Source organism: Mustelus asterias, chromosome 5 (genome assembly GCF_964213995.1).
Source record: "Mustelus asterias chromosome 5, sMusAst1.hap1.1, whole genome shotgun sequence".
NCBI lineage: Eukaryota > Metazoa > Chordata > Chondrichthyes > Carcharhiniformes > Triakidae > Mustelus > Mustelus asterias.
In genome coordinates, this window is record NC_135805.1 from 60,160,800 (window position 1) to 60,232,888 (window position 72,089).

General features: G+C 44.5%; 1 long non-coding RNA gene across 1 annotated transcript; it reads right to left on the reverse strand.

Moving 5' to 3' along the window:
- Nucleotides 1–29,094: 29,094 nt before the first annotated feature.
- LOC144494104 (uncharacterized) lies at nt 29,095–59,687 on the reverse strand. Its single transcript, XR_013497821.1, has 3 exons — nt 59,485–59,687; nt 35,972–36,068; nt 29,095–29,204 (listed from the first exon to the last, which is right to left on the reverse strand). It is a non-coding gene; the product is annotated as an uncharacterized LOC144494104 (long non-coding RNA).
- Nucleotides 59,688–72,089: the final 12,402 nt, after the last annotated feature.

The following is a 72,089-nucleotide window of genomic DNA, read 5'->3' on the forward strand; positions in this document are numbered from 1 at the left end:
TCAGCCTCTCCTCATAATCCAAACCCCTCATCTCCGATATCAACCTGGTGAACCTTCTCTGCACTCCCTCCAATGCCAATATATCCTTCCTCATATAAGGGGACCAATACTGCACACAGTATTCCAGCTGCGGCCTCACCAATGCCCTGTACAGGTGCATCAAGACATCCCTGCTTTTATATTCTATCCCCCTCGCAATATAGGCCAACATCCCATTTGCCTTCTTGATCACCTGTTGTACCTGCAGACTGGGCTTTTGCGTCTCATGCACAAGGACCCCCAGGTCCCTTTGCACTAACAAATTAATTTGTTTCCATTGAGATAGTAATCCCATTTGTTATTATTTCCTCCAAAGTGTATAACCTCGCATTTCTCAACGTTATACTCCATTTGCCATATCCTCGCCCACTCACTCAGCCTGTCCAAATCTCTCTGCAGATCTTCTCCGTCCTCCACATGATTCACTTTTCCACTTATCTTTGTGTCGTCTGCAAACTTCGTTACCCTACACTCCGTCCCCTCCTCCAGATCATCTATATAAATGGTAAACAGTTGTGGCCCGAGTACCGATCCCTGCGGCACGCCACTAGTTACCTTCCTCCAACCGGAAAAACACCCATTTATTCCGACTCTTTGCTTCCTGTCAGATAGCCAGTCCCCAATCCACTTTAACACACTACCCCCAACTCCGTGTGCCCTAATCTTCTTCAGCAGCCTTTTATGGGGCACCTTATCAAACGCCTTTTGGAAATCCAAAAACACCGCATCCACCGGTTCTCCTCCATCAACCGCCCTAGTCACATCTTCATAAAAATCCAACATGTTCGTCAAGCACGACTTTCCCCTCATGAATCCATGCTGCGTCTGATTGATTGAACCATTTCTATCCAGATGCCCTGCTATCTCCTCTTTAATAATGGATTCCAGCATTTTCCCTACTACAGACGTTAAGCTGACCGGCCTATAGTTACCCGCCTTTTGTCTCCTTCCTTTTTTAAACAGCGGCGTAACATTAGCCGTTTTCCAATCAACCGGCACTACCCCAGAATGCAACGAGTTTTGATAAATAATCACTAACGCATCCACTATTACCTCTGACATTTCTTTCAATGTAAGAAGTTTAACAACACCAGGTTAAAGTCCAACAGGTTTATTTGGTAGCAAAAGCCACACAAGCTTTCGAGGCTCTGAGCCCCTTCTTCAGGACTCACCTGAAGAAGGGGCTCAGAGCCTCGAAAGCTTGTGTGGCTTTTGCTACCAAATAAACCTGTTGGACTTTAACCTGGTGTTGTTAAACTTCTTACTGTGTTTACCCCAGTCCAACGCCGGCATCTCCACATCATTTCTTTCAATACCCTGGGATGCATTCCATCCGGACCCGGGGACTTGTCCACCTTCAGTCCCATTAGTCTACCCAGCACTGCCTCTCTGGTAACATTAATTGTATTAAGTATTTCTCCTGCTGCCAACCCTCTATCGTTAATATTTGGCAAACTATTTGTGTCCTCCACCGTGAAGACCGACACAAAAAACTTATTTAAAGACTCAGCCATATCCTCATTTCCCACTATTAACTCCCCCCTCTCGTCCTCCAAGGGTCCAACATTCACTCGAGCCACTCTATTCCTTTTTATATATTTATAAAAACTTTTACTATCATTTTTTATATTAATTGCTAGCCTAGCTTCATAGTCTATCCTTCCTTTCTTTATTGCTTTCTTAGTCTCTCTTTGTTGTTTCTTAAATTTTTCCCAATCACTTGTTTCTCCACTATTTTTGGCCACTCTGTACGCAGCTGTTTTTATTTTAATACTCTCCTTTATTTCCTTCGTTATCCACGGCTGGTTCTCCCTTTTCTTACAATCCTTGTTTTTTGCTGGAATATATTTTTGCTGAGAACTGAAAAGGATCTCCTTAAAAATCCTCCACTGTTCCTCAGCTATCCTACCTGCCAGCCTGCTCTCCCAGTCTACCTTAGCCAATTCATCCCTCATCCTATCATATTTCCCTCTGTTCAAACAGAGGACACTGGTTTGAGACCAAACTTTCTCCTCTTCCATCTGAATCAGAAATTCGACCATATTGTGGTCACTAGACCCAAGAGGGTCCTTCACAATAAGATCCTTAATTCTACCTACCTCGTTACACAATACCAGATCCAAAATAGCTCGTTCCCTCGTCGGTTCCGTAACATGCTGTTCAAGGAAACTATCCCGACAGCATTCTAAGAACTCTTCCTCCATTCCACCCTTACCGACTTGAGTCTGCCAGTCAATGTGCATGTTGAAGTCCCCCATGATTATTGCCGTTCCGTTTTTACACGCATCCCTTACCTGCTTGTTTATAGCCCTCCCTACCTCAACATTATTATTTGGGGGCCTATATACCACACCTACTAGTGTCTTTCTCCCTCTACTATTCCTCATCTCTACCCATAACGATTCCACGTTTTGTTCCTCAGAGCCTATGTCATCCCTCAGTACTACCCTGATATTATCTCTTATTAATAGCGCGACCCCACCACCTTTTCCTTCCTGTCTATTCTTCCTAAACGCCTGATACCCCTGGATATTCATCTCCCAGTCCTGGTCACCTTTCAGCCACGTTTCTGTAATGGCCACTAGATCGTACCCACTTGTGCTGATTTGCACCATCAACTCATTCACCTTGTTCCGAATGCTTCGTGCATTCAGGCAAAGTGTCCTTATTCCAGCTTTTATCTGGACCCGCTTTGATGAGTCGCGAACACCCTCTCCCTCTACTCCCTTATCTAAATTACCGCCTTCATTCACTTGCACCCTCTCCTCTACCATTAATTTTGTAATTCCCCTTACCCCTGCATCCTCCCCCCCATCAATTAGTTCCTTGATCCTAGTCAACTCTTCTAGCTCCCCTCCCCCCAACCTATCTAGTTTAAATTCTCCCCAGTAGCCTTAGCCAACCTACCGGCCAGGATATTGGTCCCCGTGTGATTCAAGTTCCACCCGTTTTTTGTATACAGATCACCCCTGCCCCTAAAGAGGTCCCAATGGTCCAGGAACCTGAATCCCTGCCCCCTGCACCAGTCCCTCAGCCACACATTCATCCTCCACCTCACTCCATTCCTGCCCTCACCTTCCCGTGGCACAGGCAGTAATCCTGAGATTACTACCTTTGCTTTCCTCTTTCTCAGCTGTCTCCCTAATTCCCTGTACTCCCTTTTCATGACCCCTTCTCCCTTCCTACCCACATCAGCAGTACCAATATGTACCGCTACCTCAGGCTCCTCTCCCTCCCACCTCAGGATTTCCGGGACGCGACTAGCGACATCCTGGATCCCGGCCCCAGGGAGGCAGACCACCATGCGAGAATCCCGCCTACCTCCGCAGAAACGCCTGTCTGTCCCCTTCACCATCGAGTCCCCGATTAATACCACCTTCCTCCTCTTTTCCTTAGCCCTCTGAGTTTAAGTCCAAACCATTAATATGTGGAATATATATATTTAGTTCAATCATAATACAATAATAAAATGCTAATTATGCAGTAAATAAATAAAATAAATACCAAATAATACACAGCACATACATGATTAAAAAGAAATATTATGAAGTACAAATTTATAAAGCCTTTTCACAAATATAATTCAAATACTTAATAATTTTCCAGTTCGCAGTCACATACTTCTCACAGTTTTGTGTTCCTATTATCCTAATAATACTTCTATAAAACATGAACAATACTCCCATCTTATTCCGTAACTTTATATCAATTAAAAATTCAATCCTTATACATCGCTTTAAACCTATAAATATCTGTACATCTTTTCATCCCATGCATTCCAAAGATTCACCGCACAAACTTTAAAGTAGCACAAATATTTTTTAAAGTTGTTTTTCCGTCTTAATTCATAATCATCATCTCGAGAGTAAACACTTTTTGCAAATATTCAAGCAATAGTTCATTTTGTGTTTTGTATAGAATAATTGCAGATTCAGTTCAATGGACTCCCTAAATTTCAAAGCCTGCACATTTATAAATAATTTGTTGGTATGTTTCTTGAAAGTTTACTTTACTTACAATTCTTATGGCTTTTTTCTGTAACATATAGATAGGATTAATATTATCTTTTTGTGTGCGTCCCCAAACCTCCGAGCAATAATTTAAATATGGAAGAATAAGTGAACAAATCAAAATGTACAATGACTGTGGATCCAATATATTTGGTTACACTCATTATTGCAATTCCCTTACAGAATTTTGTTTTAATATATTTTCTATGTTTCATATATTTTATTCCAACAAAATTGATGGTCTATTAAAACGCCCAAAAATGTAATTACATATCCTCTTTCAATATTATGGGTGGCACGGGTGGCACAGTGTTGCTGCCTCACAGCGCCAGGACCCGGGTTCGATTCTGGGCTTGGGTCATTATCTGTGCGGAGTCCGCACGTTCTCCCCCGTGTCTGCGTGGGTTTCCTCTGGGTGCTCCGGTTTCCTCCCACAGTCCAAAAGATGTGCTGGTTAGATGCACTGGCCGTGCTAAATTCTCTCAGTGTGCCCGAACAGGCGCCGGAGTGTGGCGACTCGGGGATTTTAACAGTAACTTCATTACAGTGTGAATGTAAGCCTACTTGTGACACTAATAAAAAAAGCTTAAAGCTATCAATCTTATTTATTATTATATTAAGCTGGATATTTACTTTACCGTTACCAAATAATAAATTTAATTTCACTCAGATTCAATGACTATCTAGTTATGGCAAATCATAACTCATCCAATTCAGCACGAATGATTTCAATAGGCTGTTGAAAATCCCACCCAGAACAAAAAAGTATTGATGTCATCTGCAAATAAAACAAACTGCTATAACTTTGAGACCTTATTAATGTTTTTAATATATAAAATTAACAATTTTGGGCCAAAAGTGGATTCCTTTGGGATTCCCAAAGAATATTTACATGATCTGATTCACAATCATCTATTTTCAAAAATTGTTCCCTATTTTTCAAATAATGTCTAAGCCAGTTATTCTCTGAATCCCATATCTCTCAAGTTTTTAAAATATTTTCCCACGATTAATTATATCAAATGCTTTTCTCGATCAATAAAAGTCCTACTGTAAATATATTTTTATCTATTGCATTAGTAATTTCCTCCACTAACTCTATCAATGCTAATGAGGTAGACCTACTTGGGATAAACCCATATTGACAATTACACAGTGAATCATATTTATCAATGAAATCATCCAATCTTTTAACAAATAACTTTTCTAAAACTTTAGAAAACTGTGGAAGTAAGGATGCTGGCCTATCATTGGTAAAATTATGTTACAACAAATAGCAAGGGCCCCAACACTGAGCCTTGTGGAATGCTACTGGACATCGCAATAACATTCATTAACCATTACACTTTGTTTATCTTGCTGAGCCAATTTTGGATCCAATTTACCACCTTCCCCTGTATCCCATGGGATTTTTTGACCAATCTGCCTTGTGGAACCTGATCAAATCCTTACTAAAATCCATGTAGACAACATCCACTGCACCACCCTCACCAATCCTCCCGGTTACTTCTTCAAAATAAATTAATTAATTTGGTAAGACACTATCTTGCCCTAAAAAACACAATGTTGACTATCCCTGATCAATCCATGTCTTTCAAAGTGACAGTTTATTCCGTATCTCAGAATTGACTCCAATAATTTGCCCACTGAAGTCAGACTGATCGGCCTGTAATTATCTGGCCTATCATTCGCACTCATTTTAAATAATGGTACAGCTTGTGCCGACCTCCAATCCTCTGGTCCCTCATCTGTATCTAGTGAAGATTGGAAAATTATCCTTAGAGCATCTGTTGTTTCCTCCCTGGCTTCCAGTATGGGCCTGGGACACAATCTATCCAGCTTTGGTGATTTATCCATCTTCAAGGATGTCAGTCCCTCAAGTACTTCCTCTCTTATTATGCTTATTGCATCTAAAATTTAATGTTTCTAATCTTTAACAAGAATGTCTGCATTGTCCTTCTCTGTAGTGAAGACAGAGACAAAGTATTCATTGAGAACTCTGCCCGCATCTTCTCAATCAACCCACAAATCTGATAGACACTACCTTTTCCTTAGATAGTTTCTTGTTCTTAGTGTATTGGTAAAACATCTGAGAGTTTTCTTTGATTTTACCTGCCAATATTTTTTCATATTCTCTCTTTGCTTTCCTAATTTTTTTCCTTCAGCACTGTACTTTTTATACTCCTCTTGGCTTTCCACAGTATTCTTTTGTAACTGTCCCAAGCTTTCTTTTTCTGCTTTATCTGTCTTCCGGATAACCAGTGGGCTCTACATTTGGCAGTAACACCCTTTTTCTTTGTGGGAACATGTCTACTCTGTGCCCGTAGAAGCTCACTTTTGAATTCTCCTACTGATTTCCCTTCTAATAGCTGCATACAGTCCATTTTCACCAGTTCACCACTCAGCTTTGTAAAATTTGTTTTCCCCTAATTTAGAACTTTTACTTCTGTTCTAAATTCCTCCTTTCCACAATGATGCGAAATCTAACTGTATCATGGTCACTATTTCCGAAATGGTCCCCCACAGTCCATTTGTTGTAGGTACACCCAGAATGCTGTTAGGCAGTAAATTCTAGGACTTTGACCCAGTGACAGTATAGGAACAATGATAGATTTTCAAGTCAAGATGTTGTGTAGCTTGGACAGGAAATTCCAAGTGAAAGTAAAGTTTATTTATTAGTCACAAGTAGTCTTACATTAATACTGCAATGAAGTTACTGTGAAAATCCCCTAGTCACCACACTCTGGTGCCTGTTCGGGTACACTGAGGGAAAATTTGGCATTGCCAATTCACCTAACCTGCACATCTTTTGGACTGTCGGAGGAAACCAGAGCACCCAGAGGAAACCCATGCAGACACAGGGAGAATGTGCAAATTCCAGACAGATAGTGACCCAAGCTGGGAATCGAACCTGGGTCCCTGGCACTGTGAGGCAGTAGTGCTAACCACTGTGTCACCGTGCTATGGTGGTGTTCCCATGTGTCTGCTGCCTTTGTCCTTCTAGATGTTAGTGGTGGAAGTTTTGGAAGGTGCTGTCTCAGGAGGCTCGAGTTCCTGCCGTGTATCTTGTAGATGATACACATTGCTGCAACTGTGTGTCAGTGGTGGAGGGAGTGAATGTTTGTGCTTGGGGCTGCCAATAAATTGGGCTGCTTTGTCCTGGATGGTGTCAAGTTTTTTGAGTGTTGTTGGATCTGTGCTCATCCAGGCAACTGGAGGGTATTCCATCACATTTGGGACCTGTGCCTTGAAGGGTGTGGACAGGGTTTGGAGAGTCAGGAACTGAGTTACTCACTGCATTCCTTTTAACCCTTTGAAAAAATCTGTCTGGAGTTTAAAAAATGATTGCTTGCTATTTCACTCTGTCTATTGATGTAGGTCTAAGTGATAGCATTACCAAATTATGCTCATGACTGATTTCATAAGCATTCATTATCACTGTAATAGTAATATCTACCATTTCACCATTTGATAGACAACTCCAAGTGGTTATGGATGTTGAGATGGGATGATTAATTCCAATGCTTAATTTTATAAGGGATTATCCATTGAATTAAGTATTTGTGTTATAAGGGATAATGTATTTGAAGGGTTGTAAAAGTCAAAAATGTTTTTTAACATTGGTAATTTATGAATGAGCATGTTTTTCTTAAATGTCTACAATAAACATTTGGAATTTTATTTTATCTCAGTGTGCATCCTGAGGTCTGCCCATGGTGGATACTGGATAAGTTGACATGGTAAGAACAAGGGGTTGGGGGGGGCATGGGTTAGCATGAGTTGGTACTAAGTTGCCATGGGACAACGAATAGCCATGTAGGGTGGGTGGGGTGGAGGGGTGGCATGGAGGGTCTGGTGGACTGAAGTGCATTTGCTTCAGTGCAAGACGTGTAACAGGTAAGGCAGATGAACTTAGAGCTTGAATTAGTACGAGGAACTATGATATTGTTGCCATTACAGAGACTTGGTTAAGAGAAGGACAGGATTGGCAGCTTAACATTCCAGGATACAGTTGTTTCAGGCAGGATAGAGGGGGATGTAAAAGGGATGGGGGAGTTGCACTACTGGTTAAGGAGAATACCACAGCCGTACTGCGGGAGGACACCGCGGAGGGCTCATACAGCTCAGGAATAGGAAGGGTGTAGTCACAATGTTGGGGGTTTACTATAGGCCACCCAACTGCCAGTGAGAGATAGAGGAACAGATATGTTGGCAGAATTTGGCAAGGTGTAAATGTAACCGGGTTGTTGTGGTGGGAGATTTTAATTTCTCCTATATTGACTGGGACTCACTTAGTGCTAGGGGCATGGATGGGGCAGAGTTTGTAAGGAACATCCAGGAGGGCTTCTTGAAACAGTATGTAGATAGTCCAACTAGGGAAGGGGCCATACTGGACCTGGTATTGGGGACTGAGCCCGGCCAGGAGGTAGATGTTTCAGTAGGGGAGCAGTTCGGGAACAGTGACCACAATTCAGTAAGCTTTAAGGTACTGATGGATAAAGATAAGTGTAGTCCTCAAGTTAAGGTGCTAAATTGGGGGAAGGCTAATTACAACAATATTAGGCAGGAACTGAAGAATGTAGATTAGGGGCAGATGTTTGAGGGCAAATCAGCATCTGGCATGTGGGAGGCTTTCAAGTATAAGTTGATAGGGATTCAGGACCAGCACATTCCTGTAAGGATGAAGAATAAGTATGGCAAGTTTTGGGAACCTTGGATAACGAGAGACATTGTGAGTCTAGTCAAAGAGAAAAAGGAAGCATTTGTCAAAGCCAGGAGCCTGGGAACACATGAGCAAGTGTGGCATACAAGGAAAGTAGAAAGAAACTTAAGCAAGGAGTAAGGAGAGCTAAAAGGGGTCACAAAGAAGCATTGGCTAGCAGGATTAAGGAAAATCCCAAGGCTTTTTACACATATATAAGGAGCAAGAGAGTAGCCAGGGAGAGGGTTGGCCCACTCAAGGACAAGGGAGAGAATCTATGCGAGGAGCCAGAGGAAATGGGCGAGGTATTAAATGAATACTTTGCATCAGTATTCACCAAAGAGAAGGACTTGGTGGATAATGAGTCTGGGAAAGGGTGTGTAGACAGTTTGAGTCATGTTGAGATCAAAAAGGATGAGGTATTGGGGTTCTTGAGAAACATTAAGGTAGATAAGTCCCCAGGGCCTGAAGGGATATGCCCCAGAATACTGAGAGGCAAGGGAAGAAATTGATGGGGCCCTGAAAAAAATCTTTGTACCCTCACTGGCCACAGGGGAGGTCCCAGAGGATTGGAGAATAGCCAATGTTGTCCCTTTGTTTAAGAAGGGTAGCAAGAATAATCCAGGTAATTACAAGCCAGTGGGCCTCACATCAGTGGTAGGGAAATTATTGGAGAGGATTCTTCGAGACAGGATTTATTCCCATTTGGAAATAAGTGGACGTATTAGTGAGTGGCAACATGGTTTTTTGAAGAGGAGGTCGTGTCTCACAAATTTGATCGGGTTTTTTGGGGAAGTGACGAAGATGATTGATAGGGTAGGACAGTGGATGTTGTCTACATGGACTTCAGTAAGGCCTTTGACAAAGTTTCTCATGGCAGACTGGTGCAGAAGGTGAAGTCACATGGGATCAGAGGTGAGCTGGCAAGGTGGATACAAAACTGGCTCGGTCAAAGAAGACAGAGGGTAATAGTGAAAGGGTGCATTTCTGAATGGAGGGCTGTGACAGGTGGCATTCCTCAGGGATCAGTGCTGGGACCTTTGCTGTTTGTAATATATATAAATGATTTGGAGGAAAATGTAACTGGTTTAATTAGTAAGTTTGCAGACGTCACAAAGGTTGGTGGATATGCGGATAGCAATGAGGACCATCCATGGATACAGTAGGATATAGATCGGTTGGAGAGTTGGGCGGAGAGATGGCAGATGGAGTTTAATCCAGACAAATGTGAGGAAATGCATTTTGGAATGTCTAATACAGATAGGAAACATACCGTAAATGGCAGAACCCTTAGGAGTATTGATAGGCAAAGGGATCTGGGTGCACAGGTACACAGGTCACTGAAAGTGGCAACGCAGGTGGAGAAGGCAGTCAAGAAGGCATACGGCATGCTTGCCTTCATCGGCCGGGGCATCGAGTTTAAAAATTGGCAAGTCATGTTGCAGATTTATAGAACCTTAGTTAGGCCGCACTTGGAAAATAGTGTTCAATTCCAGAACTACCAGAAAGATGTGGAGGCTTTGGAGAGGGTACAGAAAAGATTTACCAGGATGTTGCATGGTTTGGAGGGCATTAGCTATGAGGAGAGGTTGGAGAAACTTGGTTTGTTCTCACTGGAACGACGGAGGTTGATGGACGACCTGATAGAAGTCTACAAGATTATGAGGGGCATGGACAGAGTGGATAGTCAGAAGCTTTTTCCCAGGGTGGAAGAGTCAGTTACTAGGGGGCACAGGTTTATGGAGCGAGGGGCAAGGTTTAAAGGAGAGGTACGAGGCAGATTTTTTACACAGAGGTTGGTGGGTGCCTGGAATCGCTGCCGGGGGAGGTAGTGGAAGCAGATATGGTAGTGACTTTTAAGGGGCATCTTGACAAGAACATGAATAGGATGGGAATAGAGGAATATGGTCCCTGGAAGGGTAGGGGGTTTTACTTCAGTAGGGCAGCATGGTCGGTGCAGGCTTGCAGGGCCGAAGGGCCTGTTCCTGTGCTGTAATTTTCTTTGTTCTTCGTTGTCATGAAGGGTATGATGGGCCATGGGTGCTAAGATGGTGTGGATATATGAGGTGGCATTAATGGGGCATTAATGGGGCATGGGATGTGTTTGGGGGCAGGCGTGAAAGGTGTGAGGGGGCAAGGACGACAGGTTTTAAACTTTTCCGTTTTTTTTGAAAATAACTTCAATACAGTGCCTGTGAGCCAAGGCATGTCTTCCACCCAGCCCACCTCCACACCCAGGAGGTAACTTCCATTCTCACTCTGGGGTCACTTCCAGGGAACCATGCCACCACGGATCCAAAATCTGACCTTCCAGGCCCTTTTTCCCGGGTGGGGACTGTGGAGGGAGGGAATGTCCCAACTCTGCACCCTGAACCCAGAAGCAGGGGTCAAGGCCATTAACTCTGTCGGTCCAGAAGCCACCGCAGAAGTCACCTGACTTACCAGAATCTATCTTGCACGGTATAGTTTCCATTATTCCATAGCCAGAATTTTACACTATTTAGGCAGGCTCTGTCTGTTCAGAAACCACAAACAGAAGTCACCTGACTTTCTAGAATCTATTTTCATAGATCATAGATCATAGATTCCCTACAGTACAGAAAGAGGCCATTCAGCCCATCGAGTCTGCACCGACCACAATCCCACCCAGGCCCTACCCCCATATCCCTACATATTTTACCCACTAATCTTCAATGCAAGGAGCGTAGCAGGTAACTTCAATGCAAGGAGCGTAGCAGGTAACTTCAATGCAAGGAGCGTAGCAGGTAACTTCAATGCAAGGAGCGTAGCAGGTAACTTCAATGCAAGGAGCGTAGCAGGTAAAACAGACGAACTTGGGGCCTTAATGCGCACGAGGAATTTGGATGTGGTTGCGGTGACGGAGACTTGGTTGAAAGAGGGACAGGACTGGCAGCTGAATATTCCAGGGTACAAGTGTTTTAGGCGAGACAGAGGAGGGGCCAAAAGAGGTGGGGGAGTAGCGGTATTGGTTGGAGAGCATATTACAGCGGTGCAGAGGGAGGACAATTCGGAGGAGTCGTGTAGCGAGTCACTCTGGGTGGAGCTTAGAAACAGGAAAGGCGCAGTCACTATGTTGGGGGTGTACTACAGGCCCCCCAACAGCCCAAGGGAAGTGGAAGAATGGATATGTCAGGAGATACTGGATAGGTGCAGGAAATATAGGGTTGTTGTAGTGGGAGACTTCAATTTCCCTGGTATAGACTGGAAATCGCTGAGGGCAGGGACTCTGGATGGTGAGGCATTTGTAAAATGTGTACAGGAGGGTTCGTTGGAACAATATGTGGACAGCCCAACTAGAGAGGGGGCTATACTGGACCTGGTGCTGGGGAATGAGCCCGGTCAGGTCTTCAAAGTTTTGGTCGGGGAACATGTGGCAAATAGTGACCACAATTCTGTTAGCTTTAGGATAGTGATGGAAAAGGATGAGTGGTGTCCCAAGGGTAAGGTGTTGGATTGGGGGAAGGCTAACTTTATTGGGATCAGGCAGAAATTGGCAGCTCTTGATTGGGAGAGGCTGTTTGAGGGTAAATCCACATCTGGTATGTGGCAGTCTTTTAAGGAACGGTTGTTAGGGCTACAGGACAAGCATGTGCCTGTAAAAAAGAAGGATAGGAAGGGTAGGATTAGAGAACCGTGGATAACCAGGGAAATTGAGGGACTGGTCAAAAGGAAAAGAGAGGCGTATGTTAGGTCCAAGCAGCTAAAAACGGAGGGAGCTCTGGAGGAGTATAATGAAAGTAGGAAAATACTCAAACGGGGAATTAGAAGAGCAAAAAGGGGTCACGAAATGTTCTTGGCAGACAGGATTAAGGAGAATCCCAAGGCATTTTATTCATACGTTAGGAACAAAAGGGTTGTAAGGGAAAAAATCGGACCTCTCAGGGACAAAAGTGGGGACTTATGCTTGGAGCCCAAAGAGGTAGGGGAGATCCTAAATGAATACTTTGCGTCGGTATTCACTAAGGAGAGGGATGTGTTGACTGGGAGTGTCTCGGAGGGGAGTGTTGAACCGTTGGAGAAAATCTCCATTACAAAGGAGGAAGTGTTAGGTTTGTTAGAGAATATAAAGACTGACAAATCCCCAGGGCCTGATGGAATCTATCCAAGGCTGCTCAGGGAGACGAGAGGTGAAATAGTTGGGCCTCTGACGCAAATCTTTGTCTCGTCACTGGACACAGGTGAGGTCCCAGAGGATTGGAGGATAGCCAATGTGGTCCCGTTATTTAAGAAGGGTAGGAAGGATAACCCGGGTAATTATAGGCCGGTGAGCTTGACGTCCGTGGTGGGGAAGTTGTTGGAGAAGATTCTTAAAGATAGGATGTATGCGCATTTAGAAAGGAATAAACTCATTAACGATAGTCAACATGGTTTTGTGAGAGGGAGGTCATGCCTCACGAACCTGGTGGTGTTTTTTGAAGAAGTGACCAAAATGGTTGACGAAGGAAGGGCCGTGGATGTTGTCTATATGGACTTTAGTAAAGCGTTTGACAAAGTCCCTCATGGTAGGCTAGTGAAAAAGGTTGGATCCCATGGGATAAAGGGGGAGGTGGCTAGATGGGTGGAGAACTGGCTTGGTCATAGAAGACAGAGGGTGGTAGTGGAAGGGTCTTTTTCCGGCTGGAGGCCTGTGACTAGTGGTGTACCGCAGGGCTCTGTATTGGGACCTCTGCTGTTTGTGATTTATATAAATGATCTGGAAGAAGGAGTAACTGGGGTGATCAGTAAGTTTGCGGACGACACAAAACTGGCAGGACTTGCAGATAGTGAGGAACATTGTCAGAGGCTACAGAAGGATATAGATAGGCTGGAAATTTGGGCAAGGAAATGGCAGATGGAGTTCAATCCTGATAAATGCGAAGTGATGCATTTTGGTGGGAATAATGTAGGGAGGAGCTACACGATAAATGGAAGAACCATAAAGGGTGTAGAGACGCAGAGGGACCTGGGTGTGCAAGTCCACAGATCTTTGAAGGTGACGTCACAGGTGGAGAAGGTGGTGAAGAAGGCATATGGCATGCTTGCCTTTATAGGACGGGGCATAGAGTATAAAAGTTGGGGTCTGATGTTGCAGATGTATAGAACGTTGGTTCGGCCGCATTTGGAATACTGCGTCCAGTTCTGGTCGCCACACTACCAGAAGGACGTGGAGGCTTTGGAGAGAGTACAGAGGAGGTTTACCAGGATGTTGCCTGGTATGGAGGGGCTTGGTTATGAGGAGAGATTGGGGAAATTGGGGTTGTTCTCCTTGGAAAGACGGAGGATGAGGGGAGACTTAATAGAGGTGTATAAAATTATGAAAGGCATAGATAGGGTGAACGGTGGGAAGCTTTTCCCCGGGTCGGTGGTGACGTTCACGAGGGGTCATAGGTTCAAGGTGAAGGGGGGGAGGTTTAACACAGATATCAGAAGGACATATTTCACACAGAGGGTCGTGGGGGCCTGGAATGTGTTGCCGGGCAAGGTGGTGGAGGCGGACACACTGGGAACGTTTAAGACTTATCTAGACAGCTATATGAACGGAGTGGGAATGGAGGGATACAAAAGAGTGGTCTAGTTTGGACCAGGGAGCGGCGCGGGCTAATTGTTCCTGGTTTCTCGTTTCAAGGCTTCATTCTACGATCATCTTGCTGGTGCCAGTACAGAGTGAGACTGCGGATAGTTGGGAACCTGTCTCGGGGGCAGGGAATTCATATGGTGTTCGTGGAAGTGGAAATGACTAGGGTTGGGAAGCATTTTCCGATCGGGGCCATTGTGATCTCCTGGACTCGTTTCGATCGCCTCAGAGGGTCGGAGAGGAATTTCCCAGATTTTTTTTCCCCATATTGGCCCTGGGGTTTTTCACTCTGGGTTTTCGCCTCTCCCTGGAGATCACATGGTCTGGAATGGGGGGGTGGGGGTAAGTTAATAGGTTGTAATGAACAAAGCATCGTAGCTGTGAGGGACAGCTCGGTGGATAGGATATTGGTATGTAGATAGGCTGGAAAATTGGGCGGGGATCCTGGATTCGGGATTCAATCCTGGACCGGGGAGCGGCGCGGGCTTGGAGGGCCGAAGGGCCTGTTCCTGTGCTGTATTGTTCTTTGTTCTTTGTTCTTTGTAATCCCTCTAACCTACGCATCCCAGGACACTAAGGAGCAATTTTAGCATGGCCAATCAACCTATCCCGCACATCTTTGGACTGTGGGAGGAAACCGGAGCACCCAGAGGAAACCCACGCAGACACGAGGAGAATGTGAAAACTCCACACAGACAGTGACCCAAGCCGGGAATCGAACCCAGATCCTTGGAGCTGTGAAGCAGCAGTGCTAACCACTGTGCTACCGTGCCGACCTACACAGAGACTTTGCATGGTATTTGCAGGGAATTCAGTACAGGAGTTGGGACATTATGTTAACAGTTGTATAAGTCATTGATGAGTCTGCACTTGGAGCATTGTGTAGTTTTGGCCACCCTGTTATTGGAAAGACATTGATAAACTGGAAAGAGTGCAAAGAAGATTTATGAGGATCTTGCCAGGACTATTGGCCTGAGTTATAGGGAGTGGTTTGCCAGGCTAGAGCTTTATTCCTAGGAACGTAGGAGAATGAGGGGTGGCCTTATTAAGATGCATAAAATCATGAGGGGCATAGATAGGATGAACACACATAGTCATTTTTCCAGGGTAGGGGAATTGAAAACTAGACGGCACAGGTTTAAGATGAGAGGGGAAAGATTTAAAAGGCACCTGACGGGCAATTTCTTCACGCAGTGGGTGGTGCGTATGTAGAATGAGCTGCCAGAGGAAGTGGTTCAGGCAGGTTCAATGGCAACATTTAAAAAGCATTTGGATAAGTACATGGATGGGAAAGGATTAGAGAGATATGGACCAAACATGGGCAATTGGGACTAACACAGTAAGAAGTTTAACAACACCAGGTTAAAGTCCAACAGGTTTATTTGGTAGCAAAAGCCACACAAGCTTTCGGAGCTCCAAGCCCCTTCTTCAGGTGAGTGGGAATTCTGTTCACAAACAGAGCATATAAAGACACAAACTCAATTTACATGAATAATGGTTGGAATGCGAATACTTACAACTAATCAAGTCTTTAAGAAACAAAACAACATGAGTGGAGAGAACATCAAGACAGGCTAAAAAGATGTGTATTGTCTCCAGACATGACAGCCAGTGAAACTCTGTGGGGGTTACAAATAGTGTGACATGAATCCAATATCCCGGTTGATGCCGTCCTCGTGTGTGCGGAACTTGGCTATCAGTTTCTGCTCAGCGACTCTGCGCCGTCGTGTGTCACGAAGGCCGCCTTGGAGAACGCTTACCCAAATAACAGAGGCCGAATGCCCGTGACCGCTGAAGTGCTCCCCAACAGGAAGAGAACAGTCTTGCCTGGTGATTGTCGAGCAGTGTTCATTCATCCGTTGTCGCAGCGTCTGCATAGTTTCCCCAATGTACAATGCCTCGGGACATCCTTTCTTGCAGCGTATCAGGTAGACAACGTTGGCCGAGTTGCAAGAGTATGTACCGTGTACCTGGTGGATGGTGTTCTCACGTGAGATGATGGCATCTGTGTCGATGATCCGGCACGTCTTGCAGAGGTTGCTGTGGCAGGGTTGTGTGGTGTCATGGTCACTGTTCTCCTGAAGGCTGGGTAGTTTGCTTAATTGGGACTAGCCATGAGAGCACCATGGTTGGCATGGACCAGTTGGGCCAAAGGGCCTGTTTCCATGCTGTATTGCTCTATGGATGGGATTTTCCAGCCTCGCTTGCCCTGAAACTGGAAAATCCTGCCTGAGGTCAATGGACCTTTCCATGGTCTGCCCATCGCCCACTCTGATTCCCACGGCAGGCAGGACAGTAAAATTCTGGCCAATGACTTTATGACCCAGATAACGTGCAAGACATGGAACTTGCAGCATCCTCGGAGGGCAGTGGCTGCTGAATGAAGCAGTTGAAATGGACTGGAAAAGATTTACATTAAAGAAAAGGAGCCAGGCTGACAACTTCAAAAGCACTAAATTCAAGGTAATCACGAAAGGGTTAAAGAAGATGCCATGGAAAAGGTTTACTTCAGTAGAGAACAACTGAAACACCTTTAAAGGCGAATGTTGGATATGCAGCACAAACATATCCTCAAGACTAAAAAAATGGGGGTTTAGTTGAATTAACGAATTAAAAGTATATGAGAAAATATGTCTTCTATTTAATCATGTAAGGTGAAAGGGGAATGGTTAATTTAGACAGTCATTGCATCAAGCACAAACAGTTTTTTCAGGTGTTCAGAGAGGCAAAGAAAGGCCAAAAGTAAGAACATAACTGCAGAAACTAAAAATAGTATAAATATTCCTACAATATCACACCAGTAAGCGGACAGGAGTGAAAACATTAAAAGATGCTTGAAAACAAAGGATGAGCACAAACTAGTAAATATTCTGAATGATGCCATCCCTATAGTACTCACAAGGGAAGACACAAAAATAGCATGCCAGCCCACAAGAAAGAACAGAAAAGTTTAAGGTTTTGATATAAATGAGCACACTAAGAAGTCTCATAACACCAGGTTAAAGTCCAACAAGTTTATTTGGAATCACGTGCTTTTGAAGCGCTGCTCCTTCATCAGGTGAGTGGAGAGGTAGGTTCACAACACAGCATATATGGGCAAAGAAACAATTGCAAGATAATGGTTGGAATGCAAGTCTTTTCAGGTAATCAAGTCTTAACTGTCCTGGCTTGAGACAATTCATACCTCTTTTACCTATGATTATCCCTCTCTCCACTCTCACCTTCTGTACCTGTAAAGACTCATATTCTAACCATTATCTTGCAATTGTGTCTTTGCCCATATATGGCATGTTTGTGAATCTACCTCTCCACTCACCTGATGAAGGAGCAGCGCTCCAAAAGCTCGTGATTCCAAATAAACCTGTTGGACTTCAACCTGGTGTTGTGAAATTTCTTACTGTGCCCATCCCAGTCCAACACCGGCAATTCCACAACAAGATATAAATGAGAATTAAGTTCTCGACAAGCTGAAAGACTGAAGACTCTCAGCTTCCAGAGATAGATAATATTTATTCCCAGCACAGGAAAAGGCCATTTGGCTCATCACCTTTGCACTGGTCAAAGACAAAGCACCCAACTATTCCAATCGCATTTTCCAGCACTTGATCCATAGCTTTGTATGCCTTGGCATCGTAAGTGCACATCTAAGTACTAAGTAAATTTCTTCAGACAGAGGGTGCTGAATCTATGGAATTCATTGCCACACAAGTCTGTGGAGGCCAGGCCACCAAGTATATTTGAGACAGAGATAGATAGGTTCTTGATTGGTAAGGGGATCAAAGATTACGGGGAAAAGACGGGAGTATCAGATTGAGAAACATATTAGCCAGAATGGCGGAGAAGACTCGATGGGCCGAATGATCTTATGAGGGTCTCTGCCTCCATCACCCTTTCAGGCAGTGAGTTCCAGATTCACACCACCCTTTGAGTGAAAAAGTCTATCATAGAATCATAGAATCCCTACAGTGCAGAAATAGACTATTGGGCCTATTGAGCCAGCACTGACAACAATCCCACCCAGACGCTATCCCCTGCCGACCTCCTCAGAAGACAAACATGGGACACGGCGGACAGAGTACCCTTTGTCATCCAGTACTTCCCCGGAGCGGAGAAGCTATGACATCTTCTCCGGAGCCTTCAACACGTCATTGATGAAGACTAACATCTCGCCAAGGCCATCCCCACACCCCCACTTCTTGCCTTCAAACAACTGCACAACCTCAAACAGACCATTGTCCGCAGCAAACTACCCAGCCTTCAGGAGAACAGTGACCACAACACCACACAACCCTGCCACAGGAACCTCTGCAAGACGTGCCGGATCATTGACACGGATGCCATCATCACACGTGAAAACACCATCCACCAGGTACACGGTACATACACTTGCAACTCGGCCAACGTTGTCTATCTGATATGCTGTAGGAAAGGATGTCCCGAGGCATGGTACATTGGGGAGACCATGCAGACGCTACAACAACGGATGAATGAACACCGCTCGACAATCATCAGGCAAGACTGTTCTCTTCCTGTGGGGGAACACTTCAGCAGTCACGAGCATTCAGCCTCTGATCTTCGGGTAAGCGTTCTCCCAGGTGGCCTTCATGACACATGACAACGCAGAGTCGCTGAGCAGAGACTGATAGCCAAGTTCCGCACACATGAGGGTGGCCTCAACCGGGATCTTGGGTTCATGTCACACTATCTGTAACCTCCACAACTTGCCTGGACTTGCAAAATCTCACTAACTGACCTGGCTGGAGACAATACACATCTCTTTAACCTGTGCTTAACCCTCTCTCCACTCACATTGTCTGTACCTTTAAGACTTGATTTGTTGTAAAGACTCGCATTCCAATCATTATTTTGTAAATTGCATTTGTGTCTTTATATGCCCTGTTTGTGAACAAAACTCCCACCCACCTGACGAAGGAGCAGCGCTCCGAAAGCTAGTGGCTTTTGCTACCAAATAAACCTGTTGGACTTCAACCTGGTGTTGTGAGACTTCTTACTGTGTCCTTAATAAAGCCCAACCCTTTCCCTAGTTATCCCTTCACCCTTAATGCACTTGTAAAACAATTTAGGATTTTCCTTTATTCTACTTACCAATATCTTTTCATGTTCCCTTTTGCTCTCCTAATTTTCCTTTTATGTCAGCCCTTGCACATTCTATACTCCTTTAGGGTTTCTGTTGTTTTGAGCCCTCAATGTCTGCCATCAGCCTCCCTTTTTCTCGATATTGAATGCTGTATATGATAGCATGGAAATTAAAGCCCGAAACATTAATAAAGGAGAGTTGCAGAAGTATGTGGGAAGATTTAGTTATGATATTCCCCCGCTACCAGAACATTTAGGCAAGCTGCGAGAAGATTGATAAATTCCAGAAAATGTATTATCAGTTACAAAAGACAAATCATGAGATCTGCAGGAAATTCGGGCCATTGAACAATGCTCTGAGTGAAAGACATTATGGGACTGGGGAAGTAATAATGAGGTCCATCTTTGGTTATGAATCATTTCTCATGTATTAATTATTATACAGTTGATTATTGTCATACATCTACTGTGTGACTTTTGTTGCTGATGTAGAAACAGGAAGCTGAAGCAATTGGCCAAAAGCCTCTGGGCCAAGCAAGAAAAATTAATGTAAATGTGGTAACATTCTTCGAAATGGAAATTATACACTTAAATGGTGGACGCTGTAAGTCAACCTTTTATTTCCCCTTCTAAGGTACAATCACTTTTTAACTATGTAACCATTTCCTTATTGATTTTGTGTGCGTGGTCTGTCTTGTGGTAACATGGAACATTAAGATAAAGTCTGGAGGTATGTGAAGAACTGTGCCGAGCTGCAATGTAGACTCAAAACACAAAACATGATAATGAATTTAGTCACATCAAAGTTTTGCTAGCATCAGCAAAATGATTTCAATGTAGGAGGACTCGTACCAGAGTAAATAAGCAGACAGAGCCTCATTAATGTACCGCTTTCTCCCAACTTTGAGACTGATATGGTGTTGGAGATAACAATGCATATTCAAGCCGATTTCAAATGTGATCTTTGAATGGGGCCGACCGAGGGACATCTGCGAAGGCATCGAAATGAGCACTGATGCCATTGAAAACCAATTAAATGGACTGAAAAGCAGGCTTGACCTTGAGCAAAAAAGGTTTAAAGGGAGATCCCACAGAACCATTGAAGCTGCTGTGGTTGGAACAATTTTGCAAGTTGCTCAGAGGATGCATGTGGAGGAATTTGTCATCGGGTTGGCCACTGAGACAGACCTCTCTCTCTCTCGGTGTCTCTCTCTCTCTCTCCGTCTCTCTCTCTGTCTCTCCTTTAACCTGGTGTTGTGAGACTTCTTACAGACCTCGGTACACAGGGGAACTAAGCAACTGGTATTGTTGTGAGCATGTACTATTGTTTAGTGGTTTAATGAAATTGCATTACCCTTGGTGAAACTTCGTCCAAGTTATTGGGCAGGATTTTCCGGCCGTGTTTGCCCCCAGGTCAGAAAATCCCACTCGAGGTCAATGGATGTTTGCATGGTCCGTGTCCTGTCCGATACAGTTCCTGAGCAGTTGAGATGGTAAAATTATGCCCATTATGTCAGTTTAACCCAGAGCAGAAACAAAGGAACCTTTAGATCAGATAGACGGTCTTCCAGGATTGACGTGCTATCCGGGAGTCTTAAAGATAAAGACATGGCAGAATGTACTATGGATGGGTCAGTCATGAAATACTTGGCAGGGAAATTACTATGAAGGGTATAGATAGGGTGAACAGTGGGAAGCTTTTTCCCAGGTCGGAGGTGACGATCACAAGGGGTCACGGGCTCAAGCTGAGAGGGGCGAAGTATAACTCAGACATCAGAGGGACGTTTTTTACACAGAGGGTGGTGGGGGCCTGGAATGCGCTGCCAAGTAGGGTGGTGGAGGCAGGCACGCTGACATCGTTTAAGACTTACCTCGATAGTCACATGAGCAGCCTGGGAATGGAGGGATACAAACGATTGGTCTAGTTGGACCAAGGAGCGGCACAGGCTTGGAGGGCCGAAGGGCCTGTTTCCTGTGCTGTACTGTTCTTTGTTCTTTGTTCTTTGTTCTAAACAGAGGTGGAATTCTGTCGCAATGCACCTCCATTATCAGGGTGGGCTTGAGGAGTTTTAAAGCCTGTGGACCTCACTCATCCCAAAACCATACAATCCTGCCCGAGGTCAACGGACCTTCCCATGTTCTGCCCCTCGCCCTCTCCGATTCTTGTGGCAGGTGGGGTGTTAAAATTCCAGCCTGTGTGTTTAAAGATGGTTAAGGGGGATAGATTTAATTATTTGCGATGCAGAATACACAGATTTATAGATAAACACAATTTTCCAACTTATCAAGTAAACGTTTGTCCAATTATTTCAATCATTGTTTAATTGCTATTTTCTGTAAAAGATGGTTTTAAAAAAATTAGTAAAGCAAGACTTGATGAAGCCAAGTCAGTTCTGCTAAAGAAACAAGTTGGATTCCATCTGGACGGGACGGTAGCACAGTGGTTAGCACTGCTGCTTCACAGCTCCAGGGTCCCGGGTTCGGTTCCCGGCTCGGGTCACTGTCTGTGTGGAGTTTGCACATTCTCCTCGTGTCTGCGTGGGTTTCCTCCGGGTGCTCCGGTTTCCTCCCACAGTCCAAAGATGTGCGGGTTAGGTTGATTGGCCAGGTTAAAAATTGCCCCTTAGAGTCCTGAGATGCGCAGGTTAGAGGGATTAGTGGGTAAATATGTGGGGGCAGGGCGTGGGTGGGATTGTGGTCGGTGCAGACTCGATGGGCCGAATGGCCTCCTTCTGCACTGTAGGGTTTCTATGATTTCTATGGATTGAAATTTATACTTCAAATATCTTGAAACCAATCTCAGGAAGAAAGTGATCGTATCAACAATAATCTAAAATGTAACCTCCAATGACCACTTGTAAAGAATTATGACATTGAAGTAATTCTTGTGTTACCATAAGCACAGTAACTTCCTACATCTATTGACCATGATTAGATGCACAAGATAACTGAATCTTTACTTTGTTTATACATGTAACCAATTGTACTTAAAAGTCTGTGGCAGAACTTAAAACCAGCTTTGTTACTGTATCATTAATGGTTCAGAAGCCTTTATTTTACCCTGGAGAGGACGTTGTTCGCACAATGCTTCTGTTTTTAGATAAAGAACGGTGGTAATGATCTCTGGAATGGATTGGTTAGTCAGAATTGGCCATCATCTCAACAATCAATAACCACCCGAAGGAAACATGGAGATTTAACTGCTCTCTTTTTTTTATTTCTTTCATGTTGTGCTTCTTGTTATCTTGATTTAGAACCGCACAGTGAGAAATAAGAAGAGAAAAAAAAAACAGAATTCGTAATGGCATGTGAGGGAATATCAATGTAGAAATAGCATCTTTCTTAGCTTAATCAAGATTTTAATTTCTAATTTATTTGTCATCGGTAGACACAGGGTATATACAGACAGTGTTCATCCTACCCACTGATGAGTAAGAATCAATATTTCTGAAGACTGTGATTGACAAGGGAATTGGTTACTCAACGTATGGCACCTTCTGCAGAATCTGGAACTTCAGGACTCAAAGGGCATTTATTGCAAGTGACATTGAAAGTGACCACCTCGCTCAAGTTCTATGACAGTGGCTCCTTCTAGGGCTCCACTGTTGACCTGTGTGGCATCTCTCAAGTGTCCTCCCACAAATGTATTCAGGAGATTACAGATGCCATCTTCGCTAAGGCACACAACTTGGTCAGTTTTGACTGAGATCAGGCGAGCTAGGAAGGAAGAGCCATCAACCACACTCGCAGAGCTCTAAGATATCTGTGGCTTGGTATGAATATTAATGTGGTTGGGGTCTGGTTCATGTGGTGGGGGTCTGGTTAATTATATTAAAATGTATTTAAATTTATTACAATGAGGTTTTCAACCTTTGTGGATGGGAACCTTGTTACATCATCGATAAGGGGCATGGAAAATTAAGAAACATGATCTTGCTGGCAAGAATCATGTTACCTGATTCTCATGGGGTTTCGCACTCATGTCACTGTTCTCGCTGATGACTAATGTGGGTGCAGAATCACCCTCTACATCATGATGGGTTTCACACATGTGATGATAGAGTCGGCAACCCTTTCATGTTGGAAAGGACGGGTTCCAAGTTTCACAGAACTCTGCCAAGTTTCTACCTGATTCTCCCATGCTCCTGATATTGAGCACAAGCTTTCCAGCAGGCTCTCCAATGAACCAAGCATTTGGCTATTGCAATCATTGTTGTAGCCTGCCCCATCAAAGTACTCATCTGACTCCTCTTCAGCAGGACTGGTGCAAAAATCCATGCTGTGGCTGAAGTGACTCCTGCTCAGTGTTGGAGATCTCTCTCCTGTCTTAGCCTGTAAAATCCAGACAGTGTCATCCTCTCAGGTTGTAGCTGTGAGTGTAAGATCGAGTGATGGTGTCTCTTCTTTGTCTTCTTCCTCTTCCTCGATAGACTGGGAAGGCTCCAGTGATTGGGTGTCTGAAATGAAAAAAGGACAAAGGATTGGATTGTGGGAAGGAGAGGTGAAAATAAGAAATGGATACTTGTCCTGTCAGCAGCTTATATTTCAGAAGAGATTGCGAGGATGAGGGAGAAGTGGGGTCATTCTAGCCCTCTCAGTTCTCACAGCCTCAGTGATGCCCTTTCCCTTGACAGCCAACACTTCCTTCTCCACGGGAATGGAAACTTGCAGGCTTACCTGCCTTCTCCAATTCTTTCCTGCTGCAAAACCTCACCTTCTCCTGCAAGAAAGAGGGAAGTGTATTCGTCACTATCTGGTTATGTGGCCGGGTGGCGTTGCTGCCATTATTGAATGGTTGTCAGTGTGCTTGAGCCTTACAATAGTGCTGCAATTGTGAGGGTGAGGTGAAGCATATGAATTTTAGGGTTGAATACTGATTGATAGAGATTGTTGATGGGTAGGTGATGAGGTTTCAGTGGATGAACTTAGTAGTGCCGTTCGCAGGCTATTTGAAAATTGAACTCAGTTAGATTGTTAACTTCTCCCTGCATTGCATCCATGTACTTAGATCGATAGTCCTGGCAGTGTCATTTACTGTCGCTTGTGTTTCGATCTAGGGGGCCTCCTACCTCCTTGTGAATACTGGACATCTTTCCTTTTTTCCTTGTCTTCCACCAAGATCTCCAATGCATATGCTAAAAGCCTCACTGCTTGCTCTCTCGAACGTTCAGCTAGTGCTCAAAGTATCTAGGCCCAGGTTGACTTTTGAAAGAATTCCCATCACATTTTGCAGTCAGACTGTGCCTCCCCTTTAAGAGTTTTCAGGTTGCCGAGAAGTAGTGCCAGGCCTGTCATGATACCATGTTCCTTCTTGGTGTATGCGGCCAATGTGAGGAGCATTGGCTTTGCGCAACAATTATTTAAAGCAGAGCCAACACCAAATAAACCAATTGCCCAAAATGCAGTGAACAGGTGTGGGTTCACCACCCCCAAGAGCCTCACGCCATTTTCAGTGGTTAATCAAGTTCACCACCAACACGGCATTACTTTGAGGCTGAAATTAAATTTTATTCTGTGATTTTTAAAAAAAATTCTTATAAATTGCAATTTTCTTAAAAGATCCTTTCAGGTTCTCAGATGATCCACTAATTGACAGATCTTCATCAATCTCTAAGTTTTCTATTTGATTTTTATATTATACATTAGCCTCCTTGAAGCCAGAGGTTTCAGGCTAGGTGAGGATTGTCAGTAATATTGACTTAGCAGGTAATATTAATGTATAACCTTTGGCTTATAACTAAATCCACCTTCTCCTTTCTACTTTTAATAACTTAGTTCCAGCAGCAGATTTATGTCATTTGCACACCAATTATTTTTGAGCAAAAATACTTTATATCTTCAAAATATAGAATTGGTCCACTTCACCTTCTCATTATATCCTTTAAAAATGCCATTTGATCATAACAAGATGTTTATTTTATATACGTTAAATTGTGTAGTAATTGTAGTTAATTGTAATCAGTTGCTTATGGCTAGCATTAGTATTTGCCATAATTTATCAGCTAACTGTGATATAAAAGTTAGAAATAACAGCAGTAACGGATAAAATTGATGATGTTACTTTCACAGATTGTTTTTTTTTAATCGGTTTAACCAGTTTCTAAAAATAGGAAGATAATCATTTTCTATGACATTAAATGTTAGCTTCTTTTTGAAGTCTTTTGGAAAGCAATACAAAAGAACATCGCAGTATTATGAATGTTTTGAGTTTCAGATGTTCTATAGTGGCTAGAAAATGACATGGCTGATGGATGCAATGAATATTATATCACTGTTATACTCTAGGGCCCAAATGTCATGACCGCCGAAATCCCACAGCAGTGGAATTGGTTTTCTAATCTAAGATGTTTCTTACTTTCGAGGCTCCGGACCAGGCGCTGGAAAATAGGATTACAATGAGCGGCTACTTTCTTTTTTCTCTTTTTTGGCTGGTGCAGACACGATGGGTTGAATGATTACAAAAGTAGGGAGGTTATGCTTCAGTTGCACAGGGTGTTGGTGAGACCACGTCTAGGGTATTGTGTATAGTATTGATTTTCTAATTTGCGGAAAGATGTTGATGTGCTAGAAGCAGTTCAAAGAAGGCTTTACGATACTAAAACCAAGAACCAAGACGGAGAGTTGTTTTATGAGGAAAAGTTGGAGAGGTTAGGTTTGTGTCCACTAGAGTTTAGAAGAATAAGAGGTAACTTGATCAAAACTTTTAAGATCCTGAGGGGTATTGACAGGGTAGATGTGGGGAGGATGTTTCCTCTTGTTGAAGAATCTAGAACTGGGGTCATTGTTCAAAAATGAGGGGTCACTCATTTTAGACGGAAATGAGGAGATATCTTTTCTCTCAGAGGATTGAGAGTCTGGAATTCTCTTCCTTATAAGACAGTGGAAGCAGAGTCTTTAAGTATTATTAAGACAGAGCTAGATAGATTCTTGATTCAAAGGGGGTGAAAGGTTATTGCGGGAGTTGAGAATGTGGGGTTGAGGTTACAATTAGATCAGACATAACGTCATTGAATGATGGAGCAGGCTCGAGGGGGCTGAATAGTCTATTCTTGCTCCTAATTCATATGTTTGTATGTTAATGGCTTCTTTCTTCACTGTAACCTTTCCATGGTTCTATGGTTCTTATTCTGTGGAAAACAATCGAAAGTGATATTTAAAAGAATTACTCTAAATAAAATGTGAAAAATAAATCTACTGTATAACTGTGTTTTTAAAACATTTACGGCATGATGTTACACAGTAAACAGGAGGCCTCATGTCTTTTCCTGTTTGTTTATCTCCAGATATTCTGACCTGATAGTTTAAAGCTTCCTGTCCTGAGATAGAACTACAGATCTACTTTTAAACCAAACCATAATATCATGGCAAACTACATGGGATTCATCTCACATGATTATAATACAGCAAAAAGTCAATAGATAAAAGGATTTAAATATACAAAAGATGTGAGATACATACTATAAAATCTTAAATACTTAAGACCAATACATTTGAGTTTAGATGATGTTTGTAGAGTGTTGGCTTCATTTTTCTTGTTATTATAATTTGTCTTCAGAGATGTTTACAAATTATTTTCACTAAGATATTACTTATTTCAATTACTGCAAACAGTATCATTATCGTTATCACACTAGACCGGTAAACCAGGCACCTGGGCTAATGATGAGGATATACAAGTTCAAATCACAGCACATAATGAAATGAATCTCGAAATAAAGGGGAAAAAAATCCAGCATTCACTAGTATTGGTGATCATGTCATTGCCAAATTGTTATAAAAGAACCATTCGGTTCGTCTTTTGGAGTTGGGATCTGCAGTTCTTACCAAGGCTGGCTTATTTTGTCAGTGCAGACCCACATTATGGTTAACTCTTAAACACCCTTTGAAATGGCCAAGCAATTCAGAATTTTTTTTTAAATGTGGTTCACCATCACCTTCTCAATGGCCATTAGAGATGGGCAATAATGCTGGTCTTTCCAGCAATGCCCACATCCTGTGAATGAATAAAAAATATCAAGTCAAGAAAACTATCGTGTTCATTAAGTAATTGACTTGATTTTTTTTATTTCTACAATGAGCTCTATATTCAGTCATTTCATTCTTTACTATATAGGAAAGGAAGCATTTCCAAAAACAGTTTCTAGTTGGTTAGTCCATAGTTGTGATCAGAGAATTTATAGAGTCATTTATGGCACAAAAGGAAGCCATTCAGCCCATTGAATCCATACCGGCTCCCCACAGAGCAATCCAGTCAGTCCCATTCCTGCAATATTCCCCATGGCCCTGCAAGTTTACTTCCTTCCAGTGCCCATCCAATGTTCTTTCGAAATCATTGATCATTTCCACTTGCTCCACTTTCTTGGGCAGAGAATTCCAAGTAATTAACATTCACTGCATAAAAAAGTTCTTCCTCACATTCCCCTGCATCTCCTGCCCAGAATCACAAGTGTGTGTCCCCTTATCCCTGTACCATCAGCTAATAGGAAGGGGGTTTCATTTTCTACCTTATGGTAGTGGTTCTATTGATGTATGTCATAATCTTGTATACTCACACATTTCGGGCCACAGGTAGTGTTCTCATAATCCATTTTATCCTTGTCGCCAATGTAATGATGCACGCTCACAGATTTCACCACCAGGAACACAAAGGTATGAAGGTATTTATTAATAAGGAGAAACTGTATAGAATCTTGCAGCCCCCTCTCCCCGAGCTGCCCTAGAACATCCCACCGGCTGCCCCAGTCCCTACATGTCTTCTAAGTGCTTCTGGGGTGATTACCCACTGTTGTTTCCAATTGGTCCCTCAAGCCAGGTGACCCTCTGCTGCTGTGCTGTCCTTAAAGGGACAATCATCACAGGACTTTGGTTTAACATTTGATCCGAAGGGCTTCACCTGAAACAATTCAACATTTCCTCAGGGCTGCAATGAAGTCTTATCCTGGATTAAGTCTGAGAAAGTGAAAGAAACGATATAAATGTATTTTTTTTCTTGTAGGTTAGATTAGCATCAATCCAGGCTAACCATAATCCTGTACACATTCAGCCATAATAACATTCAGTCCTAGTAAACTGATACTGAAACATTGTATACACTCTTAATTAACTTTTAAATCTGCTCTTGGAACTGCAAATAATACCCTTTTGTACTTCACAGTCAATCACATGACAGCATTATTCTTCAATGATAACGTCCCAATAAATTTTCAATTTTCAGTTAATGTCATTATAGCTTGTCTATAACAGCCATTAGCATTCTTTAAATTTTACTGCTAACATGTATTGATTGTAATGTTTTCTAGATGGTAGACAGGAACTATATAGATATAATTTAATTGAGAATGTCAGATGATGTATGTAAATCACTCCGAATTTGCTTTTATTGCTTCTGTTATCATCTGAAGCTCTTGATTAAATTGAAAGCTTATTACTCGCTTCTCATCATCTGTGATTTCCTTTCTACCGCTCGCGAGGAAAACGATCAGTGGAAATAAAGCCATGTTTTTCCAGCATGACATCAAACTGACAAGGTGGCAGATGAGAAAATGGCAAGAATACCCTTTAGCATTATCTGATTAGTAAGTTTTTTTCAATGCAATTGGGCCTCTGGTGGCATGGAGGAGATAAAGCTTAGGAAATGCATTGTTAGTTTAATGCTATGAAATTACATCAAACGTTGGCAATCTTTGTCAATCTGCAGATCTCCAGTCTTCAACTGGCAGCAAAAACCTCAGGAATCAGTTTTCAGCTATTTACAGGTCAATACTTTTACTGCAGGTCTCACCTACAAAAGAGAGAGTGAAAGGATAAGTAAAAAGAAATCAAACTACCATTTTGGGAGAACTTATAGAATAGAATGTACTAAAAAAAATGAAGTCACGGTAAACCAGCAATAAAATAGTAAAATAAATCTCAGTAAGACTTCTATAAGGAGGCATGGAGTATACATCAATAACTTCCCAACAGCAGGAAGAAACACTTAAAGGAAATGCAGGGCTACTGCTGTGGACCTCCTAGGAGACAGGGAAAAGCAGCACTGACAGATGCCTAGGAGCAGGCTGCCCCCACACCTGCCCTCTTGGTCACAGGAGATGCAAGCTCCAGCAAGATAACAAATCAAATGAGATCGAAAACCTACCGGGTAATGTAGGATGCAGAACAATGCTGTCAAAGCTACACAACTCTCGGAAAGCTACATAAATATTTTGAAACTGACCACTTGAAATCAATGAGAAACATAAAAGAATAAGGGTGCATTACTATGAAGGAGCAATAGACAAAATTAACAAACTGCTTGTGAGCTAAGTCATAAAACAGCATGAGTGGAGATGGCTTGGTCACATTTTAAGGTGGTAGCTCGGCTGTAGTCCAAGAATAATGCTGAAGGCAGACTGAAGGAGGTCTGCGAGGAGAACATCATAGTTGAAAAGCAACACAAAAAATGGAAAGTAGATTGAGACACACTAGAACTCCAGGCAACAGAATGGATGAGGACAAACTATGAAAGTGCTTTGTTCAAGGGGACTTGAAGAAAGAATGACAGCTTCTTGCATTCTCTATAAATCCCCAACTGACTAAGTACTTCAGCAAAAGCTGTGTCCTATAGTATATACGTTTTCAACTTTCCCTCTTTTTTTTTCTTTTCCGATTTCTTCTCCATTCTAGAAAGAGTTAATACACATTAAAGCATATTTCATGATGGGAACTTTCAGGTGTCATGTTCAAACTTAAATATGAGCCTATACTGTAATTGACAGTGGGGCTATTTGACTGTAGACAGTGTCACAGCTGTGATCTACCCTGTCCTAACTCATCAATCACACATTCATACGTGCACACTTTCAGAACTGTGATTGGAGAATTTCCATAAGCAAGGTTATTATATCAAATTATATGAGAGGCCATTATATATTGTATTAAAGCATAACATGCTATTTACCTCCTAATTCAATGCTGCCCATTGTAAATTAACAGCTAAAATAATCAAAGCATCAAACCAAATAGGTTATAGTTGGCCTTCAAAAATGTTCTATTATGGTTGTAGTACCAAACTAAGAAGGACATAATACAGTGATTAGTCATTGTGATTACTTGAAACAGTTTACATACATTGATAGAATGACAAATGGAAATGAGCACAATCTGAAAAAAATAAATTATTTTGGATGCAGAAAAGTCAAAGATGAGAGTGTGATTGTACAAATCTTCTACCTACATTGTTAAGTCAAATGGAATCAACTGGTAAATTGGTCGGTTATCAGAGGTCATAGGTGTAAAATAATTGGAAAAACAACTAGCAAGGAAAGTGAGAATGCTCTTCACACCAGATTGTTAAGATCTAGATCTGAAAAGGTGACAGAATTAGAATTCAATGAAACTCTTAAAAAGCAATTGGCCATTTCCTTGAAGAGAACTAATTTGCAGGGTTATGGGGAAAGCTTTAAGATGTAGGACTAAACTTGACAACTCTTTCAAAGAGTCAGCACAAGCATGGTGGACATGTGACCTTCTGTGCTGTAAGAGTTGACAACTCTACGGTACATAGAACATAGAACATAGAACATAGAAAGCCACAGCACAAACAGGCCCTTCGGCCCACAAGTTGCGCCGATCACATTCCCACCTCTAGGCCTATCTATAGCCCTCAATCCCATTAAATCCCATGTACTCATCCAGAAGTCTCTTAAAAGACCCCAACGAGTTTGCCTCCACCACCACCGACGTCAGCCGATTCCACTCACCCACCACCCTCTGAGTGAAAAACTTACCCCTGACATCCCCCCTGTACCTACCCCCCAGCACCTTAAACCTGTGTCCTCTCGTAGCAACCATTTCAGCCCTTGGAAATAGCCTCTGAGAGTCCACCCTATCCAGACCCCTCAACATCTTGTAAACCTCTATCAGGTCACCTCTCATCCTTCGTCTCTCCAGGGAGAAGAGACCAAGCTCCCTCAACCTATCCTCATAAGGCATGCCCCCCAATCCAGGCAACATCCTTGTAAATCTCCTCTGCACCCTTTCAATGGCTTCAACATCTTTCCTGTAATGAGGTGACCAGAACTGCGCGCAGTACTCCAAGTGGGGTCTAACCAGGGTCCTATAAAGCTGCAGCATTATCTCCCGACTCCTAAACTCAATCCCTCGATTAATGAAGGCTAGTACGCCATACGCCTTCTTGACCGCATCCTCCACCTGCGAGGCCGATTTAAGAGTCCTATGGACCCGGACCCCAAGGTCCTTCTGATCCTCTACACTGCTAAGAATGGTACCCTTCATTTTATACTGCTGCTCCATCCCATTGGATCTGCCAAAATGGATCACTACACACTTATCCGGGTTGAAGTCCATCTGCCACTTCTCCGCCCAGTCTTGCATTCTATCTATGTCTCGCTGCAACTTCTGACATCCCTCCAAACTATCCACAACACCACCTACCTTGGTGTCGTCAGCAAACTTACCAACCCATCCCTCCACTTCCTCATCCAGGTCATTTATGAAAATGACAAACAGCAAGGGTCCCAGAACAGATCCCTGGGGCACTCCACTGGTCACTGACCTCCATGCAGAGAAAGACCCCTCCACAGCCACTCTCTGCCTTCTGCAGGCAAGCCAGTTCTGGATCCACAAGGCAACAGCCCCTTGGATCCCATGCCCTCTCACTTTCTCAAGAAGTCTTGCATGGGGGACCTTATCGAACGCTTTGCTGAAGTCCATATAGACCACATCCACCGCTCTTCCTTCGTCAATGTGCTTGGTCACATTTTCAAAGAACTCAACCAGGCTCGTAAGGCACGACCTGCCCCTGACAAAGCCGTGCTGACTACTTTTGATCATACTAAACTTCTCTAGATGATCATAAATCCTGTCTCTCAGGATCCTCTCCATCAACTTACCAACCACTGAGGTTAGACTCACCGGTCGGTAATTTCCCGGGCTGTCCCTGTTCCCTTTCTTGAATATAGGGACCACATCCGCAATCCTCCAATCCTCCGGAACCTCTCCCGTCTCCATCGACGATGCAAAGATCATCGCCAAAGGCTCCGCAATCTCCTCCCTCGCCTCCCACAGTAACCTGGGGTACATCCCATCCGGTCCCGGCGACTTACCAACCTTGATGCCATTCAATAGTTCCAACACATCCTCTTTCTTTATGTCCACATGCTCGATCCTTTCTGTCCTCCGCAATCCAGCAGTACAACCACCCAGATCCCTTTCCACCGTGAATACCGAGGTAAAGTATTCATTAAGCAGCTCCGCCATTTCTAACGGTTCCGCACAAACTTTTCCCCCTTCACCTTTTAAGGGTCCTATGCCTTCACATCTCATCCTTTTACTCTTGACATATTTGTAGAAAGCCTTGGGATTCTCCTTAATCTTACCCGCCAAGGTCTTCTCATGACCCCTTCTCGCTCTCCTAATTTCCTTCTTAAGCTCCTTCCTACATCGCGTATACTCCTCTAAATCCTTAACACCTCCTAGCTCTCTGAACCTTCTGTACGCCTCTCTTTTCTTATTCACCAGGTTCATCACAACCTTCGTACACCACGGTTCCCGTACCCTACCAACACCCCCCTGTCTCATCGGAACGTTGTCATGCAGAGCTCCAGACAAACATTCCTTGAAAATCCTCCACTTTCCTTCGGTACTTTTCCCCAAGAATGCCTCCTTCCAATTTACCCGTCTAATTTCCTCCCTGATGACACTGTATTTCCCTTTACTCCAGAGAAACACTTTCCTAGCCTGCCTGACCCTATCTCTTTCCAATGCTATCGTGAAGGAGATAGAATTATGATCGCTATCCCCAAGATGCTCACCCACCGAGAGATCCTCCACCTGTCCAGGTTCATTAGCCAGCACCAGATCAAGAACAGCCTCTCCTCTAGTAGGCTTATCCACATACTGTGTCAGGAAACTCTCCTGGACACACCTAACAAACTCCTCTCCATCCAAACCCCTAGCCCTAGGGATATTCCAATCTATGTTTGGGAAATTAAAATCTCCCATCACGACAACTCTGTTATTCCTACATCTCTCCAGGATCTGTTTCCCCATCTGCTCCTCAACATCTCTGTTACTATTGGGCGGCCTATAGAAAACACCCAGCAAAGTTACCGACCCCTTCCTGTTCCTAACCTCCACCCACAGAGATTCCGTAGTCAGTCCCTCCACGGCGTCCACCTTCTCTACAGCCGTGACACTATCCCTGATCAACAGTGCCACTCCCCCCCCTCTCTTGCCTCCCTCCCTGTCCTTCCTGAAACATCTAAAACCCGGCACCTGAAGCACCCAGTCCTGTCCCTGAGACATCCAAGTCTCCGTAATGGCCACCACATCACAATTCGAAGCAGCAATCCACGCTCCAAGCTCATCCACTTTATTCACTACACTCCTGGCATTAAAATAGACACATCTCAGACCTTCAGCCTGAGCACTTCCCTTCTCCCTCACTCGTCTAACCTCCCTCTTACCCTGTCTACATTCCTTATCTATTTGCGAGCTAACCTCCTCGCTCTCAGTCCCCTCATTTCGATTCCCTCCCCCCAACCTTTCTAGTTTAAAGTCTCACCAGTAGCCTTAGCCAACCTTCCCGCCAGGATATTGGTCCCCCTGGGATTCAAGTGCCACCCGTCTTTTTTAAACAGGTCACACCTGCCCCTAAAGAGGTCCCAATGATCCAAGTACCCAAATCCTTGTCCCTTGCTCCAGTCCCTCAGCCACGCATTAATTCTCCACCGATTCCTGTTCTCACTCTCCCGCGGCACAGGCAGCAATCCCGAGATTACTACCTTTGCATTCCTCTTTCTCAGCTGTCTACCCAACTCCCTATATTCTCTTTTCATGACCCCTTCCCTCTTCCTACCTATGTCAGCAGTACCTATATGCATCACGACCTTGGGCTCCTCTCCCTCCCCCTTCAGGATTTCTGGGACTCGACCAGAGACATCCCGGACCCCTGCACCAGGGAGGCAAACCACCATCCGAGAGTCCCGTCTGTGTCCGCAAAAACGCCTATCTGACCCTCTCACCGTAGAGTCCCCAATTAGCACTACCCTCCTTTCCTTACCCCTTTGCACTACTGGGCCAGGCTCAGCTCCAGAGACACTGCCACCGCTGCTTCCCCCAGGTGGGCTGTCCACCCCAGTAGTACTCAGACAGGAGTACTTATTATTAAGGGGCACATCCACCGGGGTGCTCACCATCACCCGAGCTTTCTCCTTCCTCACTGTTACCCAGTTACCCTCCTCCCGTGGTCCCGGTGTGACCACCTGCCGATAGCTCCTGTCAATGACCTCCTCACTATCCCTAACCCGGCGAAGGTCCTCGAGCTGCAATTCCAGTTCCCTAACATGGTCCCTTAGGAACCGCAGCTCAACACACCCAGCACAGATATGGTCGTCTGGGAGGCTAGGAGCCTCCAGGACCTCCCACATCCTACATTGGGAACAACATACTGGCCTGACAGTCATAATTGCCCTTTTAAACACAGGGAAAAAAGTGAATGAAGATTATTCCTCTCTGTTCCAAATTATTTCTACCAAGGTACCCGGAGAAAAGTAACTTATAAATAAAATTTTTTTAAAAATAAGAAACTCACCCCTGCTCGCCCTTTCTGCCTAAGCCCGATGAGCCAAAGCCCCTCAGTTCTCACTCAGCTCCGTCTCACTCCGCTGCTCGCTCCCAACGCTGCCCGCTAGATAGTGGGACCTGCCTTTTAAACCTCCTGTGCACTAAAAAAAACTCAAGAGACCCTTCCCAGTAAACCCCGCGGCCACTGCCGGTTGCGCGCCAAAATTTAAAACTAAATTAAATAAATAAATAACACCCGCGGAAAAGTACTTAAAACTAATTCTTACCCCAAAAATCCTGTCACCAGTCACAGCTCTGCCTTTCTCCACAGCAACAAGAGGACTAACCTCCCAACTAACTGACTTATATAGAACTTTTGACCCTTCCCAGTAAACCCCGCGGCCACTGCCGGTTGCGCGCCAAAATTTAAAACTAAATTAAATAAATAAATAACACCCGCGGAAAAGTACTTAAAACTAATTCTTACCCCAAAAATCCTGTCACCAGTCACAGCTCTGCCTTTCTCCACAGCAACAAGAGCTGTCACCAGTCACAGCTCTGCCTTTCTCCACACCAAAGACACTAATGATCTTGGTTAATGTGTGTGTGTGTCTTCAGTATTCCTGTGAATGACACTTTTGAGCAACAAGGTAGCAACCACCAGCAAAGATGCCACTAAAAATAGCACACAACCTGTCTGCCGTTGGGTCAGCTCATTACACTCCTGGGCCAAATCCAACCCATTGCTGAGCTTGTGAGCTAAGTCATAAAACAGCATGAGTGGAGATGGCTTGGTCACATTTTAAGGTGGTTGCTCGGCTGTAGTCCAAGAATAATGCTGAAGGCAGACTGAAGGGGGTCTGTGAGGAGAACATCATAGTTGAAAAGCAACACAAAAAATGGAAAGTAGATTGAGACACACTAGAACTCCAGGCAACAGAATGGATGAGGACAAACTATGAAAGAGCATGTGGGTCCACTCACCCATTCCCTGCAACTTCCTGCCAGCTTGGAATGCTTCTGTTTTGAAGACCTGGGAGTGGACTTTTCTGCCTTCCTGGAGTCAAGACTTGCCAAAAAGCTGTGTTTTTTCACAATAAGGTTTGGATTAGGCTCGGATTTCAACCATGCATGCACATCATCTGTCATCAGAGTTGACATTGACATCCCTTGGTGAAATTTGTATTTCGTGTTCCCCAGTATATTCATGGGGTTGGATTGGTTTTGGAAGGCTTTTGAAAACTCACCTTGTGTAACAGTTTGTGAGCCTTGGGGGAAGCCTGTTGAGGAGTTGGGAACATTGTGACAGGTAAGTGTTAAATATTTTGACAACTTGAGGTGTCATTATTAGATGTTATATTTTAATTACAGTGATTGATCACAGGGCTCTTACAGAGGTAAATTGACCATTACATTGAAAAGCATCGTTTAAGTGTGAGGAGTATATTCCTATTGGAAAACATGTCATAATGCATTCAAATCTGTAGAAAATGTGCTTGGAAAGTTTACTGTCATGGCAAGAACAGGGATTTAAATGTCTAGCCTCTTTAATTTAGAAATATTTGCTGCTGAAAATTAGAAAATAATCCATTACCCACTGTGCTCCTTTAATTGATGGGCCATCAGTTTTGAAATAGAAAAAGAAACAGTCTTTCAGTTTCAATACTCTTATTGTCTGAAGTTGCAAGGGTTTATTTTGACAGCTGAGTCCATTATGAATGGCTGGCTGAGATTCAAAAGCTAAAGATCTACTTAGCTCAGTGGGCCATTGCCTACAAAGGGTGATTGATAGTTTTAAGAGGTTATTAAAGAATCTGATTTTAATGTAATTACTGAATAGATATGTGTTTGTTTTTACAACTGAATGACTATTTAAGGGATTTTTTAAAAATTGGGCCTGGAGATTTCGTTTATCCTGTGCATTATGAATAGCAATGTGTTTGAACGTCAGTTCTATTTGATTGCTCGAAGTTTATTTTATTTTAAGTATACTTCAAAGGATTTTCATTGCTATTACAAAGTTCCAGAGAACTGTACATAATGGATACTGGGAGAATGGCTATGTAGGATACATGGGGGCATGGAAGAGGAGTGGAAGATACGAGGGGGTATGAGAGGGAATGGGTTAATGAAGGAGCATGGATGGAACATGGGTTTGGGTGAGGGTGGTGAAAGTTAATGGGCATATGAACAAAATGTGGAAATCTAGAATGATGTCCCAATGAACTGAGGCAGACCTTCTAACCAACCACCCTGGGCACTTATACTCCTCTGAGGCTGCCTCAAGAGTTGGGAAATGTGAATTTTGCCCACACACATTTCCAGGTGACTAACATATATGAATAGGGGTGACTTGCTCAGGGTGCCTTCAGAATTCCAAAGTTGGAAAATGGCCTGACTCACGTTATCCAAACCCAACACAAAGACCAGCCACTAATATCAAGGGCTGCATGGTGGCACAGTGGTTAGCCTCTGCTAACACTGTTCCCTCACAGCACCAGGAACCCGGGTTCAATTCCAGCCCTGGATAACTGTGTGGAGTTTGCACTCTCTCTCCGGATGCTCCGGTTTCCTTCCACAGTCCAAAGGTGTGCAGGTTAGGTGGATTGGCCATATTAAATTGTCCTTTAGTGTCCTAAGATATGTAGGTTAGGGCACTCAATGAGGTAAATGTGTGAAGTTATGGGGATGGGTGGGTGTTGGGCCAGGGTAAGATGTTCAGTGAGAGAATCAGTGCAGACTCGGTGGGCCAAATGGCCTCTTTCTGCACTGTAGGGATTTTATGCTATTATGATTTAGGCCTTTCCATTTCCACACTCAGCATGTATGATCCATTCTCTGGGTCAAGGGCCACCTCTGCTTTATGCTGATTTGCCCCTCAGTTTTCAACCTGCATCTGGTTTCCTTCTGAAGCCTGGCTTTACACCTACTTCTAAATGTAGGCTGTAATTTGTCGAATGACTACCAAGATTCACTGGCAATTAATGCAGTCTTGTAATTGGCAGAATAATGGGTCCAATGTCACTCTTGGGTGACTTCTCAAGGAGTGAGATCAGGCAAAGAAGGATCTCAGGATACGTTTTAATGTATTCGGTAAAAATAAATTCTCAAAGACAGTGTTCACAACTATTGCCACAGGAATAGGATTAAAACAAGGGGCTCCTTGATTTTAAGAGAATTACAGAACCATTTTGCCTAAGAGTGAGGCAAAGAAAAGAATGCAATAAAGAAGTGGAGACTAACAGAAATATAAAGGAAGAGGAAAACAAAATTTGTATTTATATTATAGACAGAAACACATTACTATAGAAAGTCAGATTGGAAGTGAGTTTTCACTTTTGTTTATGAGCAATACAATGGGAGACCAACTAGCTCAACTAAAATAACAGTTCATTATACCAAAGAAATTTATCATCAGAAATTATTTTCCATGGGCCAGTAGGAATGCTAGTGATGAATAATAGAGGATCATCCTTGAAGTTGCCCAGCAGCATGTTTTCCAGCAGTGGAGGCATCGTACTGTTGAGGGCCGGTGGGATCTTCCGGTCCAGCTGAAGGACCTTGTCGGCAGGAAGGGCTGGAAAATCCTGTCCATTGTGGCTGAGGATTCTTAATATAATGAGTAGATTTGAATCCAAAAAGCAAGATGGAGGGATTGAATTTTCTTCATTCCTTTCTCCAGCTCCATTTGTTATCTCTCTCTGCATCAACATCAGCAACTTTACTTCCCAGTGAACACAAATGCACCTTAAATGAAGAAGTATTGAATGCCAAACCCCCAAAAAGGTCCAATGTGAAAGTTTTAAAAATCTCCAACTCGTGCCCAACCTGCCTTGATGGCATCGACTTACAGCTTTAACTGATGTAGGATGGGGGTGGGAGACCAGACAACTCTCAGGAGAAGGTTTGCTCATTGAAATATTTTAAAAAGGCTGAATGCCTCAGATTGTATTGCTGTTCCACGTTTAACCCCATCTGATCATGTTTCCTGGGCCTTAGGAAACCAGGCAGCTAAAGGGAGGCAAGGAATACTCCATAGAAGATGGAGCTATGCTTGTGAGCTGGAAGATGTAGGAGCTTATACCCTATCAACCTCTCAAGCTACCTTGTTTCTTTCCCCAGGTCTTGCCTGTGACTGTATTTTCCCTGCCCTTATCGCATCCTCTTCCCCTCGATGACCACAGTCATCAGCCCCCAAACGCCCCATCCCACAGTGAGCGATCAACCTCAACAAGTTATCTCCAATCCTTCTTTGTTACTACCCATCCTTGCTTTTCCAAAATCCAACCCTCCCCCCATGATGATTGAGGGATAAATATTGGCTAGAACATTGAAGATAATTCCCCTGGCCTGATTTGAAATAGTGCCACGGGGTTTTTAATTTTAACCTGAGGAAGAAGACGATACAGGGCCTCAGATTAATACCTCATCGAAAAGACAGCACCTCTGAGAGTGCAGCACTCCCTCAATACTGACCTGGAGTGCCGGCCTTGACTTATGCACTCAAGTTCTGAACCTGAATCCACAACCAGAGGTAAGAACATTGCTAAATGGGAGAAAGCTGACTTTAAGGGCAGTCTGCAATCAGAACTAACTTCAAACGGACAGTCCCATTATTTGATTTACCTCATGAGAAGATAAATCACGTTTTTAAAAATTGGATACAAAGTTACAAATAAAGCTCAATGCTGCTCAGAAGCCAAAAGTGATGAAGGTGATTATAACGACAAGAAAGAGAATGAAATAGTGAAGAGTAACTTTGAATTGACAAATCAACCAGGGACTAACGAGCTTCAGAGAAAGCTGTGTGAAGTTGGACACATTCTTTGATAAGATGTTCAATTCTTCAGTTTTATTCCAGAAGGGAAAACCAAATGCTCTTATTACACTGAAAAAGGTGGACGGGGTGATTATCTCAATCCCTTTGCAAAAATCTCCCGGCAAAGGTAGTTACAGGGGACTATTCTTTTGGAAGATTCATAAAGAGAAGCTCCACACTGTTGAGAGTGTTTAGAAAGGCAACAATGAAAAGGGAATTACCAGTGAAGATTAGAAGCTAAGATTAGAATTGATTATAGCATTACAGAAATCTGGGACAGACATCCTCTGGAGTGTGGAATTTACCAGCCCATCAACACAGTTTATATGATCCAATTGAAGTCTTAACAAGAATACTGAAATAGCACTGCCAGACCAGTCAGGCAATATCTGTCAACAGTTTGGTATGGATAATGTGACAACTCACGCATATATTTAGGGTCACTTTTTATGGTTATATGACATAATACCATGAAACAGTTTGCAAGGGTTGAATGCTTTGTTGAGATTATTTTCCAATCTTGCTTTCAGGTGCATTACACAAACATATGAAATAGGAGCAGAAGTAGGCCATTCATTCCCTTGAGCCTGCTCTGCCATTAAGTAAGATTGTGGCTGATCTGTTTGTCTTTCAAGTTTTACATTCCCACCTACCCCCAATAATCTTTGATTCCTTTGCCTAACAAGAATCTACCTACCTCCTCCTCGAATATATTCAATGGGTCGAATGGCCTCCTTCTGCATTGTAGGGATTCTATGGTAAACCCAGTCTGTCTAACCTTTCCTCATAAGACAACCCACTTATTCCAGGTATCAAACTAATAAACCTCCTCCTTAGAGGAGGTGATGGCCTACTGGTATTATTGCTAGACTATTAATCCAGAAGCTCAGCTACTACTCAGCTAATTCCACCACAGCAGATGGTGGAATTTAAATTCAATAAAAAATATCTATATGTAAGGGACTGCGAAAAATGGGGATTTGTGGGGAAGACATTTACAAGTGTTCTTTGTCGCTTATGGGTTTCAGTGTCCTGTTTGCTGAACAGGATGCTGTTTGTTGAGTGATGTGGGCTGGGCCAATCGGATTGCTCTGGGGGCAGGAAGAAAAAAAAGGTGCCAGGAAGTGAAGCAGCTGTGGAGTAAGGCAGGGAGGGTGCAGAGAGAGAGAGCCACGTTTTGAAGAGGAGCTTTTCCCAGGCAGTGAGAATTCGGTTTGGAGTGAGAGGCAACCAGGCGTTCCTCTGCCTGTTCTTCTCATTACTGCCGAGGAGGACAGTCTTTTGCGCACTGGACCTGCGTTGCTGCACGGATAGCTCACGGCACCTCTGCCTCCTACAGCACCATCTTCCACACGTGTGTCTCTTCTGCACTGTGTGTGTGTCGTGAGTAACTGGTGGGGACTATACAATCCAACTGGAACAGTATCTACAAGTATGTTACTGAGGACGAGTTTCCCCATGTGTGCACCAACGGATGGGCCCCAACGGTTATAGATCAGAGCTCACCATTTTATGTCTGTTAATTATATTTGTTATTAAATTTATTTTTGATATTCCGATTACAGTACTGATATTTATGGGTAAACAGGGAATCAGCCAAATCAACATCAACTGCTAGGAATTCGGGATCCTGTTGATTGAATATTTAAATAGTCGCCCCATATAGTGGTCAGCCGGGAGTTACATAGAATTAAAATGACCATGAAACCACTGTTAATTGTCAGAAAAACCCACCTGGTTCACTAATGTCCTTTCGGAAAGGATATCTGCCGTCCTTACCTGGTCTGGCATTGATGTGACTCCAGAGCCACAGCAATGTGGTTGACTTTCAACTGCCCTCGGGGAACTAGGGATGGGCAATAAATGCTGGCCAGCCAGCAACACCCCATGTCCCACGATTGAATAAAAAAACCCACCTCCAAAGCATTTACATCCTTCCTTAAATAAGGAGACCAAAACTGTATAACTGAAGCATAACATCTTATATGTGTTCAATGCCTCTCATAATAACGGATAACATTCCATTGGCCGCCTTAATTGCTTACTGTACTTTTTGTGACTCATGCACAAGAACAGCTAGGTCACCCTGTACCTCAGATTTCTGTAGCCGTTCTTTGTTCAAGTGATACTCAAGTTTTGTTATTCAGACAATCTTCTATCCATGTTAATGTGATATCCCTTACACCATGAGTTTTAATTTCTTCAATAACTTTTGATGTGATATCTATCAAATATTGTGATGATAGTAATGCAATTGATTTGGATATACTTTTTTTTATGTTTCAGGGGAATGCTGAAAAATTCAGGTTTATTCTGCAGGCAGATGGTATGTCTGGAGGCGGCTGGGCACTCCCTTCAGACGTGACTGCACGTTCACAACAAGGGTCTCAATTAGGGTCCTATAACTCACAGTGCCCTTTGTGAGAGAAGTACGTCAGGACTGTCCCTTGTCTGTCCAAATGCATTCCATCTGCATGGAGCCTTTCCTGTGCCTCTTGTGAGGGAGGTTGTCGGGTTTGGTTCTGTGTGGGCCAGAAATTAGGGTGGTCATTTTGGCTTGCATTGCCCCTCATGTTCACAGACCTGCTGATCTGCTGAGGAAGTGTGAGTGCCAGGCCGTGTACATTGCAGCATCCATTGCCAGGATCAACTGGGCCAAGTGTTGCAGGCTCCTGGTTGGTTCGTGGCAGATGGGCCCCTTCCTGGAGGAGCTCAGGTCTTTCACCTGCAGCAGGACCAACCCCCTCAATTCGGGAGTCCATCTTTACCCGACTGAGAAAGTCTGGCCAGCGAATTGGAAGGAGCTGGACGACAAGATCACCGCTTGCCTGAGATGCGGGACAGGACTGCGCTGAGTGCTGCTTTACTCGGGTCATGTTCTGGTATAAATCACAGTCAGGGTTCTGATAGTTAATCTCCAGTAGCCTTGACAATAACTATCAATACCCAATCCTTGCACTTGCGTCCTGACTACAAGCATGCTGCCTTGAATGCCACGACTGAGAACAGGGAGGTACAACGTCGGAGGCCCTTGATTGTGTGACCATACATCATTTCTGACATGCTGTGTAAGGATCAGCTGAATAATTAAGGCTATTTACTCTGTGGTACCCAAACTTAATGGCTTCTCATCTAAATATGCAACATTAGTAAAGGAATCAAGATCATGGATTGTGCATTGGACCCTCAGGCTCAGCACTCAGCTGAACCACACTCTCCATGGTTTAAGCAGGAAATTTATAGGGTGCCCCTTCAAATGGCAAAAGATTGCTGTGCTGAACTCCTCCCAAATGCTCAGGGACTCTAACTTGTTTTTCAAGCTATCATTGCGAGTGAACACAAAAAGGTGCTGTTGATTTTTCTGCGTGAGTTCCTCCATACTCATCGCTTCCTAATTTCCATTCCTTCTCTTACCCTCCAGCCTCCCTTTTTAACCTTAACCCCATCTTTGTGTATGCGGATGTTCCTGTTCTCCCTACTGAACCCTTCAATGCTGACATTCCCATGCCCTTTATCAACCTGATCCCTCCCCTTCTCAAAGTTATGTGAAGCCTTACTTTTGGGTCCCGTCACCTCCACATGACACCATCCAACACCTGCCCCATGACTTCTCAGCTACTGACTTACAGGATCCAGATGCCTCCACTGAATGTTACTATACCCTCCGCATTACAGTACCATAACTCTCAAACCCCCAGGACCAAGAGCCTTAGATGACTGACTATGCCCTGTCCACCATACTGTGCATGACAATCACTGTCCAGAGAGGCCTTCCCCAATGAAGGTCAGGACCAAGACATACGTGCCATGCAGAGCCTGTAACATGACTTGTGTAGCACCAGGACAGTCTTCTCAATATGTCCCTAACAGCAGGGTGTTAGCTCCACGACAGTCTCTGACTCATCCTTGAACAGTCTTATCATCCTTGGCCTAGGACACTCTTTCACTCCTCCACTCTGTTCCTTGGTCACCCTGCAGTTCTTCTGGGGTGGCACAATAGTTAGCTGCCTCACAGCACCAGGGTTCGGTTCCCAGCTTGGGTCACTGTCTGTGTGGAGTTTGCAAGTTCTCCCCATGTCTGTGTGGGTTTCCTGTGTGTGTTCCGGTTTCCTCCCACAGTCGAAAGACGTGTTGGTTAGGTGCACCGGCCATGCTAAATTCTCCCTCAGTGTACCTGAACAGGCGCTGGAGTATGGGACGAGGGGATTTTCACAGTAACTTCATTACAGTGTTAATGTAAGCCCACTTGTGATGAATAAATAAACTTTACTTTCCTACCTCACCCGTCCACTCTCATGTTCTACCCCCTTCCCTGTCTCCGCCTCACCCTTCCCTACTGATCTTGCCTTCCATACCCAGCCTTGATCTAAAAGGAAGGCGAAAGCAGTGTCTACTGACCTTCAAGTTGTGGATTCACTGAAGCTTGCCAGGTGCACACTACTTATATACGTTTGTGAAAAGATTGTTCTAATTATCCCCTGGCAGGACATTTAATTTGGAAGAGGAATATAATTCCAATGAGTTGGCCTTTTAATGAGAATCCATGAGATGCAGGTGAAGGTAAATATGGTTCCCGACATAAATCATTGGGAAACTGACCTGCACCTGGCCAAAATTCCATATTCCAGCAGTGGGAAGCTGACAATTTCAAGCATGCCAAATTTAGTGTTCTCCCCCCTGTCCCACTCCCACCATCACCATCATTCCCATCACTGGCAGGAGTGAAAATTTCCACCCCATATTCTTTGGCTCATCATTGGAGGAGATGCATTCAGCCACCTTATCCAGCCTCCAGTACTCTCTCTGTAAATCACTTCACCTCTCCATTTTTCTTTCTCTTATGAAAATTTTCAAAAGCTTCCATATCTTGTGAAGCATCTCGGGATTTTTTTTCCCCACCCCACATTAAAATCTCTCCATCAATGAAAGTTGTTGCATTAGCATTACCAAATGGAAATCATGGGCCATACACAGCCGGCCATTTTCCGGGATACATTTCTTACAGGTGACAATCCTTTGCTAGAGTTGCTGGATATTAAGAAGTACATAGAACATAGAACAGTACAGCACAGAACAGGCCCTTCGGACCACGATGTTGTGCCGAGCTTTGTCTGAAACCCAGATCAAGCTATTTCCTCCCTATCATCCCGAAGTACTCCATGTGCCCATCCAATAGCTTCTTCAATGTTCCTAAAGTTTCTGATTCCGCTATCCCTGCAGGCAGTCCATTCCACACCCCAACCACTCTCTGAGTAAAAAACCTACCTCGGACATCCTTCCTATATCTCCCACCATGAACCCTATAGTTATGCCCCCTAGTTACTGCTCCATTCACCCGAGGAAATAGTCTTTGAACGTTCATTCTATCTATCCCCCTCATCATCTTATAAACCTCTATCAAGTCTCCTCTCAACCTCCTCCGCTCCAAAGAGAAAAGCCCAAGTTCCCTCAACCTTTCCTCTTAAGACCTACCCTCCAAACCAGGCAGCGTCTTGGTAAATCTCCTTTGCACTCTTTCCAGTGTCTCCACATCCTTCTTGTAGTGAGGTGACCAGAACTGCACACAATATTCCAAATGTGGTCTCACCAAGGTCCTGTACAGTTGCAGCATAACCCCACGGCTCTTAAACTCAAACCCCCTGTTAATGAACGCCAACACACTATAGGCCTTCTTCACGGCTCTATCCACTTGAGTGGCAACCTTCAGAGATCTATGGACATGAACCCCAAGATCTCTCTGTTCCTCCACATTCTTCAGAACCCTACCTTTGACCCTGTAATCCACATTTAAATTTGTCCTACCAAAATGAATCACCTCGCATTTGTCAGGGTTAAACTCCATTTGCCATTTTTCAGCCCAGCTCTGCATACTATCTATATCTCTTTGCAGCCTACAACAGCCCTCCACCTCATCCACTACTCCACCAATCTTGGTGTCATCAGCAAATTTACTGATCCACCCTTCAGCCCCCTCCTCCAAGTAATTTATAAAAATTACAAATAGCAGAGGACCAAGCACTGATCCCTGTGACACTCCGCTGGTAACCGGTTTCCAGTCCAAAAATTTTCCATCCACCACCACCCTCTGTCTTCTGTTAGATAGCCAGTTACCTATCCAATCGGCCAAACTTCCCTCTATCCCACACATCCTTACTTTCTTCATAAGCCGACCGTGGGGGACTTTATCAAACGCCTTTCTAAAATCCATGTAAATGACATCAACTGCACTACCTTCATCAACACACTTAGTTCCCTCCTCAAAAGATTCTATCAAATTTGTGAGGCAAGACTTGCCCTTCACAAATCCGTGCTGACTAACCCGGATTAAGCTGCATCTTTCTAAATGGTCGTAAATCCTATCCCTAAGGACCTTTTCCATCAACTTACCGACCACCGAAGTAAGACTAACCGGTCTATAATTACCAGGGTCATTTCTATTCCCTTTCTTAAACAGAGGAACCACATTCGCCACTCTCCAGTCCTCTGGCACCACCCCCGTGGACAGTGAGGACGCAAAGATCAATGCCAAAGGCTCGGCCATCTCATCCCTTGCCTCCCAAAGAATCCTAGGATATATTTCATCAGGCCCAGGGGACTTATCAACTTTCAGTTTATTCAAAATTGCCAGTACATCTTCCCTCCGAACATCTACTTCCTCCAGCCTATCAGCCTGTGACACCATCTCTTCCTCAAAAACATGGCCCCTCTCCTTGGTGAACACCGAAGAAAAGTATTCATTCATCACCTCTCCTATCTCTTCTGACTTCATGCACAAATTCCCACTGCCGTCCTTGACCGGCCCCAGCCTCACCCTGGTCATTCTTTTATTCCTCACATAAGAGTAAAAAGCCTTGGGGTTTTCCTTGATCCGACCCACCAAGGACTTCTCATAAGTCCTTCTCCTAGCAACTTCTCCGAGCTCTCCTAAGCCCCTTTTTCAGCTCATTTCTTGCTAACTTGTAACCCTCCATCGAGCCAACTGAACCTTGTTTTCTCAACCTAACATACGCTTCCTTCTTCCTCTTGATGAGACATTCCACCTCTTTTGTGAACCATGGTTCCCTCACTCGGCCATTTTCTCTCTGCCTGGCAGGGACATACCTATCAAGGACACGCAGTATTTGTTCCTTGAAAAAGTTCCACTTATCATTAGTGCCTTTGCCTGACAATTTTTGTTCCCATCCTATGCTTCCTAATTCCCGCCTGATTGCATCATAATTACCTCTCCCCCAATTGTAAACTATGCCCTGCCGTATGGCCCTCTCCCTCTCCATTGCAATAACAAAAGACACCGAATTGTGGTCACTATCTCCAAAGTGCTCTCCCACAACCAAATCCAACACTTGGCCCGGCTCATTTCCCATTACCAAATCCAATGTGGCCCCACCTCTTGTCGGCTTATCCACATATTGTGTCAGGAACCCCTCCTGCACACACTGCACAAAAACTGCCCCATCTGAACTATTCGACCTATAAAGGTTCCAATCAATATTTGGAAGGTTAAAGTCCCCCATGACGACTACCCTGTGACCTCCACACCTATCCATAATCTGCTTAGCAATTTCTTGCTCTACATCTCTATTACTATTTGGGGGCCTATAGTAAACTCCTAACAACGTGACCGCTCCTTCCCCATTCCTAACCTCAGCCCATATTACCTCTGTAGGCAGATCCCCTTCGAAATGCCTTTCTGCAGCCGTTAAACTATCCTTGATTAACAGTGCCACTCCTCCACCTCTTTTACCAGCTCCCCTACACTTACTGAAACATCTATACCCCGGAACTTCCAACAACCATTCCTGTCCCTGTTCTACCCATGTCTCCGTAATGGCCACAACATCGTAGTCCCAAGTGCCAATCCACGCCCCAAGTTCACCTACCTTATTTCGGATGCTCCTTGCATTGAAGTACACACACTTCAACCCACCTTCTTGTATGCTGGTACCCACCTTTGACCATGATACCCTTCCCAGTACCTCACTACACTCACTGACCTCTGGACTACAACTCCTTTTCCCATCCCCCTGACAAATTAGTTTAAATCCCCCGAAGAGCCGTAGCAAATTTCCCTCACAGGATATTGGTGCCCTTCTGGTTCAGGTGCACCCCGTCCTGTTGGTACAGGTCCCACCTTCCCCAGAAAGTGTTCCAATTATCCAATTATCCACATAGCTGAAATAGATGGTCAATAAGGTCCCAGAAACTGCTAATGAATCTCAACTCAAGATCCTGACAATTAAATAATGATTGAGTCATCTTGTGCCATGAAACAGCATTAAATGATAAACCAGGTTTTTAAAACCCCCAACAAGTGGGCGGATTTTTCAATCGCAAATTTATCGCTTCAAGGCAACAAGTTCAGGCTCAGCTGGATCACTGTACAGTCAAAATAACTGACTGTGTGAACGCATCCCAGATGAAGATAACCTTTGTTCCACAATCTGTGGCGAATTATTTTTGCTCATGAGCACAATGGTGGAAGAAGCAAAGCATCATCTGGTTTAAGGTCACAAGCTGAATACATTAATGAGAACATGTTTAATGTAAAAAAAAGTAGCTGTAACTCATGTCAGCGAGGCTCAGGGAAAGATTTACAAGAGATTCCATCAGCAAATGAATGTAACAGCGAAGCTGCCGAGAATATGTATAGAATTAGAAAGCAATTTCAAGGAAAGTCAGTCTCATTGTGAAGATATCCTTGCCTTTATGATAGGGAAAGATTCTGCCTGAGACGGTTTAGAATGAATGAAGCTGTAGAGCTCCATGTGCAGAGCGCCAGAGAATATTTCTGCAGCCTAATTTTAATTTCTTATCACGCAATTCACCCTCCCTCGTGTGATTCCTTACATCCCTTCAATCTCTTCAGTCTCAGGGTCCTGGCTGGCAGAACCCAGGCCCATCACAACGTGACGTTACTTCCAGTCAGCTTAAGCTCATTGATTGGGTGGAATATTATGACCTCATCGCGCCTGTTTTGTGGGGGTAAAAAGTCGTAAAATTGGGTGTGATGCAACCAGTGGGTGTGGCGCCCGTTTTCACACCCATTTCCATTTTACCAAGAACAAAATTCATCGTGATCGGGACCCCTCCCAAAATATAATTAGCGAGCTTCACTCCCAATCATCCCAGCTCACCTGCCATAACGGCCTCGTTCGCTGTCGCCAGGTCGGTGAGAAAATCATCTCCAGTATAAAATTCGCATTCAGGCATTGAGCAGTGAGGGTGAGCGAGGAGGTAAGTCTTTGCTTTCAAACTGTTCCCTGCTACTCGGTGGGGGGTGGGTTCAGGTTGAGGGGGGGGGGGCTGCAAGTTTGTGGGGGGCTGTTCACAGGGTCTGACTTCGGCCTCTCAGCACAGGCCCAAGTCAGAACGCTGACTCTGGGTCCTAGTGCTGGCAGCAGCAAGCACTGCGGCAGGTGGGGGATGGGCTGGAAACTCTGAAGTGGCAGTGCTGCAGCCTCAGGACTTGCCAAGCAGCACTGTCTGTGGTCACTACTACATGGGTTCTAAATATGTTTCTGAGTTGGGCGGAATGGGGTAGGGGGGTGCGGGGGGTGCGGTGATGCTGTGATCCCATCCTGGAATCTGTGGGGAGGGGGGGGGTCAATGTGGAGAGTGTGTTTTGGGGCTGGGGATGAGCAGTGTTCTTTAACTCTCCATCTGTCTCTCCCCTTCCCCAAATTCACTCCCCCACCTCTTCAAATTGACAAGATGGCTATTGCAATACAGCCCATTGATCTTGCTGTTCTTTGGGTTGCTGCTGGAGCTGAGGAGGAGGAGCAGGAGGAAGAATTGTGGGCAGACAACGCCCGGGCCTCACCACTCGCAGGAGGAGAGGGAGACGGCTGCAGAGGCAGAACGTGGCTGCCATTCACTTAGGGGAGGGTGGGGGGCAGGACAAGGAGGAAGCGGAGACCCCGGCAGTTTCGCACACATCCTTCGAGCAACCGTCGGACATCGCGTGCTGTCGATGGCTCCGGCTCCGAAAGGAGACTGTGCGACACCTGTGCCATTCGTCGCAGGACCTGGCACCTCAGGGCATGGGGGCCACCCACTCCTGGTGGCTGTGAAAGTGATGCCCGCCTTAAACTTTTACCCCACTGGGTCCTTCTAGACCACCAGTGGGGACGGTTGTGGCATTTCACAATCATCCATCCACAAGTGTGTGAGGGAGACCAAGGATGCCCTATATGCCCGGGCTAGCCAGTATATTAAATTTGACCTGGACCAGGCCCAGCGGTAAGCATGGGCTGCTGGTCTCACGGCCATCGCGGGGATGCCAAATGTGCAGGAGGCTGTAGACTGCACCCACGTCACCCTAAAGACCTTGGTGAAGAATCCAGGAAGATTCATGAACAGCAAGGGCTTCCATTCAACAAATGTGCAGTTGGTGTGTGACCATCTGCTAATATCACGCACGTCTGTGCCAGAGTCCCTCTGGGACTCTTCCATGGCCTGCTGTGACTCAGCCATCGCTTGGACCCTACCATTCATGGTGAGGATTTCCTGCCCCAGGCTTTTTACCATGGATGCCACCCTTGCAGTGTTAGCCTGGGAAGCACGCAAGACAGACAACAACTGGTCCACCTGAAAGCTTTGGGACTCCTCCCAGCAGCCTTGCAGCTAGTCCAGTGTGGCTGTCAGCCCCTCCTGCATTCCCTGGCTCTGTTGCTGTAACTCCAGCAACTGAGGGAGAAGTGATCGCAGAGGTCCAGCATGTAGCCTGGGGCCAGCTGAGTCCTCCCCCTCCGGCAGGCCCCCATGTGCCAGAGGCCTTGGACGTTCCCTCCTCCACCTAATGTACACCGGCAGGTGTGTCGTGCTCACCAGAGAGTGACCCAGAAGCCTCATCACTAACTGGACCCACCGACACGTCAGTATCTGGGATGGTGAGTTGCAAGGTGGAAGCTGGCACAAAACTGGTGCCGGCCTTGGAGGTCCCTTTTTCGGCTTCCTCCAAGGAGTCCACCAAGCTGTCGGGGGCAAGATGGGTGGGGGTGTCAGTGGGGGGGGCCACGATGCCAGATAGCGAGGGCGCATCGAGGTCCCTTCCTGCATCACAGGACGCAAGGCTAAGTGCAAGGGAGGGAAAGGAACCTGGGCTGCAGGAAACTTACTTCAGATATCTCCAACGGTTGGAGGGTTGGCAGGTGCTCACTTCTATACTCCAGCCTGACCACATTGCCACTAATGGTTCACATCCCCTCCTCTCCCAAAAGTTCCAGCGCCCGCTCCTCAAAGGGTTGAGGACCTGAATCTTGGGTATACAACCCCTTGTCTTCGCCCTGTCCCAGCAATTATGCATTTTTCTCCTGTGCGGACAGAAGGAGCCAAGAAAAATCTGATGGCTCGAGTCCTGGATGGTCTCAGGCGGTGGCCCTCAGAGGGCAAGGGTTGTGATACACTTGTGTGGGGGGAGGAAGGAGGTGCTTGGGGATCAGGGGCTGGAAGCATGCAGGGTGCTGGGGGTGGGGGAACTGGGGTTCATTTAGGGGGAAGATGCTGGATGAGGTTAAACACCCATCCTTGCTGCCCGGATTAAGTCATTCAGTTTCTTACAGCACTGCTTCCCGGTTCTCCTGGCCAGTGCCCTGGCACTAACGCATGCTGCCACCACCTCCCAGACTGTGTTTCCATCCCTTCCATTGGGATGGCTTCCTGCTGGGGGGCAGAGAATGTTCCATTTTGCCTCCACTGCCTCCAGCAATGTGCCCGATCTGCATCAGAAAAACAGGGAGCTGTCTTCTTGGAGGCCATTTCTTCCTGCACCATCTGTCTGTCTATCGCTGAGGTTTTTATGAAGCTTTTCCTTGTTAGGGCAGATCAGCTACACGCGCCTGTTAATGCGTTCCAGTGAGTTTAATGCAGTTTGCTTTGTTACCATGGAGGGGAAGCCAAGTCAGCACTTGCAGGTGTGCTGATGGAGGGGGGAGCGGGGGGGAGAATTTGAGCCTCTGATGATTGGGGGCAGGGGAGAGAGAAGATCACATCAGTCAGCCATCAGGGCCAGGGGGGTGATGAAGGGGCCTTGTGCAAGGGGGTCCCAGGGGGACGGGGGGGGGAAAGGGGGTCAGTAATGTTGGAGGGGGTCTCCGATGACCATGGGGGGGAGGGGGAGGCTGTATCTGGCTTGGGGTTGTTCTGTCAGGAAAGCTGCTTTCCTTAAAGTCTTTTTCTGCACATGCACAGATTGTGGCTGCGATCTGAGCTGCTGGCTGCCTGCCTCCAGTGACTAGAAGCAGTCTAGCCCATATTTTCAAAGACTGAGTGAAAACTCACCCAAAAAATGGATCAGGAACTCTCCCGTTTTCACGCTAGCTGGACACTTGGGAAAAAATCTTGTAAAATTCCACCTAATTATCTCTGTAAATTCATTCCTGGTCAGTGGATGGAAACAAAGCTTGCATTACAGTGTTTATGCAGCAGAAATGGATGTGCTATAAAGCCGCTGTATTGGGGACTTCTGTGGAAATAGTACGATGTTCCTACATTACAATTGTGACTGTGTTTCATTTGACTGGCTGTAAAATGCTTTGTGGCATTTTGAGGCTGTGAAAGGATTGTAAGTTTTTTCTCCAATTTTTATCTGCATTATTGATTTTAAAGTTATATTCACTTGGCAGTGTTGGGTGCTAGGATTTCAGGAGCCTTCAAATATCAGCAACACTAAAATGTAAATATCAGAAAATACTTCAAATTTTATATTCCCATTATTAGCATGCGGTTTGGTTGGGGAAGCTTCGCCTGCACTCCCCCAACCACAAATATGAGAGATGGGAAATTTAAAGTTTATTTATTAGTGTCACGAGTAGGTATACATTAACACAGCAATTAAGCTACTATAAAAATCCCCTAATAGCCACACCTGGTGCCTGTTCCGTGCACTGAGGGAGAATTTAGCATGGCCAATGCACCTAACCAGCACATCTTTCAGACTGTGGGAGGAAACCGGAGCACCCGGAGGAAACCCAAACAGATATGGGGAGAAAGTGCAAACTCCACACAGACACTGACCTAAGCAGGGAATCGAATCAAGGTCTCTGGCGCTGTGAGGCAGCAGTGCTAACCACTGTACCACCGTGCTGTCCTAATAATGTACACCCACCTCAATTTCCATCCCTTAAAACCCTGAAATAATTGTGAATGGTGCCTCTGCATTGGATAAAATGCTCCTGCAGCTGTCACCTGGTTTACGCATTGTCTGTCATCCCCTCCAAAAGGTGATTACAAAGTGTAAATTCCGGTCATATTTGCAAAACCTTCAGACTGCAGGCAAATTCAAGGTCATCCCCTAGCGTTTATATTCAAAGTTGCTCGCGGTCCATTAAATGCAATTATACGACCTGCCTGACTCATGTACTGACTTTCATTTACAGTTTCAGCAGGAGATTCTGACCAGCCATCAACTTGATGTGAACTTCCTACTTTGTGGAAGTGAACAAAATGTAAGGAAAAGCAGATTCAAAATTTACATCTCCTACATTCCCCCCATTGCCACCATGTTCCCTCCCACAGCCCTCCCACCCACTGCCCACCACCACGACCGTTTACGCTCCCTGTACTGCAGTTCCAACCGTGCTCCCAATTCATAATGCATTAGAAACTTGCATCTCAGCTCTGAGGAGTAAAGCACTCAGAACATCAGTAGACCTTCACACATTACCATTTACAAGATGCCTCCCCACTGATTTAATTGGAGAGTAGCAAGCCGATTTAAATCAGATTATTACTGTATAGCCTGACCTTAAATGTGCTGATTACACCTGGGTATTGCTGTACAGACCACATGCCAATAAAAATGAGGCACTGTAAACCTTGAGCTTGTAGAAGTTGTTTCTATAAATTCTTTGGACACTTAGGACATGTACAGGCATGATGTTGGGGTTGGGCAGTTTCATCTTGGCAAGAAAAAGCAATAGGCCTGAGGAATCGGAGCAGTTTAAAATTCAACAGTGGAGGACCAAGGGATTGATTAAGAAGGGAAAAGTAGAGTATGAAAGTAAGCTAGCGGGGAACATACAAGTTTCTATAGATTGGTAAACAGAAAAAGGTTGACAAAAATGAAGGTAGGTGCCTTACAGTCAGAAACGGGAGCATTCATAACAGGGAATAAAGAAATGGCTGAGGAATTAAATTTATACTTTGCTCCAGTCTTATTTTCCAAAATTCTTTGGACTCTGGAATAGTTCCTACAGATTGGAGGGTAGCTAATGTAAGCTCGCTATTCAAAAAGGGAGGTAGAAAGTAAAGAGGGAACTATAGACCAGTGAGTCTAACATCGGTACTGGGGAAGTTGCGAGAATCTATTATCAAGGATTTCATAACTCAGCATTTGGAAGGCAGTGGTATAATCAGACAATGTCAGCATGGATTTACAAAAGGGAAATCATGCTTGACAAATCTTTTGGAATTTTTTGAGGATGTAACTAGTGGAGTTGACCGAGGTGAACCAGTGGATGTCGTTTATTTAGACTTTCAGAAGTCTTTTGACAAGGTCCCACATAAAGACTACAATGTAAAACTAAAACACATGGGATTCCAGGTAATGTCTTGAGATAGATAGAAAGCTGGTTAGCAAATAGGAAGCAAAGAGTTGGCATAAGTGGGTCTTTTTCTGATTGGCAGTCAGTGACTAGTAGGGAGGTTCTGCAGGGATCTGTGCTAGGACCCCAACTGTTCACATTAATATATTAATGATTTGGAAGCAGGAACTTAGGTTAGGTGTATTGACCATACTAAATTCTCCCTCAGTGTACCAGAGTGTGGCGATTAGGGGATTTTCACAGTAACTTCATTGCTGTGTTAATGTAAGCCTACTTGTGATACTAATAAATAAACTTCAAACCTGTTCTTTTCTTTATTCACCATTCATAAAGGCCGGAATTTTACTGTCCCGCCCGCCATGGTAATCAGAGCGGGTGAGGGGCGGACCATGGTATGGTCCGTTGACCTCGGGCAGGATTTTACAGTTTGGGGATGAATGAGGCCGTAAAATCCCAACCATGGTATTTGTCCTACTCTTGAACCCTACATGGTGATAAATTACTTCCTGAAAGAGTAGAACCACTGTGTGACAAATTGTCATGGCCTCACTCGTATAGCCATGCCTAAAACATTTGGCTGCAATGTCACACAATACGTCTCTAAGTAGACTAAAACCAACATTTGTCTGCTCTGATGTTTCCTTATTCCTTCGAATGGGATTTGGGGTTACCTCCTTGAGAGGAGGTTGCTTTCTCCACCCACACCTTCGGTATTTGTTCTCCCAGAAGAATATCCCATAATCTGCAAGAGAGCAAACTGCAATGTGTTTCCAGTGTGGGTAAAGCTTTATGTGACAGCTATTTCCAAATAATCACGCAATGCTTTAAATCCAGCAGCGAAATCACCTATAACTGAGTGCCCACTGTTTTGCTGCCAATCACAGTACTTATCAAAGCACACTTTGTCTTTCAATGATTTGAGGTTCCCTGCTGAGTTTCACAAAGATGCCACTCAGTCCTGGACCACACCTGCATTTCTTTTCAGCACAGTTAAGTAAATAATTTTAGCATCATAAGAGAAAAAGAACACCTTTCCTACGTTTGTAGGGATAATTATTCCTCCTTGGTTAATCCCCTGCCTATGGGTTTCTTTAGAGTTGCAAGTCAAGGATGCTTTCTATGGAATTACGTTGATTAGAAGCCATGATGCCAGTTAGTTAATCTGTATTACGCATTGGTTGATTGCGCTGTGTTTATTTCCAGCGGTGAAAACCCTAGCAAAAACATCACAATCATTTGTTTTTCTCTGTTAACAAGAAAAGAAGCTTGGCCCAGTTGGGTGTGAGGGACATATCTTAAGAATGCATTCGCCCTTCTGGCAAAAGCTCAGAATCTCCATTTTCTCCTTCACACTTCTAATGAATGGAGAAATAAAGGCAGCTCTGCTTGGTAGAACTTTTACTTTGATTTTAAGCTTTGTCATCGAGGTGATTTAGTCAGAGAACACAGTGATTAGCACTTGTAAACAAACATCCTGCTACCTATTAGAAGCATAAATTAAACTCTACACTGGTCACCTGAAAAAAATAAGGGTGTTACTCTATTTCCTACCTGCAATACACAGCAGGCTAAGACTTTGAATTACGCTGTTGTTATTAATGAACAAGATTTCAACTTTGCAGTTATATGGAGGGAAGTCTGTAGAACTTTGTGTTGGAAAGGACTATAAGACACACATGATGGGCATTGTTATTTATAGCTGGCACAAATTTGTTGCAGAAATGACCACCTAATACTGCAAAGAAAATCATTTGTACAGGTTAGAAATTAATGTTGGCATTTTTAAATGGATATCTAATGTGCTCCTCAGCCCTTATGAGGAGTGGGCACTGGATATTGCTGGAGAGGAGGGGGTGCGGACCATTAGTGACAGTATGGTCGGGCTGGAGCACAGAAGTGAGAACCTGCCAATCCTCCACTTGTTGGAGGTATCTGAAGTAAGTTGCATGCAGTCCAGAAGCTTCTCCCCTAATAACACAAATAACAGAGTGAATTATTGGATATGAGTGCATTAAGCATCCATATGATCCTGTCACTAATTTCAACCTGTATTATTTCCTCATGCAATGTGCACTTTTGTCAATATTTGAAATGAGGATCTAAACTACTTCTGATCCAGTTGCATGGCAATGTCAGCATTTTATAGTGAAGCACAGCAGACATTGCACAACACTGGACAGTCCATTGATCATTATATCTCTCGTTCTTTAGTGTTTTATTTATATTTGTTATTTTGGAATTCTTATCCCAACAGAACCTAACTGGGTTCCTATCGGCAGGTTTACCTGCTGTGTGCAAACAATCTTTTCTTTCTGAAAACTAGTCATAATTTTGAAATGAAACATTTTTTCCATTCTTGGTCCCTTCTGTGCTTGTCTCATACTAATGCATTGGATACGTTACACTGACACTCAAATATGCATGTTCCCAATATGTAGATGACCATGCTGAGAATCCTAATCCACCACTATATTCATGTTTAGGCACCATGGGTGTGAATTACTAGGGCGGAGGTGGGGAATTCTCCATGTCTGCCTTAATTTTTGGAGGAGCAACTGCAAAAACATTCCTGCTGCTCGAGCCAAAGTGACAATACCCATGGAGATTCACCCCACGTAACAAAACTGGAATCACAAAATATATGTAAGTATTCACTTTAAAGAATAAAAGAAATAAATTTTAATAAGTAAATGAAATTAAGTGTTAATCCTTCAGTCAAACATAAGTAAGTTCATCTAATATACCGTGAATACATTTACCACACAAAGAACAAGGAATTTGGTTGCAATTGATTATAATTTGAGGACTGCATTAGCGTTGTTGCATAAAAATATATTCAGATGAGTATTCCTGTGACTCTGAGTAAACTCCTGACTGTTTGAATGTTGCATCACACCCATGATTTCCTGCTCTCGACTGGTCTCTCAGGGGAATTTTGTGAACTGAGGCCAGGCAACTCCCCAATCCCCGCACAGAGGGAGAAATAATTAGAGAATATCACTCATGGTCACTCTCGTACACCTCCTCTGCACAGACACAGTTGGCACAGATTCAAGAAAAGTTCATCTGTCTGCACTCATTGCTTTCTGAATGCTGCAAATTTATTTTAAAACTATGGGGGAGATTCTCCCAGCCCGCTGTGCTGCTCTAGCAGTGCAGTGGCTGGGAGACATAAGTGGAGGCCATGCCTCGGGCTTCCCATGTCTCCAGCTGCATGAGCTCTGCACCAGTGCGGAGCTGATTAAAATACTTAAATTGATATTTCAATCTCAGTAGCAGGCCCGGGATTGAGGTCGTGGGTCCTGCCAACCTCTCTCCACCCCCCCACCTACCCCGCCGGCCAGGAGTGTTTCTCTTCAATGGAGTTTATAACAGCTCCCCACTAAAGAGGAGCTGGTGGCCCAAACCCACTGGAGTGAAGGGGGGGACACAGTAAGAAGTTTAACAACACCAGGTTAAAGTTCAACAGGTTTATTTGGTAGCAAAAGCCACACAAGCTTTCGAAGCTCTAAGGGGGGGGGGCATGGAGGCCCCCCCCCAAGGGGTCAGTGGCAAGGGGTGGTGCCCCCTGGGCATTGCTAGCCTGGCAGTGCCAGCCAGGTGCCAGTACCCCCCAGCACTGCCCAAGGGGCAAAGTCACAATGTCAAGGATGCACTTTGGCACTGCCCAGCAGGCATTGGACAGTATCAAGGGGTGGGGCCAGAAGGGGCATGTCTGGCACTGCCAGAGGAGCATTGGGGGAGGAGCCTCTGAGGGTGATCGGTCAGGGGGATCCTGCTGCCACTCTGCAGTCATCATGGGTGACAAAGGGAGCTATGGGCTGATCGGGGTGGGGGAGGTGGTTGGCCTGCCAGGGGGGTTAGGATGGTCAGGAGCTGGCCTGGGCACATCCGGGAGGCAAGCGATCGTGGCTTGGGGAGATCCAAGGGGCAGTGTTCTGGGGTCACAAGGCTGGCCAGTTCAATCACTGACCAGCGAATGGGAGGCCAGCAGTGCGGGGCTACTGCACATGCGCCGATCTTGGTGCTGACAGATTGGAGCATGTGCAGTGCTCTGCTCAGCGCGATGCTGCCAGCCTCTTGGGTGGGAATAGGTCCTGCCCACTGATTTTTAGCATGATTCACACTGAGGCACTCTGTGATGCACAGAGTGTGGGAGATTCATTTTGAAAATCACGCTGAAAAAAGCAGTGGGATTAACTCCAGTTTTTATACAAATTCGGCACTTAGTCTTTTTTGGGGGAGAATTCCACCCTATGTTTAATTTAATGAAAAATCATATTCCAATGTGAGTGTGGCTAACAAGGCCAGCATTCATTGTCCATATCAAGTTGCTTCGGAGAAGGTGGTGATGAACCCACGGTGTTAAGTTAGGAACGCCAGTGAAGAGATGACAATATATATCCATGTCTGGATGATGTGAGACTTGGGAAGTTATCTGAAGTGGTGGAAGTTGTAGTTTTGAGTGTTTTTCTGTTTGGCAAACCACAATGTTTATATGGCTGGTCCAGTTGAATTTCTGGTCAATAGTGACATTGTTATGGTTCAAGTCAGAAACCCCAAAGTGTTTTATGGAGCCCACCTGGATCATAAGTTTTGCATCTTGAATTTGGTGAGGATAAGCATAATAGGTTTCACTTCAGGTGAGATTCAAGTGACCCACGAGGGAGTTTTTATTAAACAAAGTTTATTTAAGAATATAGTTAACATCTATAGTAAGAAACTTAGCAAGAACTCTTATCAATTACAAACAAACAAAACAACCACTATAACGGCCAGTGTCCAGAGGGGCAATTTCTTCACACAGAGGGTGGTGAGTGTCAGGAACAAGCTGCCAGAGGTAGTAGCAGAGGCAGGGACAACTTTGTCTTTTAAAATGCATTTTGATAGTAACATGGGTAAGATGAGTATAGAGGGATATGGGCCAAATGCGGGCAATTGGGATTAGCTTAGGGGTTTTAAAAAAAAGGACGGCATGGACAAGTTGGGCCGAAGGGCCTGTTTCCATGCCGTTAACCTCAATGACTCTATGACTCTAATGCATAACCCTTAACAAATATATCTAACGTGTTTCAATCAAACCAATCCCAGAGACAAAAAACCCTTTTCACAGGTTTAACACAGCAAAGACTCACGTGATATGAGACTTGAGACTTTTGGATGAAGTCTGCAGTTCTCTGGATAGACAATTTGAAGTCAGAACAGCATCCCAAAACACCAGGGACTCCCGGCAAGCCACCAACAGCTGATTCCCACCTTCAGAAAGGCAAGATCTTGCTGTCAGCTAACCAGCAAAATTTACAAAACCAGAGAGAGAGAGACTTTGTTTCAGCTTGATGCCCTTTCTAAAACCAAAACTTAAATCTGCAGCTCCAAACTGAAAAAAACTCCTATCACCTGACCCACCAACCAGTTTTTCTCCTAACAATGCAGAGTCATAAACATCCCAGTAAAAATAAACAAACCTGTTTAAGCAGCAATAAATAGACACTCAAAGACAGCCTGGCAACAATGAGAAAAACAAACTGAAAATGTTTGCTTACAACCGTAGAGTACATGATTTTAAAAAACTTCTTAAAGGTACACTAACTTTACAACCTCCAGGACGTTGGTGGACACCAAATTCAATGATGGCAGGACCATTGAATGCTAAGGGATGGTCGTTGGCTGCTCTTTAGTTGGGAGTGGTCACTCACTCACATTGCACAGATGTAACTTGCCACTTATCAGAGTAATCTGGATGTTGTCTTTGTCTTGTTAAATACAGGTATGGGCTTTTTCATTATTGTGAATGTTATTGGAGAAACTGAATGGAGTTAAACATTGTGCAATCACCTGTGAACGTCCCCACTTCTGTCCTTATAATAGAGGAAGGGTTGTAGATGAAGCAGCTGAAGATAATTAGTCCCAGGACTCTCCCCTGAGATGATTAATCCAATAATCACAACCATATCCCTACGTGCCATGTCAGATTCCATCCAGTGACGGGTTTTCCCCCCACAGATCCCCACTGACTTCAGTTTTGTTAGGGCTCTTTGATGTCACACTCGGTCAGATGTTGCTTTGATGTGAAGGGTAGTCACTCTCACCTCACCTCTGGAATTCATTTCTTGGTAATAATGAAAAGTCTGAATAATAAATTTTCATGCTGTTTGGAAATACTTCAAGACGCTTTGAGTCACTGACTTAAGTTTTCGACCTTCTGTTGTTTTGTTTAAATCATGGTAATTGAAATTTGAGGCAGTACCGGGTTCAAGTCCGATTCTTCATATTGTATATAATCAAAGTGCTGTAGCTTCCATTTGGTTTTTCACTTTGTTTTGTATTTTCAGGAAGTGTGTGAGGGAAAAAATAATAATTCGGCACAATATTTCCACCTGTGTCTTCAAATATTCAAACAGTGTCAAATGTCTTAGTATACTTTATTTTTCTATGTTTTTTCCTTCTTCGCGTTGCAAACTGGACTTTACAATACCAAAGTGATAAATCTCTTTATCAATTACATGACTGGTGCAGAGGGCCAGGAAAGTGTAATGGAAAGTTTTCAGGACCACATGACTATTTGTCCTGGTACAATATCAGTAGCTATGTGAGGAATAAAAGAATGACCAGGGTGAGGTTAGGGCCGGTCAAGGACAGTAGTGGGAACTTGTGTATAGAGTCAGTAGAGATAGGCGAGGTGATGAATGAATACTTTTCTTCAGTGTTCACCAAGGAGAGGGGCCATGTTTTTGAGGAAGAGAAGGTGTTACAGGCTAATAGGCTGGAGGAAATAGATGTTCGGAGGGAGGATGTCCTGGCAGTTTTGACTAAACTGAAGGTCGATAAGTCTCCTGGGCCTGATGAAATATATCCTAGGATTCTTTGGGAGGCAAGGGATGAGATTGCAGAGCCTTTGGCTTTGATCTTTGGGTCCTCACTGTCCACGGGGATAGTGCCAGAGGACTGGAGAGTGGCAAATGTTGTTCCTCTGTTTAAGAAAGGGAATAGAAATGACCCTGGTAATTATAGACCGGTTAGTCTTACTTCGGTGGTTGGTAAATTGATGGAAAAGGTCCGTAGGGATGGGATTTACGACCATTTAGAAAGATGCGGATTAATCCGGGATAGTCAGCATGGATTCGTGAAGGGCAAGTCGTGCCTCACAAATTTGATAGAATTTTTTGAGGAGGTAACTAAGTGTGTTGATGAAGGTAGGGCAGTTGATGTCATATACATGGATTTTAGTAAGGCGTTTGATAAGGTCCCCCATGGTCGGCTTATGATGAAAGTAAGGAGGTGTGGGATAGAGGGAAAGTTGGCCGATTGGATAGGTAACTGGCTATCTGATCGAACACAGTAAGAAGTCTCACAACACCAGGTTAAAGTCCAACAGGTTTATTTGGTAGCAAATACCATAAGCTGCTCCTTCATCAGATGGAGTGGAAAAGGAGCAGTGCTCCGAAAGCTTATGGTATTTGCTACCAAATAAACCTGTTGGACTTTAACCTGGTGTTGTGAGACTTCTTACTGTGTTTACCCCAGTACAACGCCGGCATCTCCATATCTGATCGAAGACAGAGGGTGGTGGTGGATGGAAAATTTTCGGACTGGAGGCAGGTTGCTAGCGGAGTGCCACAGGGATCAGTGCTTGGTCCTCTGCTCTTTGTGATTTTTATTAATGACTTAGAGGAGGGGGCTGAAGGGTGGATCAGTAAATTTGCTGATGACACCAAGATTGGTGGAGTAGTGGATGAGGTGGAGGGCTGTTGTAGGCTGCAAAGAGACATAGGATGCAAAGCTGGGCTGAAAAATGGCAAATGGAGTTTAACCCTGATTCATTTTGGTAGGACAAATTTAAATGTGGATTACAGGGTCAAAGGTAGGGTTCTGAAGACTGTGGAGGAACAGAGAGATCTTGGGGTCCATATCCACAGATCTCTAAAGGTTGCCACTCAAGTGGATAGAGCTGTGAAGAAGGCCTATAGTGTGTTAGCTTTTATTAACAGGGGGTTGGAGTTTAAGAGCCGTGGGGTTATGCTGCAACTGTACAGGACCTCGGTGAGACCACATTTGGAATATTGTGTGCAGTTGTGGTCACCTCACTATAAGAAGGATGTGGACGCGCTGGAAAGAGTGCAGAGGAGATTTACCAGGATGCTGCCTGGTTTGGAGGGTAGGTCTTATGAGGAAAGGTTGAGGGAGCTAGGGCTGTCCTCTCTGGAGCGGAGGAGGCTGAGGGGAGACTTAATAGAGGTTTATAAAATGATGAAGGGATAGATAGAGTGAACGTTCAAAGACTATTTCCTCGGGTGGATGGAGCTATTACAAGGGGGCATAACTATAGGGTTCATGGTGGGAGATATAGGAAGGATATCAGAGGTAGGTTCTTTACGCAGAGAGTGGTTGGGGTGTGGAATGGACTGCCTGCAGTGATAGTGGAGTCAGACACTTTAGGAACATTTAAGCGGTTATTGGATAGGCACATGGAGCACACCAGGATGATAGGGAGTGGGATAGCTTGATCTTGGTTTCAGATCAAGCTTGGCACAACATTGTGGGCCGAAGGGCCTGTTCTGTGCTGTACTGTTCTATGTTCTATGTTCTATTCCTGTCGAGACAGGTATAAGAGGCTGGGAAATTCCATTTTAAGTAAGTAATCCTACAACGTATTTGCTTATGTTGTACTACAATTCTTTTTGCCAAATTAATGCCAGATTTAGCACAATAACTGCAGTATTCAACAGCTGCCTCCTATCCAACCTCCACTGAGGCTCATCCATGTAATGCCTTGTCAATGAAGTAATGCTCAACTCAAACATAAAAGTTGAAGTCAATATAGTACTTCTCAATCAAATTGTGCACTAAAACTGCTCGAACCATCAGCAGAAATTCCATTCATCACAGCAGATTTAGACTGGTAGATGGTGTTATCGATATGCTATTAGCTAGACCTTGAAAGCTGCAAAGCTGAGAAGGCCAAGGTTAAGCACTGAGAAATATTCGTACTTGAACCATATTGTTATGATCCTTGTAAAAGAGATTTGAGACTTTTAAAAGAGATTTGAATTCCTGGTGATCAACCCAAAGGGTCATATAACAATGTTAAAGACTTTTACTGTAACAAACAAACTAAAATCAACATTGGTTAACCATGACTTAGTAGTTATAATACATTAAATTACAGAATTGATACCTTATTTGGGGGAGATGGCAACATACTGGACCAGTAACCCAGAGACCCTGGATAATGTTCTGGGGACATGGGTCACCACAGCACCTGTGAACATTTAAATTCAATTAATGAAATCTGGAATTGAAAATTAGTTTTATTAATGAGGAGCATGAAACTATCATTGGTTGTTGTAATAATCCATCTTATTAGCTAATTTCCTTCACGGAAGGAAATCTGCCATCCTTATCTGGTCTGACCTAAATATAACTCCAGTTCCACAACAATGTGACTGATGCTTAGCAGCCCTCTGAAATGGTCTAGCAAGGCATTGTGTTCATGGGCAATTAGGGATAGGCAAAAAATCCTGGCTGTGCCAATAATGCCCACATCCCATGAAAGAATAAATAAGTGTTTAAACACACTTGAAAACCCCTGCTGCACTTGTACATTATAGCACATATCCACAGAAGTTCAGTCTTTACAGGAACCACTCCATAGTTACTCCCAGCTTCCAGCTGGCTCTCATCTCCCTCTTTCACTGAGTCATAATGGCCAGTGATCACTGTAGGTTCCTTCCCATCTTCTAGGAAATCCCAAAATGACCTCCAGCAATATGGTTCGCTCCGATTATTCCTTCTCCCACACATGCCAGGGTAAATGTTTCAGCATGCTTAAATTTCCATGGATTCCATCTGTTTGACTAGAGGACATTTTCCTACCTGCATTCCATCTGGTAGCTTACTGAGAAATGGCCATTTTCCGTCTGCTGACAACAACACTGCCTTTCTGTTCCCAATTGGGACTCTCTCTCTCTCTCTATCTGTGTCTGGGAGGGGTTGAATCAGACTATCTGAGAGTCTGTAATTCTACCCATGGCAACACCAGCTGCTCTGCCCTTTGTTTTTAGTTGTTAACCATGTCACTTGGATTTTAGCAAGACTTGTGCTGGGCCACCAGTCCTCATTGTAATCAAGCCACACAAGCTTATTGTCAAATGGAACTAGCAGGAAGTCACATGATCCCTTTTTAACTTGAACTAAAAGAGACAGTTTAAAACATAACCATCTTATAAAACCACACATCAGTAATGATATTTAAATATATAATATATATATATTTTATGTTTAGAATCATAGAATCCCTACAGTGCCGAAGATGGCTATTTGGCCCATTGGGCCTACACTGACTCTCTGACAGAGCATCTTACCTAAGCCCACCAGCTCACCCGATCCCCATAACCCTACGCATTTACCCCGTTAATCCACCTAACCTATACATCTTTGGACTGTGGGAGGAAACCGGAGCAGCCGAAGGAAACCCATGCAGACAGAGGGAGAACGTCCAAACTCCACACCCAAGTCTGGAATCGAAGCCGGGCACTATAAGGCAGCAGTGCCAGCCACTGTGTTTCAGGCATGCTTCCAATCTGGAAGAACTGGTGAGCATCCTGATCTTACTGCAAAGTCGTGGGATATTATGGTTGTTTGGCATGCCCGGCAGTTGGTTGCCCACGCACCAACAACTAATTGACCATTTAAGGCATTTAAAAGGGCAATTGACTCAAATGTTACATTGCCCATGCAATTTCTCGGGTGGTGCTACACGGGATGGCGGCCATCCCATTTTATCTCAATCAAAGGTAGGCCAGAAACAGAGAAATGCAGGAAATGGGAGTAGGAGTATGCCTTTCAGTCCATTGAGCCTGCTCTGATATTCAATGTGAACATAGCTGATCCTTTATCTCTATGCCATACTCCTGCACTCCCATACCTCTTGATGCCTTTAGTGTTCAGAAATCTTACATTTCTTTCTTATATATATTCAGTGATTTAGCCTCCACAGCCTTATGTGGCAAAGAATTCCATAGGTTCACAATCCTCTGAGTGAAGAAATTCCTTCTCATCTCAGCCTGAAACCTTGGGTGGGATTTTTCGGCCTTGCTCGCCCCAAAACTGGAAAATCCCACCCGAGGTCAATGAACCTTTTCATGGTCCGCCCCTTGCCCACTCTGATTCCTGTGGCAGGCTGGATGGTAAAATTCCTTGTACCCTGAGACTCTGGTCTCCTGTGTTCTAGACCTCCCTGCCAGGGGAAACAGCATCCGGTCTCTCCAGCCCTGTCAGAACTGTATACATTTCAATTAGACCCCCTCCCATATGTCTAAACTCCAGTGAAGAAAGACTTAGCCAACCCCTGCTGTTTGTCATTTTCATAAATGACCTGGATGAGGAAGTGGAGGGTTGGGTTGGTAAGTTTGCCGACGACACAAAAGTTGGTGGTGTTGTGGATAGGTTGGAGGGATGTCAGAAGCTGCAGCGTGACATAGATAGGATGCAAGACTGGGCGGAGAAGTGGCAGATGAACTTCAACCCGGATAAATGTGTAGTGGTCCATTTTTGCAGGTCAAATGGGATGAAGGAGTACAATATAAAGGGAAAGACTCTTAGCAGTGTAAAGGATCAGAAGGACCTTGGGGTCCGGGTCCATAGGACTCTTAAATCGGCCTCACAGGTAGAGGAGGTGGTTAAGAAGGCGTATGGTGTGCTGGCCTTCATCAATCGAGGGATTGAGTTTAGGAGTCGGGAGATAATGATGCAGCTTTATAAGACCCTCGTCAGACCCCACTTGGAGTACTGTGCTCAGTTCTGGTCGCCTCATTACAGGAGGGATGTGGAAATGATTGAAAGGGTGCAGAGAAGATTTACAAGGATGTTGCCTGGATTGGTTGGCATGCCTTATGAGGATAGGTTGAGGGAGCTCAGTCTTTTCTCCTTGGAGAGACGAAGGATGAGAGGTGACCTGATAGAGGTGTACAAGATGTTCAGAGGTATAGATCGGGTGGCTTCTCTGAGACTTTTCCCAGGGCTGAAATGGCTGCTACAAGAGGACACAGGTTTAAGGTGCTGGGGAGTAGGTACAGAGGAGATGTCAGGGCTAAGTTTTTCACTCAGAGGGTGGTGGGTGAGTGGAATCGGCTGCCATCAGTGGTGGTGGAGGCAAACTCGATAGGGTCTTTTAAGAGACTTCTGGATGAGTACATAGGACTTAATAGGATTGAGGGTTATAGGTAAGCCTATATATAAGCCTAGGTAGGTAGGGACATGACCGGTGCAACTTGTGGGCCGAAGGGCCTGTTTGTGCTGTATTTTTTCTATGTTCTATGTTCTAACCCAATCTTTCCTCATACAGCAATCCTGCCAGTCCAGGAATCAGTCTGGTGAACATTCGCTGCACTCCTTCCATGGCAAGTATATCTTCTCTCAGGTGAGGATTGAAGGGGGCAGCAGCATTGGCTGTGTGAATTGTTAGGAGTTTAGGTGAGAGTTTGCTGTTGCTTTATTGTTGAGATTTCAGACCTTTTCCTCTATTTTCTTCTGAAGTGTTTGCCTTGTTCTGAGGACATTTTTTTGTCAACTCTTTTGGAGCATTTCTGCCCAGTTCAGTGCATCCTTCAGTGCATGAGGCAGTGCTATCTGTCTGTCAGCAGATGGATATTGTGTACTCGGTTGGGGGCGCCTCCTCTGAGGTGGAACAGAGGGGCAGAAGGGAGAGGAGGTCAGGTGCTCGCAGCTTTGCAGGAAGAGATGGTGGAAGGAGAGACACAGGGCCAGCAGAGACAGCAAGGCGGATGAGATCGCAGAAGATGCCATCATCCTGCTGCCAGAAGGTACAGGCAGTGATCTAGCCATCTCAACATGTCCAAGGTCCAATGCCACAAGAGGCTATGCATTTCCAGCGACACCTCATTATACCTGAAGGTGCAGGAGGTGATGGCCTAGTGGTATTATCGTTAGACTATTAATCCAGAAACTCAGCTAATATTCTGGGGACCTGGGTTCAAATCACGCCATGGCAGATAGTAGAATTTGAATTCAATAAAAAATACCTGGAATTAAGAATCTACTGATGACCATGAAACCATTGCCAATTGTCAGAAAAAAACCATCTGGTTCACTAATGTTCTTGAGGGAAGGAAATCTGCCATCCTTACCTGGTCTGGTCTACTTGTGATTCCAGACCTGCAGCAATGTGGTTGACTCTCAACTGCCTTCTGAAATGGTCTAGCGAGCCATTCGGTTGAAGGGCAACTAGGGATGGGCAATAAATGCTGGCCAGCCAGCGACACCCATGTCCCACGAATGAATGAAAAAAAGATAACCTCCAATTGTATGGGTGGGCATCAGTGGCTCTAAAGGTCACAGTAGCCCTCAAATTTTATGCATTGAGATCTTTCCAAGGGTCATAGAAACATGGAAAATAGGAGCAGAAGTAGGCGATTCGGCCTTTCAAACCCTTTGAATTTTCCCAAAAAATTACTAAGTGTCATTTTGGGCGAGAAAACTAGTGCAATTCGCACCCCGATCTCAATGTGAAATTGAAATCTCTACCATGGATGTCGGGTTGGCACTGCCAGGGTGATGGAGGTAGTGCAGAGCACTGCCCAGCCATACCCCAACCGCCCCGGGGCTTCAATAGCCTCCAAGGCCCCTGACATGACCATCATGATTGGTCTCCATGTTTGGAAACCAATGCATCAGGTTCCAATGCGCTTGAGGGTCGGTGAATCCTGGGAGCAGGGGGCATCTGGCTCCAAATTGACAGAGTATACTTCAATGAACATTTAAATATGCAAACCTGGTTCACTACCTTGCTGGGTAACGTCAGGTCACGGAGGCTGGGAGAATCCCAAAGGGTTCTTGCTGGTCCCTCCCCCACGATTCTCCAACCCCATACAGCCCTGGCACAATCTGTGTTTGAGCAACCAGGGCTAGAGAATCATTCCTCACTTGGATGTCTGCTTTATGTTTTGCGTTTCTGTCCTTAAGTGAGATTTGAACCCAGCACCCGCTAACTCAGCAACAGGAGTAGTATCAGCTGAGCCAAGCTGACACTCAGTGGATTGGTGTACAGTAATCAGTTGCTTAGGAAATTAAAGAAAAGCTTTTACAATATCATTATGTCAAATTAATTATACGAGCCTCCTGTGGGCCTGCAAATGGACGCAATTAGTAGAAACTCGCCATGGTGTTTAATCCTACCACCAGGCATGGTGAGCATTGTGGGTGAGCTGTTTCCCTGTGTGATATCCTTTTGAACCAGTAAAAATGGTCACAGAAACTTGATTCGTACTGGAGGTAATTGCGCAAAATAAATCCGTGATCTATTGCATCATTTTCACTGATTTCTGCAAATGGCACTAAAACATTTAACGCAGGCAACTCCAGGCCAAATAAAAAGCACATTACTGGGAGTGAAGAAAAAATGTATTGTAATATTTATTTTGCCAGCTTGCAATCTGCAATAGTCTCACTTGCGACAGGCAATTCCACTGTCAATAATTCATCCTAAGTTATTTTGGTTAACCTCACATCACAGATACAATTTATGACATGTAAAATCCAATGATTTTCCTTTGGAGTCTCTCACTGACAACATGGTGTATAAGGATTTACTAGTTCCAGAGTCCTTTCCTGCTCTCCCTTAAGCATGAGTGAGTCAGATGTTTCTTTTCGCAGAGAAAACCCCCTCTATTTTGAATGCAATTACAAAAACCCATGTTCCAAAGTTTAAATCAAAACAGAAAGCACGTCAGGCTGATCTACAAGCCCACCGAGCCAATTGACTGGAACAGGGTGAGAGTTCATGACTTATTCTGACACAGGAGGGGTTCTGAGTTAGTTAAATATAAGTATGTATAAAACTAAAGTCAAGAGACGTTCCTAATACTGCAGCCAAGATTGCATTCTCCATATTCACTGGCCACTCACTTGAGGTCCTTCATCAATAGATTGCTGATTTCCCAATAGTAATTTGCATAGTAGATCACTAATAACTAGATACCACTGGATCACCAACTATGAGCTGAGCAACAAGCGACGATTTATATTCATCTCTTTGGAGATTTTTCACAATGCAACACAATGGGACCATCTCGCTAAAATTGGCATCACCTGGGTAGAGAAAGCCTACCTGACAACAATCGGCCCACTTTGGTTTCCTTTGGGGCTTGCTGATGGGTGCCAAATCTGTCCTTCTGTTTCAGAACTCCTTTTAAAATGCAATTCAGAATCCTGTGATTTACAGAGAGCCACCAGTCTGGTTTTAGGATTGAAAAGAACCACAGGTTGTGTTCTGCTCTTTTCAAACAGTTTCAGAGGTGATTAGCCTGAAGAGCCTTTGAGAAGATAAATTTGCAATGATTTTTTTGTGGCAATGAGGAGCAGAAATGTTTGTCCAGATAGCTGGGCTGATCTCATCTCCATGGCTTCATCTCTTCCCCTTTCTTACCCCAGGAGTGAAACGCAGCAGTCAGTGGTGTCCAGCCAGGATGGACTGGTCTTATCTTTAGACACTTAACAGGTCATTAATACCGATTTTGGCAAGTCAACCCCATTGCACTTCATATTGTTCATCTCTTCAGAGACTGAATTCGATTATTAATAAATACATCAATACTAGTTGGTCTTGTGAGGAGAATCTGATATTGAAGATCCAATGCCATCTAATTACAGTGGAGCCCCGATTTAGCGCGAAATCGGATATTACGCGATTGCGCGACGGACCTTTTTTTTACTATTTCCGGTTTAGCGATTTAGCGCGACCCCGATAACATTCGCGATCACATTTTATGGACCCCAACCATCGCGTTAAAACGGGGCTCCACTGTATTTGTGGCCAGTCAGCCACCCAAAAGTCAAAATCCATCCCAATCTTTCTGATTTGGTAAGCTAACAAATCTACCCACACTAAAGGCCCTATTTTACCATTTTGGTTCTAACTGCTGGGTGGACTTGAAACTGGGAGTGTTTTAGATCTGACTTTTAGACCCCGTTCTCAGGTGCCCCCATACGTACTCTGCCGGCAAAAATATCAGCGATTCTGAATCGCGCTGCACAAGCCTGTGGGCGGGGCTTAACGTGCCCGAAATTCTGCAGCTCCGATCAGCGCCTCCAACTGCACATGCATGAAAAAAAATGATATGATGCTGCTCCCTTGCCAGATCCCTCCCAGGCTGGATAATGCCTCCTGCTGGCCCCCACAGACATTGTCCCACCCCCCACAACATTACTGACCCCCTTATCTCCCCACCCCCGCCACCCAGATCGATCGCGGGCCCCTCCCCCCACCAATCTCAGGCAGAGAGGCAGCGGACCCCCCCTTCCCCTCCTCTGATCTCAGGCAGAGTGACAACGGACCCACCTCCCCCCCCCCCCCCCCCCAACCCTCACCGATCTCAAGCAGAGAGCCATCGGATGCCAGGCACTTACCTCCTCAATAGCTGGAGCGCCCAATCAGACTTCTATGGAGCATGTCTGTTTCGCCGATTCTGGATGGCCGAACGCGGTGGTAAAGGGGGAAGTGCTGGTAAAGTTGAGTGTGCAGCCTGTTAAGTCAATTTAAATGCATGCAAATACATTTAAATAGCCCTGGCACCCGTTTCGGGCCTGGTCCCGATTGCAGCCATTTTCAGGCCCTGGTAAAGGGGAACCGGCGCTGAGGCGGGTGCGGATTGCGTTTCATGCCTCACGCCTAAATTTACCAAGTTTTCACGCCTGAAAACGGGCGCAACGCGATGGTAATATCGGGCCCTAAGTGTAAGTTATATATTCATAGTGAAGTCTTTTCTGAAACAATTGTCACCAGTTTAAGTCATCCTAATCCACAGGACTATGAAAGATAATAGTAAGCTAGGCTCTTTCTTGTAACCTATAATTAGTTCCCTATTATGGCACCAGAATTCAACAGATGACAATACAGCTCCAGAAAACTCCAGCAGCTTTCCCCTGAAGTGCCAATTGTTGCACACAATGTACCAGATCTCATCCATCGTCGGAGTCTAGTTAAACGTAACCAGCTGACAGAACATAATGATCCAGAAAATAAGTGTCCTTTTTTTGCAGAAGTTGCATCTTATAACAGTTCTTTAACTAACCCAGCAGTTGCATTAAAAACTATATGGGTAGAATTTATGGCGCAGTTGTGATGAGGGCGGCGGGGGAGGTGGGGGCTGGTTGAAGTATGCAGCATGCTGATTTTAAAGTCCATTGACTTTGACATAACTGGAAAAATCACACCAGTGGGAGGGGGCAGAAACGACCACCCTACTTCTTTCCTCAAACGTGTGGACATTTAACAAACTGCAAACAAAAAGACCGCAGGTGAGATTTTCCAGTCCTTCCTACCAGGACGATCTTCCAGTCCCACCGAATGTGACCCCTCCCCGCCCCTGCGGTGGGTTCCCCAGTGGTGGGATGGATGAACCATGCAAAATGGCGTAGACACAGGCAGGTCTAAAAGGTCCCTTTGGCAGCCAATGATGAGCCACCTCTGCCGGCAGTAAACACGCTGTGGGGGGTCTGGAAAATCCCAGCCCCACCATATAATGGGTTGGTTTCCTCGTGTGGGTTTCCTCTGGGTGCTCCGGTTTCTTCCCACAGTCCAAAGATGTGCAGATTAGGTGCATTGGCTATGCTAAAACTCTCCCTCAGTGTACCCAAACAGGTGCCAGAGTGTGGCGACCAGGGGATTGTCACAGTAACTTCATTGCAGTGTGACTGTAAGCCTTACTTGTGACAAATAAATAAA